At 42.8% G+C, this 72089-nt stretch overlaps 3 protein-coding genes across 3 annotated transcripts; all 3 read right to left on the reverse strand.

Moving 5' to 3' along the window:
- Positions 1 to 12837: 12837 nt before the first annotated feature.
- Positions 12838 to 56879, reverse strand: GDPD1 (glycerophosphodiester phosphodiesterase domain containing 1; the record flags this gene model as incomplete). Its single annotated transcript, XM_080713292.1, has 10 exons — positions 12838 to 12960; positions 13768 to 13819; positions 19336 to 19395; positions 22737 to 22870; positions 29271 to 29360; positions 29850 to 29968; positions 35746 to 35791; positions 39071 to 39206; positions 46047 to 46089; positions 56741 to 56879. 10 exons carry the CDS (start codon positions 56877 to 56879, stop codon positions 12838 to 12840), a joined length of 942 nt encoding a protein of 313 aa, XP_080569418.1.
- LOC308274684 (proteasome subunit alpha type-6-like) lies at positions 14726 to 15524 on the reverse strand (the record flags this gene model as incomplete). The annotated part of the gene is made up of 1 exon (XM_080712504.1): positions 14726 to 15524. Exon 1 carries the CDS (start codon positions 15464 to 15466, stop codon positions 14726 to 14728), a length of 741 nt encoding a protein of 246 aa, XP_080568630.1. The 5' UTR covers positions 15467 to 15524.
- A 2931-nt stretch (positions 56880 to 59810) lies between the features above and the next one.
- SMG8 (SMG8 nonsense mediated mRNA decay factor) lies at positions 59811 to 69423 on the reverse strand (the record flags this gene model as incomplete). The annotated part of the gene is made up of 4 exons (XM_080713712.1): positions 67574 to 69423; positions 65947 to 66092; positions 64838 to 65710; positions 59811 to 60008 (listed from the first exon to the last, which is right to left on the reverse strand). Exons 1-4 carry the CDS (start codon positions 69330 to 69332, stop codon positions 59811 to 59813), a joined length of 2976 nt encoding a protein of 991 aa, XP_080569838.1. The 5' UTR covers positions 69333 to 69423.
- Positions 69424 to 72089: the final 2666 nt, after the last annotated feature.

Below are 72089 nucleotides of genomic sequence, written 5' to 3' on the forward strand. Positions count from 1 at the left end.
GGGTTTGAGCAACCAGTGATTCATGAATTGGCAGCTGCAACCCAGGTGTGGTCCAGGAGTGCCACCAAAGGAAGTTTCCACCACAGGTGGAAAGCCTTTATAGAATGAACACAGAAAAGCAAAGAAAACATTTTACTGTTGTCTTATTAAAGGTCTCCCACTGAGACATTTGTATAGATGTGTTGGCAGCCGGGTGTGGTGGTACACACCTGTAGTCCCGGTACTTGGGAGACTGAGAAAAGAGTTGCAGGTTCAAGAATAGCCTCGGTAAGTACTAAGACTCAGCAACCTAGTGAGACCCCAATTCAAAACCAAAAAAGAAAAAAAATGAGCTGGGGGGTGGTGCAGCTCGAAGGTAGAATGCCCCTGGGTTCAATCTCCAGTACCACAAAAACAAATAAATAAATAATAAATAAATAAATAAATAAATAAAGCCAGGTGTGGTAGTAAACTGCCTGTAATTCTAGTACATAGAGGCTTGAGGTAGGAGGATCGCAGACTTGAGACCAGCCTCAACAAATGAGACTCTAAGCAACCTAGTGAGACCCTGTTTTAAAACAAAGAATAAAAACTTAAGAAAGAGCTGGAGGAGCCAAGTGGTGCTCACACTTGTAATCCCAGTACTTGGGAGGTTGAAACAGGAGGATCACCGGTTAGCAGCCAGCCTCAGCTACTTAGTGAGGTCTTCCACAACTCAGTGAGACCCTGTTTCAAAATAAAGAATAAAAGCCGGGTGTGGTGGCTCAATGCTTGTAATCCCAGCATTTGAGAGGCTGAGATCAGAAGATCATGGTTTGCGGACAGCCTCAGCTACTTAGTGAGACCCTCTGCAACTCCGTGAGACCCGGTTTCAAAATAAAGAATAAAAAATAGGGTCAGGGGTGTAGCTCGGTGGTTAAATGCCCCTGGGTTCCATCCTCAGACCTGAAAAAAAAAAGAATAAAAAAATAGGGTTGACGGTATATCCCAGAGGAAGATGCCCCTGGGTTTAATCCCCAGTACTGCAATAATAAATAAATAAATAAATAAATAAATAAATAAATAAATAAAATTCATTTGGAAACATGGTCTTGCTAAACTGTTGAGGCTGGCCTCATACCTGTGATTCTCCAGTCTCAGCCTCACAAGTACTAGGATTATAGGCATGTACCACCAAGCCACACTTAGGTTTTTCTCTTAATATAGGCATTTACAAAACTAGCTCATTGCTGTGGATGTAGCTCAGTGGTAGAGCATTAGCCTACCATCCTTAAGGCTTTTGGTTCAATTTCCAGTACTTAACAAAAGAAGCCGGGCATGGTGGTGCGTGCTTGTAATCCCAGCATTCGGGAGGCCGAGACAGGAGGACCATGCTTCACAGACAGCCTCAGCTACTTAGACTTTCTGAAACTCAGTGAGACCGTGTTTCAAAATAAAGAATAAAAAATAGTGCTTGGAGTGTAGCTCAGAGGGAGAATGTCCCTAGGTTCCATCCCCAGTACTGAAGAAAAAAAAAAAAAGCTCAATTTTAATTTTGCTTATGTTTGTAAATCAAGCAAGATTGAGATCCCTTGCAAGGCCTAACTGGTTTATGCTTCTTGAGTTCTGGATGCTGGATCTCAAAGTGTGGCTTGAATCTTTTTTTTTTTTTTTTTTTTTTTTCTGTACTGGGAATGGAACCCAGGTTGGCATTCTACCTCCGAGCTAAATCCCCAGCCCTAATTTGTGTGTGTGTGTGTGGGGGGGGGTCTGGGGGTGGAACTCAGGGGCATTTGACCTCCAAGATATACCCCCTGCCCTATTTTTTATTCTTTATTTTGAACCGGGTCTCACTGAGTTGCAGAGGGCCTAAGTAGCTGAGGCTGTCCGCAAACCGCGATCCTCCAGGTCTAAGCCTCCGGAATGCTGGGATTACAAGCGTGCGCCACCACACCCGGCTTAATTTTTTATTCTTTATTTTGAAACAGGGTCTCACTGAGTTGCAAAGAGCCTCACTAAGTAGCTGAGGCTGGCTTTGAATCTGCGTGATATTCCTTTCGCAGCCTCCCAAGTACTGGGATTACGAGCATGCGCCACCACGCCCCACTAAAATAATTTTTTAAAAATATACTACATTAGCAGGGAATGATGGCACACACCTGTAATCCTAGTACTTGGGAGGCTGAGACAAGAAAAATGTAGATTTGAGGACAATCTCAGCAAGTGGTGAGACTCATCAATCTGGGGAGATCCGGCCTGGTGTAGCCAAGCGTGGTGGCGCACGCTTGTAATCCCGCACTTGGGAGGCTGAGACAGGAGGATCCCACAGGTTCGAAGCCAGCGTCAGCTACTTAGTGAGGCTCTCAGCAACTTAGTGAGACCCTGTTTCCAAATAAAATATAAAATAGGGCTAGAAGTATAGCCCGGAGGTAGAAAGCCTCTGGGTTCCACCCCCAGTACCACTAAAAAAAAAAAAAAAAAAAAAAAAAAAAAAAAAAAAAAAGATTTGGTGAGCCTGGCATAGTAGAGTGCACGTGCCTATAATCCCAGTCCTTGGGAGGCTGAGACAGGAGAATCACAGGTTCAGGGACAGCCTCAGCAACAAGCCAAGACTTCCAGCAACTTAGACCCCGTTTTCAAATAAAAAATAAAAAAGGACTAGGGGTATAGCGCAGAGGTGAAACACCCTGGCTCAATCACCAGTAAAACACACACATAAATACACAGGCAATACTTGTTGAATGGACACATAACTGTAAGATTGGCCAGTAGTCCCTCTGCACCCACAGACACGTGAAACCGTCGGTGCAGATGCCATAAGTCTTTATTAGTTCAGCCCACTATTCCCGAGCAGCTCCCTCCCCCACCCCCGTGTCGCGGGTGCGGGGTGGGGTGGGGGAATTGGTGTGTGGAAGAGAGCCTTCCAGGAGTGTAGAAGTCTCTGTCTCTTTAGATCTCCACGTCCCCTTTTTATCAAAGGGGAGTGGTTTCCATGGGAATCCCGGAGCTCCACACCGTAAGGAGGCGGGTCTTCCTGCCTCCTGGCTTCCAGCCCTGCCCCTGCCCCGTGGGGGCTTAAAACCTAACAATAACTCAGTGGATTAATGAAAATGAGAGAAAGGTCTTGGAAACCTGCATTCTGGCTAGCTGCCCAGGTGAATCAGAATAAACAGAACACTGAAACACACCTACATAATACCAATTGGGGCATTGTTTAATAAGAGATCGTTTACAAGGCAGAGGGAAGCTATGAGGGTAGTCAAATGCCCAAGGACTGGTAATAGCAGAGCTCTTCCCACAGTCCAGAGTAGACAAAGTTGTTGTTACTAAAGCCTGAGAAACTCCTGGAAACCGGGCCACCTCCAAAGAAGCTCGCCCTTCACTGAAGGGGCTCATCAGCCCCAAGGGTTCCTACAGGGTGGTAACTGAGAGGACAAATACCAGGTCCTCTCTCTGATCACAAACTACAGCTTCTCATGGTCCAAACCAGGTAGAGAACGGGACTGCCATAGGGCTCAAACAGTAATTTATTCCCAAGGCTTTATTTCTTCTATTACCAAAAACAAACAAAACCTAGAGCCAAGTGTGGTTGCACACATCTGTAATCCTAGTATTTGGAAGGCTGGGACAGGAGGATCACAGCCTCAGCAATTTATCAAGACTCCAAACAGATAGCTAGGTGTGGTGGCCCAGTACTTGGGAGGCTGAGATAAGAGGATCCTGGTTCCTGGCCAGCCTCAGCTACTTAGTGAGGCCCTCCACAACTTAGTGAAACCCTGTTCCCTTTTTATTTTTTGCAGTTCTGGGGATTGAATCTGTACCAGTATTGGGAATGGCCTAGGAGATTTGAGAAAGCTATGATTATTAATATATTTTAAAAATTGGGTGAGGGACAAATCTGTGAAAGGACTTGGTTTCTGCCTAAAAGCAGGCAACTATTAAGGTAATTAGCAAGTCAATAGGAGAGGGGAACTAGGCCTTTCTCTATCTAAAGACATATCTACATGATTAGATAAGCTAGCTAGGATGGGAGGAGGGGTCGGCCTTCCTGAAAGGAGACACCTCGCCACATTGCTGGGGGAGGAACCTCACAGGGACATTTACTACGTAAGAATTACATAAACAAGATGAAGGTCATCGGTATAAAAAGTCCGGCCCACGTGCTGTATCTTTGGGTGGTGAATTGGCTCAAACCACCCCCCATGCCATTTGCATGGGGCTCTATCTTCTGTATTTCTATCTTTTTAATAAAATTCTTTAAATCTTCAGCAAGTGTCCAAGCTATGTATACTTATCCTTAGCTCAGGACAAGAACCTGTGGTTTTTCTGTTTTTGGTTGCTTTGGGTTTTGATGTGGTTTGAGGGAAATTGTGTTTGGGACTCTAACAGGGGTCCCCAGGGACAGTTTCCCCCAAACCATATTTCACAGTAACAGAATCCAGGGGCATTCTACCTCCGAGCTGCACCCCCAGCCCTATTTTTTATTCTTTATTTTGAAATAGGGTCTAAGTTATAGAGGCATCACTAAGTAGCTGAGGCTGTCCACGAACAGTGATCCTCTAGTCTTGTAATGGCAGTTAAATAGTTAAGTAAAAATTGCTGAAGAAAATGACTAAAAGGCCTGACTTAAGGGCTATTTTCGATCTCCTTACCCAAGGACTAAAAACAAGATGTCCTTGGTGGTCTAGTGGTCCCTCCCTGACCAGGTCAAAATGACATTCTATGAGCTAACATTTGTGGTATATTCTGGAAAGTTCAGAAAAGTACGTCAAAATATAGACCCCAGCCTTGAGGTAGTTGCCCAGAAACATAGTAACCAATCCCCCATGAACAGCTAATGCTATAAGTCTTCTAAACCAATTGAGGAGGTAGAAGGAAATAGGCAGAGAGGGAAGAGGCCTTGGTAGAAAAAAAGCTAATCTCCTGAGTTTCCCCGAGAGGCAAGAATACCTGAAATTCCAAAGGCTCATAGATAAGAAGGATCAGCTTCACAAAAGCCATCTGTTTACTAATCAACAAACCAAGGAGCCAGCACAGAGCAAGTGGACAACTCTTATTGAATAAAAGGAGATGAGACCCTTCAAAGGACTTGCAAATACCCTATGCAAATCCTGAGAGCTGCTTCCCAGAATTCCTAAAGTCACCCTAACCAAAGAGGTCACAAACGATCAGGCCTTTGCCTTAGTCGGAGGACAAAATGGGGGCTTTCCCGCACGGGACTCCCCTCCCGGGACTCCCCTCCCCTTTTGGGGAGCTGTTCTCTCTTGCAGGTTGTGTTGGCCCTGAGAGAAGGCAGAGTGCATCTGAGGGCATGTGGCTCGGACGACTCTCGAGTAGTGACCTGAAGGCCTCTGCTGGACACCCAGGCTGGCCAGGCCCCTAGGGGTGACCTGCACCTCTTTTCTGGCAGATCACGTGGACTCTGGGAGAAAGTAGTTTGCAACTGGCAGCACTTGGCTCGGGCGACACTCGGGTAGTGACCCTGAAGGCAGCTACTGGACCCCGGAGTTCTGACCACCCCTTTGGAATGTTCGGCCACTTTTCTCTATTTCCTTCTGGCAGATCGCGTGGACTCTGGAAGAAAGCAGCCTGCACCTGAAGGCAATTCGGCTTGGGCTACTCTCAAGTATTGTCCTGAAGGCAGCTGCTGGACTCAGAGTTCCAGCCCCTTTGGGGTGTTCACCCACCCCCCCCCCCTTCCCTGCTGCTTCCAATAAACCTTTTACTCCCCTTCCTGAGGTCTGCGGGTGTCATTCTTCGCTCACCGTTGACAAGAACTCGCCGGGTTTCCACTCAAGAAACCCCCTTTTCACAATCACAGTAAAGGCCATGAGAACTGTCCAATCAATAGAGGTTCTTTTTCTAAAAGGGTACAAAAATAAAAACCAAAATGTGCTCAGGGTCCCTGTACTAAACCGCTGAGTTGGTTTATGTCAGGCACCCAAGCTTATGCTTGAATAAAGGCTCTCATTTTCTCACAGCTGTGTCTGATGAGCCAAGAGACTGGACTCGAGTCTGTAATAAACTCTCATTAAATTTAATATTGGCTCGTGGTGACTCTCTCTCGTGGATGCGCCCCACAACAGTCTCAGCCTCCAGAATGCTGAGATTATAAACTGTGCCACCACACCCGGCTCTATCCCCAATCTTGATCCTCCTGTCTCAGCTTCCCAAGTACTGGAATTATAAGCATATGCCACCACACCCATCTAGTGAGACCCTGCTTAAGAAAGAATACAATAGCCGGGCTTTGTGGTGCACACTTGTAATCCTAGCATTCAGGAGGCTGAGACAGGAGGATCACAGTTCGCAGACAGCCTCAGCTACTTAGTGAAGCCCTCTGCAACTCAGTGAGACCTGGTTTCAAAATAATAAGCCGAGTGTGGTGGTGCATGCTTGTAATCCCAGCATTTGGGAGGCTGAGACAGGAGGATCGCTGTTTGCAACCAGCCTCAGCTACTTAGTGAAGCCCTTTGCAACTCAGTGGGACCCTGCTTATAAAAAGAATGCAAAATAGGGCTGGGGTGTAGCTCAGAGGTAGAATGCCCTGGGTTCAATCCCCAGTACCGCAAAAGAAAGAAAGAAAGAAAGAGAAAGAAAGAGAAAGAAAGGAAGAAAGAAAATAGGGCAGGGGGTGTAGCTCAGAGGTTGAATGCCCCTGGGTTCCACCCCTAGACCCACAAAAAACAAACAAATCAACAAACAAAAAACATGAAAAGCCGAGTGTGATGCTGCACGCTTGTAATCCCAGCGTTCACGAAGCTGAGACAGAAGGATCATGGTTCGTGGACAGCCTTAGCTACTTAGTGAGGCCCTCTGTAATTTAGTGAGACCCTGTTTCCAAATAAAGAATAAAAAATAGGGCTGGGGTGTAGCTTGGAGGTAGAATGCCCCTAGGTTCCATCCTCAGTACCAGAAAGGAAGGAAGAGCCGGGCGTGGTGGCACACACTTGTGATCCCAGCATTCAGGAGGCCGAGACAGGAGGATCACACAGGTTCGAAGCCAGCCTCAGCTACTGAGGCTCCCAGCAACTTAGTGAGACCCTGTTTCCAAATAAAATATAAAATAGGTCTGGGAGTATAGCCCGGAGGTAGAAGGCCCCTGGGTTCCACCCCCAGTACCACCAAAAAAAAAAAAAAAGGAAAAGAAAAAAAAAAAAAGAAAGAAAGGAAGGATGGAAAACGAGCAGGGTATGATGGTGCATGCTTGTAATCCTAGTACGTGGGAGGCTGAGACAGGAGGATCTTGGTTTGCAGACCGTCTGAGCTACTTAGTGCGGCCTTTCGCAACTTAATGAGACTCTGTTTCAAAATAAAGAATAAAAAAGGGCTGGGGGTGTAGTTCGGAGGTAAACTGCCCCTAAATTCAATCCCCAGTATTGAAAAAAACAACAACATACATACATAAAGTTAAATGAGATCTTAAGAATGGGGCCCTATTCAGATAGGACTGACATTGTATAAAAAGAGGAAGAAAGCCGGGCATGGTGGCACACTCTTGTAGTCCCCACACTTGGGAGGCTGAGACAGGAGGATCCCACAGGTTCGAAGCCAGCCTCAGCTACTTAGTGAGGCTCTAGCAACTTAGTGAGACCCTGTTTCCAAATAAAATATAAAATAGGTCTGGGAGTATAGCCTGGAGGTAGAAAGCCTCTGGTTTCCACTCCCAGTACCACACACACAAAAAAAAGATTCTTTGCCAGACCATTAAAAGCAAGGGCAGGACTAAGTATGGTTCACAGCTGTAACCCAGAAGAGCCTGGTCAGGCAGGCATTCATGAATATTTGTTGAATTAACTACAGTTCCCTCAGTCTTGTTTTCACACATTTATAAGCCTCCCTATTCAGAAAACAGCTTAGTTGATACTGCTGCCCTTTCAAATGTCCTGGTTCTCTAATTTCTTTGACTAAATGAGATTAAGTACCATTGGGCCCTCTTTCTCCTTTTGCAATTTGGTATCAGTTCCATCCACTGAAGAGGTAAGTGAGCCACAGTTACAGAGGCCTCCTTTCAAACTAAGTGCAGACGCCCCTTCCCAGCCCGCCTTCCATGATCCCAGCGCTCCATCCCGAGCACTTTGATAACCACCTTCTTTCTTAAGTTCTCTACCCTCACAGGTTGAGGACACTGTACTCCCCTACTTGTATTTCTCAGACCACACCTTCTCTGCTGTCTCCTTTGAGCATATTCTAAGCCTTAACCTCTGCTCACTCTGTGTGTGTGTGTGTGTGTGTGTGTGTGTGTGTGTGTGTGTGTGTGGTATTGGGAATTGAACCCAGGGGCATTTTACCTCCAGGCTACAGCCCCAGCCTTTATTATTTTGAAACAGGGTCTTACTATATTGTAGGGAGTCACATTATGTTGCTGAGGCTGTCTTCAAACCCATGATCCTCCTGTCTCAGCTTCCCAAGTACTAATATTACAGGTGTGCAGCACCAAACCCAGCTAAAAAAATTTGAAAAAAATTTTTTTCCTGAAGATAATAAAAATGGTGGCACACTCCTGTCTTCCCAGTGAAACGAGGTTTCTTGAGAAGAAACATGGCATTTCCTTAAGATGAAACAAGGTTTCCTGAGAAGAAACATGGCGTTTCCTTACTGGATTCTTGTCTGCGGTGAGCGAAGAATGACACCCGTAGACGGCAGGAAGGGGAGCAAGAAGTTTATTGGAAGCAGCAGGGAATAGGGAAAAGTGGCAGAACACCCCTAAGGGCTGTTGGGACTCTGATGTCCAGCAGCTGCCTTCAGGACAATACTCAAGGATAGCCCAAGCCAAATACCTTCAGTTGCAAGCTATTTTCTCCCAAAGTCCACACGAAATGCCAGAAAAGATGTGCAGGTCACCCCTAGGGGCCCTGGCCGGCCTTGATGTCCAGCGGAGGCCTTCAGGTCACTACTCGAGTGTAGCCCAGGCCAAGTGCCTTCAAATGCACCCTACCTTCTCTCAAAGCCAATGTGACCTGTGAGAGAGAGAGAAAAGCTCCCCAGCGGGAAGCGGTTCCCAGAGTGGGTAACCGTCCTGGTGACTGGTCTAGGGGTTTATATATCTCTGTTTGTCCTGTTACTTGGAGTCTGAGAGGCAGTTCTTAAAATTTGCATAGGGTATTTGCATGTCCTTTGAGGGGTCTCCTTCTTTCAGTACAGGTGTCAACCTTGCTCCAGGGATGTCTCCTGGGTTTGTTGATTAGTAAACAGATGGTTTTGTGAAGCTTTGGTCATTCTTATCTCTGAACCTTGGAAGGGTTTCTTTTTTCTTTTTAGGAGCCTTGGAAGTTAATTAGTATTCATTGCCCCTCAGGAAATTAAGTTTTTCTACTGAGGCCTACTTCCTTTCTACTTCCTCACCAGTTATTTGGGAGGCTGAGATAGAAGAATTGCAGATTTTGAGGCCTGCCTCAACAACTTAGCAAAGACCCTGAAGACTGAGTGAGAGCCTGTTATAAAAAATAAAAATAAAAAACTAGGAGCCAGGCGTGGTGGCAGACTCTTGTAATCCCAGTACTTGGAAGGCTGAGACAGGAGGATCGTGTTACGGTTTGAGAATATGTTATGGTTTTGGGGAAACTGTCCCCAAGGACCCCTGTTAGGGTTCTGGACACAATTTCCCTCAAAACACAAAAAACCCCAAAAGAGAAAAACCATGGGTTCTTGTCCTGAGCTAAGGATAAGTATGCAATAGCCCGGACTCTTGCTGAAGATTTAAAGATTATTAAAAAGATAGAAATACAGAAGATAGTTACAGCCCCATGTCATTCAGGGGGTGGTTCGAGTGAATGCCCCACCAAAGATACAACATGTGGACCAGACTTTTTTATACCCATGACCTCCAACTTGTTTACGTAATTCTGACGTAAACGTCTCTGTAAGGTTCCTCCCCCTGCCAAGGTGTCTTTCAGAAAGGTCAATCCCCTCCTCCCATCCTAGCTAGATTATTATGTAGATCTGTCTTTAGAAAGAGGAAGTCCTAGCTCCCCTCTCCTATGGACTTGCTAATTACTTTTTTTTTAATTTTTAAATAAATTGTAGGGGTATTTATTTATTTTTGGTGTTACTGAGGGTGGAACCCAGAGGCTTTCTACCTCTGGGGTACACTCCCAGACCTATTTTATATTTTATTGGAAACAGGGTCTAAGTTGCTGAGAGCCTCACTCAGTAGCTGAGGTTGGCTTTGAACCTGTGCAATCCTCCGTCTCAGCCTCCCAAGCACGGGATTACAGGCGTGCACCACCACGCCCGGCTGCTAATTACTTTTAGCTAAGTCAATCTAAGTTTCAATACCTGTGTGCTTCCTGACCGAAACCAAGACCAAGTCTTCCTTTCCCCAGGTCTGCCATTTTGACACAATTATTTTTGAAATATATCTATTAATAATAGGAGCTTTCTCAAATCTTCCTAAGCCATTCCCAATACTGTTACAGATCACAACTTCACAACTAGCCTCAGCTACTTAGTGAGGCCCTCCATAACTTAGTGAGACCCTGTTTCAAAAATAAAGAATAAAATAGAGCTAGGGGTGTTGCTCAGAGGTAGAATGTCCCTGGGTTCAATCTCCGATGCCACCAGAAAAAAAAAAGGGGGGCTAGGAGTATAGCTATGAGGTAAAACACCCCTAGGTTTAGACCCCAGTACCCACCCCCCCAAAAATCAAAAGGATCCCTAACAACCATAAATTATAATACATGACTCATTTATCTTTTTTTTGTTGTTTGTTTTTCGCAGTACTTGGGGATTGAACTCAGGAGCATTCTACCTCTGAGCTACACCCCTAGCCTTATATTTTTTATTTTGAAACAGGGTCTCATTAAGTTGCAGAAGGATTCACTGAGTAGCTAAGGCTGGCTACAAACCTGTGATGCTTCTGTCTTACCTCTCAAGTACTGAGATTACAGTAAGCATGTGCCATCATACCCGGTTTATATGACATTTAATGGATTACCTGTTCAGGGTTTTTTAATTCAAGTACCAAGAAGTAACTTCCATACTACAAATGTTTCCATATTTTCATTATTCTTCCTCAGAGAAATCTTATATGCATTTACTCATTTCATCAACATCACCTTATTAAATTCTGCAAAAAAAATCTATAAAGTATATTTAGAATTACAATTTTTTTGTGTGTAGTACTAGGGATGGAACCCAGGAGCATTCTACCTCTGAGCTACACCCCCAGACCTAGTTTGTATTCTTTATTTTTAAACAGGGTCTCACTGAGTTGCAGAGGGCCTAAGTAGCTGAGGCTGTCTGTGAACCGCGATCCTCCTGTCTCAGCCTCCCAAATGCTGGGATTACAAGTGTGCGCCCACCATGTCCAGTTTAGAATTAACAATTTTAGAAAGAAAATAAGGAGCTTATATTTTATTCTTGAAAAACTTTATTTCAATTTAAGCAACAAAGCAAATGATATTTATGTCATCCAGGAACAGATGAGAGAGTATATGGTCATCCTTCATAGCTGTATGAACTCCAAATTTGGTAAACTCCAAATGAGAGACGTAATCTAGGTAAGAGACACTTATTATTCCAGATTATATTTATCTCCCAATCTGACATTATGAAATTAGTCACAAAGATTAGAAAGATTTACATGAAGTCACATCAGAAAAGCTGAGAAAGTGATATCTAATGTTTTGGGAAATTCTGTTACTATCATTATTATTATTACAATTACTTAGTTATTTTACAGTGCTGGGGATCAAATCCAGGGCCTTGAACATGCTTGGCAATTGCTCTACTTCCAAGTTACACCCCCAGACCAAGAACTAATTAATTTTTTTGGTTTGTTTTGTGGTACTGGGGATTGAACCCAGAGGCATTCTACCTTGGAGCTCCCCCCAACCCCCACGCCCACCCCCACGCGTCTGATTTTACTTCTTAATTGGAAACAGAGTCTCCCTAGCTTAATGAGAATCTCACTACTTGTTGAGGCTGTCCTTGAACCTGTGATCCTCCAGTCTCAGCTTCCCTAGTACTGATATCACAAACTTGTGCCACCCCGCCCTGCTAAGAATGAATTCTTAAAGATCAGGAATGGATGGTTCATACTCTAAGTATTAGAAACAATGATATGAATTTTTATCAGTTTAATATGATTGTTAGGATTCAAGATGTTATTTAAAATCTCGACATAGATTCAAAAAAACAAATCAAGTCCAAAAGATGGAAATCTTAGATTTGTTTAGCAAACATAAAAACATGATTATTTGGATCTTATCTTAATTTACAATTAATAGGTCTATTTTTAATGTATAAAAAATAGACATGGTAGCATTGTTACATACCTGAAAAAGATTGCAAGTAGAATATCCCCATTAACAACAGCAACAGAAATCTAATTCAGTCTAGAGATTTTATTTCTAATAAACTAACAAATTTTCAGTTATTTCTGCCTTCCATTAACAATATACTACAACACTGATTTTCAAGCTTTTCTTCCATGGTATTTTTTCTCTTTAACTAAGGTGTATCTAGAAACAAGATAATACAGAACAGCTGTAATGACCTTCAATAATTTTCTACTAAATTAGCTGATCTTATCCCAATGAAAGCTATACACAATTTATCCAATAGTCTTTGATTACAGAATTACATTAACTAGCAAAAGACTGTGCCATGTACAGACATCTGGGTCGATAATCGCCGACTTACATGTCATAACCAAGTTTTCTTCCTAAACAGTTTAAAATGTAAAATACGCAACATTGTTTGAAATAAATATACCATGTACAGTTTCTACATTCTCATACAGGCTTAAAAATGAGGTAATAAGAACTTAACTGATTAAACCTTTTACCATTCTGGAAATAGCTTAAGGAAAGTACGGGAAAATATTTTTCCTTAGGTCTTGTCATATTTTCTCTGAATGCTCCCGAGTACCTTTTTCTAGGCTGAAAAGTTACGTAAAAAATCCTTGAGCTTTGTTGGGTAGTCTGTCATCACTCCAGTCGCTCCCAAGTCAAAGGCTCTTTTGTATTCGTGTTCTTCATTTAACACCCAAATGTACACCTGGAAATTAGAATAACTGTGAAATGTTAGAATTTTTTTGGGGGTGGGTGGGTACTGAGAATTAAACTCAAGGACATTCTACATCCTCCAGCCCTTTTTATTTTTTATTTGGAAACGGTCTTGCTAAGTTGTTGAAAGTCTCACTACATTGCTGAGACGGTCCTTAAACTTGGGATCCTCCTGTTTCAGCCTCCCCAAACTGGAATTACAGGCATGTGCCACCGTGCCTGGCGAGAAAGTTATTTTTATAATATAAACCCACTATAATCTTGGCAAACTTAGAAATAAACTTTTTAAATGGTCATTTTAAAGAATCATTAAATTATCTTTAAAATTCCACTTTGCAGGAGCTGGGCATGGTGGCAAATGCTTGTAATCCCAGTACTTGGAAGGCTGAGACAGGAGGATCGCAGGTTTACAGACAGCCTCAGCTACTTAGTGAGGCCCTCTGCAACTTAGACACTGTTTCACAATAAAGAATAAAAAAGAGGGCTGGGGTGTATCTTGGAGGTAGAACGCCCCTGGGTTCAATACCCAGTACCAAAATAAATAAGTAAAATTCCACTTTGTTCATTCAATATGCTCTGTCCCACCTCTCCAGCTTTTCATCTGTACATTGAGGAATTTAGCTACAGAAAGGCTTTATTGCTCAATGTAAGGCAGAGCTCCAGGTCCTCATTCATGAATTAGTTTTGCAGCAGTATCTCAGTCAGGGCTCAGACTCAGTCAAAAGCTCTGTTGCACTTTACACTTGTGCTAAACTGGTGAGCTCTGCTGTTTCCAAAATATACCGTTAAAGAAACTTACTTGAATGCCTCGGGCTGTGAGGTGGTCAAATAAAGCTTTCCTCATTAATAAACTAGAAAAGAAAAGCAGAACAGATTTAGATATTTCTTAGTCCTAACTAAAGAACAAAATTAGTCTCTAGTCCTATTTTACTTAAGTTCAGAAATTCCTAGTTTAATCCCAAAGCTTCAGTGATATAAGCAAAGACCTCAGGAAATAATAGCTGCCATGGATGAAATTATGTCAATTATGTCTTTTTTTTTTTTTTTTTTTTTGGTACTGGGGATTGAAACCAGGGGCATTCTACCTCTGAGCTGCCCCCCCAGGCCTATTTTTTATTCTTTTCTTTTTTTTTTTTTTTTTCTTTTTTGGTGGTACTCGGGTTCCTGGAAACCCTTCTACCTCCAGGCTACACTCCCAGACCTATTTTATATTTTTATTTGGAAACAGGGTCTCTTAAGCCAGTATGTTTGGCTTCGAACCTGCACAATCCTCCTGTCTTCACCTCCCAAGCACAGGGATTACAAGTGTGCGCCACCACGCCCAGCCTATTTTTTATTCTTTATTTTGAAGCAGGGTCTAAGTTACAGAGGACCTCACAAGTTGCTGAGGTTGGCCATGAACCTGCAATCCTCCTATCTCAGCCACGCCTGGCTTATTTTTTATTTTGAAACAGAGTCTCACTAAGTTGTGGAGGGCCTCACTAAGTTGCTGAAGCCGGTCTTGAACCTTCAACCTGCTGCCCAGACTCCCAAGTACTGGGATTACAGGCATGTGGTGCCACAATATCTAGCCAAGTGTACTTTTTTTTTTTCTTTTCCAAAAGCACTGTTTTTATTTATACAGCGTCCTACTACATCAGCGGTAAGAAGAGTTTGGGAATGGTTCCTTTTTACAGCCAGGGACCTCAGTAATGTTGGTCTGTTGTTACCAAACATACAAGCTTGGCGTCTTGGATTGGGTAAAACCATGACAACATTTAGTCTCTCTCTGCTAGAGCAACAAGGTGAGCATCAATCTCAGCTTCTGTAAGAATCCTGAATTTAGGATTTTCAACTGTAACTACTCCAACTTCTATTTCTGAAGGTTTGAAATCAATTGATAGAACAGTAGACAAGCATATAATTGCAGTCTCCACGGTCTGTTCAAATGTCCAATCAAATTTCTTCTTCACCTTTTTTTCAAGAAAGCTGGTCGACTCAGTCTGTTTGACTCCTGCTGCAGTGGCTTTGAAGCCACAGTAGTAACCTGCAGGGTCGCACTTGTACACCTGTGGGCCTTGTTCTTCATCTATGCCAATTAAGATCATACAACAACCAAGCGGCCTCATTTCAGCATTCTGTGTGTAGACTTGAGAAATGTCAGCGATTCTTTTATACAGCATGTCCACAGGAATCTCATAGCCATACTTGTATTTCCAATTAGCTGCCTTATAATGTGCCCTCTGTACCTGGGATCTGCTGTCAGCTGTCATTCCAGTCATCACACAGCCAATGTTTTCAGTTATCTTGAATAAGTGAGTCACTGTGCTAGAGTCCAATAATTTGTCAGGTACTTTCTTCTGTGTAACAATTACTGCACAATCTTTCCCTCTGACAGCTACTGATGTAAGGCCGCCCTGGTTGATAGCCTTAAAAGCATATTCAACTTGGTAGAGCCGGCCCTCGGGAGAAAAAATAGTAATGTGGCGGTCAAAACCAGCGCTGGAACCACGGGACATGTTGGTGCACCCACTCCTTCAAACACCTGGGCCCCGCAGCTCCCGCACTCGGCGCACAAACCCCTCCCGGAAGCTGCGGAGAGTGCTTCTGGGGCACCGGCCGGTCCCCTTCCGCTCTGTACTTTTTTTTTTTTTTTTAATTGGAGATTGAACCCAGATGGCAGTCTACCTCCAAGCTACACATCCAGCTCTGCTTTTTTTTTTTTTTTTTTTGGTGGTACTGTGGATGGAACCTGGGGCATTCCACCTCTGAGCTACACCCCAAGCCCTATTTTTTATTTTGAAACAGGGTCTCACTGAGTTGCAGAGGGCCTCACCAAGTAGCTGAGGCTGGCCATGAACTGCAATCCTCCTATCTCAGCCCCCTGAAAGCTGGGATTACAAGCATGTGCCACCACTCCCTGCTCCTATTTTTTGTTTTATTTATTTATTTATTTATTTATTTATTTATTTTTGGGCGGGTCTGGGGATGGAACCCAGGGGCATTTGACCTCCGAGCTACACCCCCTACCCTATTTTTTATTCTTTATTTTGAAACCGGGTCTCACTGAGTTGTGGAGGGCCTCACTAAGTAGCTGAGGCTGTCCACGAACCGCGATCCTCAGGTCTCAGCTTCCGGAATGCTGGGATTACAAGCATGAGCCACCACACCCGGCTTGTTCTTTATTTTTAAATAAGGTCTCACTAAGTAGCTGAGGTTGGCTGTGAACCTGCAATCCTCTTGTCTCAGCCTCCCAAGCACTGGCATTACAAGCATGCACCACCACGGCTGGCTTCCAAGTGTACTTTTAGACTCAAATCACTTGAACAAGATGGAAACTAATTTTACTGGAAAATTATATAGATTATTTCTATTCAGTTATGACTATTATTAAATAGGAAAAATAAAAATCACATGCTTCAAACACCAACTAAAATGTGCTCATGAAAGCAAAAAATTAAATCAAGAATAAAGCAAATAAATAAGCCCTGTGGCTTAGAAATTAATTTTCTAAGACTCTTTGAAAGAGGAGCTAAAAAATAAAACTTGTGGCCGGGCGTGGTGGCGCACGCTTGTAATCCCCGCGCTTGGGGGGCTGAGACAGGAGGATCACACAGGTTCAAAGCCAGCCTCAGCTACTTAGTGAGGTTCTCAGCAACTTAGTGAGACTCTGTTTTCAAATAAAATATAAAATAGGTCTGCGAGTATAGTCCGGAGGTAGAAAGCCTTTGGGTTCCACCCCCAGTACCACCAAAGAAAAAACAAAACAAAACAAAAAACCTTGTGATTTAGCAAGTAATATATTTAAGCTTTCAGTTTCATTTTAAAGCAAATTACACAGAACAATTATAGTTTTTACCTAAAATTAAACTCAATGTGTTGTAGAAATTTAGTATCTACTCTGTAGACAAGACCACCTTTCGGCAATATGTCTTAGTACAAATATTTCTTTTCTTTCTTTCTTCCTTTTATTTTTTTGTGGTACTTGGGATGGAACCCAGGAGCATTCTACCTTCAAGCCACACCTCCAGCCCTAATTTTTATTTTTATTTTTATTTATTTTTTTTTTTGCGAGTATGGAGTTGGAACTCAGGGACATTCGACCTTCGAGCTACAACCCCTATTCTATTTTTTATTCTTTATTTTGAAACAGGGTCTCACTGAGTTGCAAAGGGCCTCCTCACTAAGTAGCTGAGGCTGTCTGCGAACCGTGATCCTCCTGTCTCAGCCTCCCAGATGCTGGGATTACAAGTGAGCCACTACGTCTGGCTTGGTATAAATATTTCTAAGATATGTACCAGTAGGCAATATATACTCGCAAATTCTGTTCTGCTATACATACTTTTTGTTGTTGTTGTTACTGGGGATTGAACTCAGGAGTATTCTATCTTTAAGTGACACCCTCAAGCCCTATTTTTTATTCTTTTTTTTTTTTTTTGGGTGGTACTGGGGGTGGAACCCAGAGGCTTTCTACCTCCGGGCTATACTCCCAGACCTATATTCTTTTTTTTTTTCTATTTTCTATTTTCTTTGGAAACAGGGTCTCAGTAAGTTGCTGAGAGCGTCACTAAGTAGCTGAGGCCGGCTTCGAACCTGTGTGATCCTCCTGTCTCAGCCTCCCAAGCGCAGGGATTACAAGCGTGCGCCACCATGCCCGGCTTTTATTCTTTATTTTGAAAGAAATTCTCATTATGTTGTAGGGGGCCTCACTAAATAACTGAGGCTAGCTGGGCGTGGTGGCACACGCTTGTAATCCCTGCGCTTGGGAGGCTGAGACAGGAGGATCGCACAGGTTCAAAGCCAGCCTCAGCTACTTAGTGAGGCTCTCAGCAACTTACTGAGACCCTGTTTCCAAATAAAATATTTTTTAAAAAAAAGGTCTGGGAGTATAGCCCAGAGGTAGAAAGCCTCTGGGTTCCACCCCCAGTACCACCAAAAAATAAAAAATAAAAAATAAAAAATAAATAACTGAGGCTGGCCACAAACCTGCGATCCTCCTGTCTCAGCCTCCCAAATCTGGGATTACAAAAGTGTGCCACCACACTCAGCTTTTTTTTTTTTTTTTTTTTGGTGGCACTGGGGATGGAACCCAGGGGCCTTCTACTCCAGGCTATACTCCCAAACCTATTTTTTATATATATATATTTTTTTTGGAAATAGGGTCTCTTAGGCCAGCAGAGGCTGGCTTTGAACCTACACAATCCTCCTGTCCCAGCCTCCCAAGTGCAGGGATTACAAGTGTGCACCACCATGCCTGGCCACACTAAGCTTTTTATTCTTTGTTTGAAACAGGATCTTGCTAGGTTGCTGAGGTTGGCCACGAACCTGTGATCCTCCAGTCTCAGCCTTCCATGTACTGGGATTACAAGCCTGTACCACAATGCCCAGCTTGATATACACATTTCTTTTACCATGTTTCTGACTGTGGGTTAGTAGAAACAGCAAGTAAGTAGAAAGGAATGGGTATATATACCAACTCTGCTACTAATTAGCTAGATAATCCCAAGTAAATCATTTAATTGAATGAATGGGAGTTCAGTTTTCTCAGGAAGGTAGATGACATTATCTTTCAAGATTTCTCCTAAACTGGGAATGGTGGCATATGCTTGTAATCCCAGCATTTGGGAGGCTGAGACAGGAGGATCTCAGGTTTCAAAGTAAAAAAAATAAATAAGGATAGGGGTATAGCTAAGAGGTAGAATGACCTTGGATTCAATTTTCAGTATCACAAGCACACACAAAAAATTGCTCCTAGCCGGGCGTGGTGGCGCACACTTGTAATCCCAGCATTCGGGAGGCTGAGACTGGAGGATGGCGGATCGCAGACAGCCTCAGCTACTTATGAGGCCTCCTGCAACTCAGTGAGACCCGGTTTCAAAATAAAAGAATAAAAAATAGGGCAGGGGGTGTAGCTTGGAGGTTAAATGCCCCTGGGTTCCATCCCCAGACCTGCAAAAAAAAAAAAAAACTGCTCCTGAGGTTTTGCGACTGGTAATTAAGCCAATTCTAAAATAACACTTTTATTTGGCACTGGGAATGGAACCTAGTGGCATTCTACCTCCGAGCTACACCAGCAGCTCTATTTTTTTTCTTTATCTTTTGAAGCAGGGTCTCACTGAGTTGCAAAGGGCCTCATTAAGTAGCAGAGGCTGTCTGTGACCCCCGATCCTCCTGTCTCAGCCTCCCAAATGCTGGGATTACAAATGTGTGCCACCACGCCGGGCTCTAATTAAGCCAATTCTGAATGACTCAGTCATATCCCCTGGCATAATAGGTGATCAAGTTGTATTTATAAATTACATGTTGGAAGCCTGCACTAAATTATGAGTATAATATTTATAATATAACTATAGCAGTAACTTTTATGTCAAAAAGCTAAAATTCTTACGTATCAGAAAGCCAGATGAGAAACTTTTGACCTCTGGACATGGTGTGTGGTTCTTTTAGCCTGTGGGAAGATAAAGTTTAAATTACCAATTAGAAATAAAGGAATAAGCCGGGCATGGTGGCACACACACTTGTAATCTCAGCATTCGGGAGGCTGAGACAGGAGGATTGTGGTTCGCAAACAGCCTGAACTATTTAGTGAGGCCCTCCGCAACTTGGTGAAACCCTGTTCCAAAATAAAGAATAAAAAAAATAGGGCAGCCGGGCATGGTGGCGCACGCTTGTAATCCCCGCGCTTGGGAGGCTGAGACAGGAGGATCGCGCAGGTTCAAAGCCAGCCTCAGCTGGCTTAAGAGACCCTGTTTCCAAATAAAATATAAAAATAGGTCTGGGAGTGTAGTCCGGAGGTAGAAGGCCCCTGGGTCCCATTCCCAGTACCACCCAAAAAAAGAAAAAAAAAAAAAATAGGGCAGGGGTTGTAGCTCGAAGGCTGAATGCCCCTGGGTTCCATCCCCAGACCCGCACACACACACAAAAGAAACAAAGGACTATATCAATGTGGTAAGACAAGTTAAAAAAATAAAAACACTCCCTGCACTTAGTCTGTTCTTAAAACATATCTGTAAAAGAACAAAAATAATATAAAATCCAGCTCAGTTCTTTTTCAACTTCCTCAAGCCAACTTTTTGCTACTACTATTCAAAGATAAAAAATAAATTAAAAAAAATTTTTTTAAAGCCAGGCATAATGGTGCATGCCTGTAATCCCAGTACTTGGAAGGCTGAAACAGAAGGATTGCAGGTTCAAGAACAGCCTCAGCACTGTAACACAACTCTCAGCAACTTAGTTAGACCCTGTTTCAAATTGAAAGATTTAAAAAAAAAAAAAAAAGGGCAGGTCCAGATCTTCAAATATTGGAAAGGTAAAAAAACAAAACCATATCTTTTAGTTCAAAGCATAATTTGCTGTGTTTAAATCTACTACATACTAAAGTACAGTAGACAAAACAGGAGAAAGAAGCTTCACCCTGCCAGGCGTGGTGGTGCACGCTTATAATCCCAGCATTTGGGAGGCTGAGACAGGAGGATCACAGTTCGTGGACAGCCTCAGCTACTTATGGAGGCCCTCTGCAACTCGGTGAGACCCTGTTTCAAAATAAAGAATAAAAAATAGGGCTAGGGATGTAGCTTGAAGGTACAATGCCCCTAAGTTCCATCCCCACTACCGCAAAAAAAGAGAAGAAGAAATGAAGAGGAAGAGGAGGAGGACAGGAAGAGGAAGAAGAAGAAGAAGAAGATGATGAGGAGGAGGAGGAGGACAGGAAGAGGAAGAGTAAGAAAATGAGGAGGAGGAGGAGGAGTCACTAAAAAGAGAAGAGTCATGAAGAGCCCAGAGCATTAGATCTCTGGGCTGTTTTTTTTTTTTTTTTTTTTTTTTTTAAATGAGGCAAGGGGTAGAACCCAGGGGCCATCTACACATACCCACCCCTATTTTATTTATTTGGAAACAGGGTCTTACTAAGTTGCTGAGAGCCTCACCAAGTAGCTGAGGCTGGCTTCGAACCTGTGCGATCCTCCTGTCTCTGCCTCCCAAGCACGGGGATTACAAGCATGCGCCACTATGCCCGACTTAATTATTTTTTAATTAATCAATTAATTAATTAATTAATTTTGCAGTACTGGGAATGGAACCCAGGGACATTCTACCTCTGAGTTACACTCACAGCCTATTTTTTATTCTTTATTTTATTTTTGTATTATTATTATTATTATTATTATTATTATTATTATTATTATTTGGTGGTACTGGGGTTCCTGGAAGCCCTTCTACCTCCGGGCTACACTCCCAGGCCTATTTTTACATTTTTTATTTGGAAACAGGGTCTCCTAAGCCAGTGCAGGCGGCTGGCTTCGAACCTGCGTGATCCTCCTGTCTCTGCCTCCCAAGCGGGGATTACAAGCGTGCGCCACCACGCCCGGCCTTATTCTTTATTTTGAAACAGCGTCTCACTGAGTTGCAAAGGGCCTCATTAAGTAACTGAGGCTGCCTGCAAACTACGATCCTCCTGTCTCAGCCTCCCAAATGCTGAGATCATAAGCGTGCACCACCACGCCTGGACTCCTTTTGTTTTTTGTTTTTAAACAGGACCTCCCTAAACTGCAAAGGGCCTCACTAAGTTGCTGAGACTGTCTACAACCTGTAATCCTCTTGTCTCAGGCTCGCAAGTATTGGAATTACAAGTGTGCGACACCATCCCTAATTCTTTTTTTGTGCTGTTGGGAATCAAAACCAGGGCCTCATGTATGTTGGTAAGTGTTCTACCATTGAAATACATCCCCCATGCCAGTCACGACGGTGCATGCTTGTAATCCCAGTACGTGGGAGGCTGAGATAGGAGGATTGCAGGTTCAAAGCGAGCTTCAGCCACTTAGTGAGACCCTGTTTACAAATAAAAAAAAAAACAGGTCTGGGGGGTATAGCCCAGAGGTAGAAGGCCTCTGGGCTCCATTCTGAATACCAATAAAAAGAAAGAAAGAAAGAAGAAAGAAAGAAAGAAAGAAAGAAAGAAAGAAAGAAAGAAAGAAAGAAAGAAAGAAAGAAAGAAGATAGGCATCCCCATACCCACAGACATCTATTCTTTAACACTGACATTTGTTGTCTTAGTCTGCTTTTTTGTTGTTATAACAAAATACCAGAGGCTGGGTACTTTATAAAGAAAGGATGTTTATTTAGCTCACAGTTCTAGAGGTCCAAGAGCATGATATTGGTATTTGGTTAGCTTTCTGTCAGGGCCTCACAGTGGCAGAAAAGCAGTAGAATGTACAGGAAAAAGGCACATGTATGAAAGAGAAGAAAAAGCCAAGAAAGAGCAATAACTCATCCCCACAAGAAACACTATTCCCTCTTAATGACCTAATCACCTCTTATAGGTCCCACCTTAGGTAACTCAATCCTATTACCTTAGAATCAAGCCCCAACATGAGTTTTATTTTATTTCATTTTATTTTTTGTGGTACTAGAGATGGAACCCAGGGGCATTCTACCCCCAAGGTACTCCCCCAGCCCTAATTTTTTTTTTTATTCTTTATTTTGAAACAGGGTCTCACTAAGTTGCAGAGGGCCTCACTAAGTAGCTGAGGCTGGCCTCAAACCACGTTCCTCCTGTCTCTGCCTCCCGAATGCTGGGATTACAAGCGTGCACTGCCACGCCCGGCTCCCAACATGAGTTTTAAAGAGGACAAAGTATATCTAAACCATAGCAAAGGCTGGGGATGCAGCTCAGCATGCAAGGCCCTGGGCCTAATCCTCAGCACGAAACAAACCAGAGCAATACCGAAATTATGAGCCTTTATGCTAATCCTTCTGTGATTGCTAATTGATGAAAACAGGGTAAACACTTACTTCAATATGATAGAAGGCATCGGGATTTCAAAAAACTGCTCTCGAATGGGCACAAAGGGCAAAAGGCCGGTGAAGAAAAGGCCAAGAATGAGCAGAACACGCTGTACACTGAAGAGTATAGGAATATCTGAATTCTAAAAGAGAAACAATATTGCATGTTACTTTACAGTAATTACCCAGGTAAAATGGAGTATTTCATCAGTCTCAAAACCTCCTCAGACTGTATCCTGACATCTATTGCAAGAACCTCCTGAATTATGAATATCTATTTACACTCTTTTTTTGCGGGGAGGGTTACTGGGGATTGAACCCAGGGGCATTCTACCTCAGAGCTACATCCCCAGCCCTATATTTTATTCTTTATTTTTATTTATTTATTTATTTATTTATTTATTTATTTATTGCGGGTCTGGGGATGGAACCCAGGGGCATTTGACCTCCGAGCTACAGCCCCCCGCCCTATTTTTTTTTTTTATTCTGTCCGCAAACCGTGATCCTCTGGTCTCTCAGCCTCCCAAATGTTGGGATTACAAGCATGTGCCACCATGCACGGGTTTATTCTTTATTTTGAAACAGGGTCTCAATGAGTTGCAAAGGACCTCACTAAGTAGCTGAGGCTGTCCGCAAACCATGATTCTCCTGTCTCAGCTTCCCAAGTACTAGGGTTACAAGTTGTGTGCCACCACGCCTGGCAACAAGCCCTTTTTTTTTCTCCCTTTTCTTTCTTTTGTGACATTGAGGATAAAACCCAAGGGCATTGGGTTTTATCCTCAGCCCTATTTTTTATTCTTTATTTTGGAACAGGGTCTCACTAAGTTTCAGAGGGCCTCACCTTGTAGCTGAAGCTGGCCACAAACTTGTCATCCTCCTGTCTCAGCCTCCCAACTACTGGGATTACAAGCGTGCGCCACCATGACCTTGGGCACATGAACATCTATTTACAAATACACCACTTGGAAATCACTTATTCAGAACAAACAAGTGAAGATCTTTTTTTTTGGGGGGGGGGATCCTAGGGATTGAACCCAGGGAAGTTTTACCATTGAGCCATACATTTGGCCTTTTAAAATTTTGTTTCAGGGTCTTGCTAGATTGCTGGAAGGCTCACGGAGTTGCCCAGGCTGGCCTTGAACCTGCGATTCTCCCATGTACTGATTACAGGTGTGGGCCACCATGCCTGGCTACAAGGATGTTAATGTGCAAACTTTTGCATTTGCCTTTGCCTTTAAATATCTACTGGTCTATTTTTCTAATTTTTGTGTCTATAGTATTTGCAAGCAGTAGGTGTCAACCACCTTTACTACTAATAAAACAGCCAAAATGGATAGAAAAAAAAAAGTAAAAATCTACCTGGAGCCCTATTATGTAATTAGTATTACTAAAGTTTCTCTACTCTCTCTCTTTTTTTTTTTTTTTTTGGTGGTGGTGGTACTGGGGATGGAACCCAGGGCCTTCTACCTCTGGGCTACACTCCCAGACCTATTTTATATTTTTATTCGGAAGCAGGGTCTCTTAAACCAGCTGAGGCTGGCTTTGAACCTGCGCGATCCTCCTGTCTCCGCCTCCCAAGCGCAGGGATTACAAGCATGCGCCACCACGCCTGGCTCTACTCCCTTTTTTCTGCTTTTGCAACACCATTTCTGTCTGTTGGTCATAGTATTCACAAGTAGAGACTAAACATACCAGACTCTAATGGGATAAAATAAAAATAAAAATATATGAAATATTCACTAGTCTGACTCGTTAAATATAACAGTCCTCCACTCTACCAACTGTGTATAGATATCTATCTACAGACATGAGCTGACCATGGTGGCACATGCCTGTAATCCCAGTACTTGGAGGCTGAAACAGGAGGATCACTGTTCAATGAAAGCCTTAGCAATGTAGTGAGATGCAGGGGCATTCTACCTCCAAGCTACACCTCCAGCCTTATTTTTTATTCTTTATTTTGAAACAGGGTCTTCCTAAGTAGCTACGAACCTCCAATCCTCCTGTCTCAGCCTCCCAAGTACTAGGATTACAAGCGTGGGCTACCACAGCCAGCCTGTTTTTTCTTTTTGAAACAAGGTTTGGCTAAGCGACTGAGAACATCACTACTTGCTGAGGCTACCCTCAACCTGCAACTCTCCTGTCTCAGCCTCCCAAGTATTGGGATTATAGTCATGTGCAATTATGCCCAGCAAAATGAAAAGTATTGCTGAAACATTTTTACTTTACTGAAAGGTTTTTGGAGGTAAAACCTAACAAGACAGAAAGCCAGAGGCTTCAGGGGGAAAAAAAAAATCAAGGGAAAATTCTATGACTGTGGGCCAAAAGTGAGCTTTTTATTTTGAAACAATTATTGACTCACAGGAAGTTTCAAAAATAGTAGAGTCTGATGTGCCCTTCACCAACTTCCTCAAAAGGTAGAGATATGTAACTGTAGGATAGTATCAAAACCAAGAACTGACATTGGCTTATTACTAAAGATATTATTCCGTTTTTACCATTGTTTCTTTGTTTGTTTGTTTTGCAGTACTACGGATGGAACCCAGGGGCATTCTACCTCCCAGCTACACCCCCAGCCCTATTTTCTATATTTTATTTTGAAACAGGGTCTCACTAAGTTGCAGAGGGATTCACTAAGTAGCTGAGGCTGTTTCAGCCTCAGGCTCTCCAATGCTGGGATTACAAGTGTACACCACCATGTCCAGCTCTATCTGGACATTCTTGAAAACTGCTTTCATTTGTGTGTTTAAGTTCTATGCAATTTTAACCCACATAGAGATTCATGTAAGCACACCATAAGCGAGAGAGCACTGTTTTATCATTATGCAAAAACTCCCTTGTATCAGAATGGAATCATATAGCATATAACAGAGAGAGAGAGAGAGAGAGAGAGAGAGAGAGAGAGAGAGAGAGAGAGAGAGAGAGAGAATGAGAATGTGTGTGTGTGTGAGAGAGAGAGAGAGTGTTGAACCCAGGGACATTCTACCTCTGAGCTATATCCCCAGCCCTGTGTTATCTTTTATTTAGAAATAGGGTCTCACTAAGTTTCTTCACACTTCTGGCCTAGAACCTTCGATCCTCCTGGCTCAGCCTCCTAAGTACTACAATTACAGACAAGCACCCCTATTCCTGGCTTACGATTGATTTGTTACTAAGCACAGTGTCCTGAAGGACCATCCAAGATGTTACATTTATCAATACTTCATTCAACAACTTTCACTCCTGAGTTGCATCCCATTGTATGGATGTGTCAGTCTATTCAGCCATTCATGTACTGAAGGACTTCTGGGTCTCCAACTCCCAGGATTTTGCACAAATGAAGTTGCTTCAATCATGTACACGTTTCTTTTCTTTTTCTTTTTTTTGGTACTGGTGATTGAACCCAGGGGCATTCTACCTCTAAGCTATAACCCTAGCCCTATTTTTTATTCTTTATTCTTTTTTTTTTTTTTTTTTTTTTTTTGGTGGTACTGGGGTTCCTGGAAGCCCTTCTACCTCCGGGCTACACTCCCAGACCCATTTTTACATTTTTTATTTGGAAACAGGGTCTCTTAAGCCAGCCGGGCTGGCTTCGAACCAGCGCGATCCTCCTGTCTCCGCCTCCCAAGCGCGGGGATTACAAGTGTGCGCCACCACGCCCGGCTTATTCTTTATTCTGAAACAGGGTCTCACTAAATTGCAGAGGGCCTCACTAAATAGCTGAGGCTGGCTTTAAACCTGCAATCCTCCTGTCTCAGCCTTCCAAGTACTTGGATTACAAGCAAGTACCACCACACCCAGCTTTCATGTACAGGTTTTTTTGTGTGTGTGTGTTTTTTTTTTTGAGGTACTGGGAATGGAAGCTAGGGGCATTCTACCTCTGAGCTATACCCCCAGCCCTATTTTCTTTATTCTTTATTTTGAAACAAGGTCTCACTGAGTTGTGGAGGTCCTCACTAAGTAGCTGAGGCTGGCTGCGAACCAGTGATCCTCCTGTCTCAGCCTCCCAAGTACTGGGATTACAAGTGTGCACCATCACACCCAGCTTCATGTACAGGTTTCCATGTGTATAAGTTTTTATTTTTTCTGGGATAAATGTCCAGGATGAATCCTTTCTAGCATCATTTAGTAGGTGTGTGTGTGTGTGTGTGTGTGTGTGTTTATGGTACTGGGGAATCAAACCCAGGGGTCTTTCCACCTCTGAGCTACAACCCCCAGCCCTTCTTAATTTTATTTTGAAACAGGGTCTTGCTAAGTTGCCTAGTCTGGCCTCGAACCTATGATACTTCTGTCTCAGCCTCCCAAGTACAGGATTACAGGCATGTGCTACCACACCCAACTATCACTATTTTTATTTGAAAAAATCTGCAATGATATAAAAAGGTTAGCAGGCCATAAAACCTCCAGTACATTATCTCCCCTGAAATAACATCTGAAAATACCAGACAATTAGTAATTATAGAAAATCTTAGTCTGAAGTTCTCAGGGATCTGAAGCCACTCACTCAAATGACTGCTTGCTCTCTTCCTTTGCACATGGGCTAACCTGGGACCCCTCGATGCCTACTGCACATAAACAAAATGTACTTGCTTTAATGAGAACCTCAGCTGTACTCTGAGTTGTACCGGTGGTGACAGTGGATATTTTGCCTTCTTTGCTGGGAAGAAAGGAAGGATGGATGGAAGGAAGGAAGGTCTGCCCCCAGAGAGCTGAGAATTGCTACTTGTGTCACATTATTTCTTCATCTTCTTTTTTTCCTGCAGCTCTGAAGACCTAACCCAGAGCCTTGTGATGGCTGGTCAGGTGTTCCACCAGGGCTACACCCTGGTCTTTTGTGTCCTGATATTTTTTTCGGCATCATGATTTCACTGACATTCCTCTCTCTGTGTGTGCAGTACTGGGGATGGAACCCAGGGGCATTCTACCTGAGCTACACCACCAGCCCTATTTTACTCTTTATTTTGAAATAGGGTCTCACTGAGTTGTGGAGGGCCTCACCAAGTTGCTGAGGATGGTCTCGAACCCAGATCCTACTATCTCATTCTCCCAAGTATTGGCATTATAAAAGTATGTGCCACCTCACCCGGCTTTGAAAATAGATAATTTTAAAAATTATTACTCACCGGGCGTGGTGACACACGCTTGTAATCCCCGCACTTGGGAGGCAGAGACAGGAGGATCACACAGGATCAAAGCTGGCTTAAGAGACCCTGTTTCCAAATAAAAATATAAAATAGGTCTGGGAGTGTAACCCAGAGGTAGAAGGGTTCCCAGGAACCCCAGTACCACAAAAAAAAAAAAAAAAAAAAAAAAAAAAAAAAAAAAAAAAAAAAAAAGCTGGGTGTGGTGGCGCACGCTTGTAATCCCAGCATTCAGGAGGCTGAGATCTGGAGGATCGCTATCATGGACAGCCTCAGCTACTTAGTGAGGTCCTCTGCAACTCAGTGAGACCCGGTTTCAAAATAAAGAATAAAAAATAGGGCAGGGGGTGTAGCTTGGAGGTCAAATGCCTCTAGGTTGCATCCTCAGACCCGCAAAAAAAAAAAAAAATAAATATTAGCTGGGCGTGGTGGTGCACGCTTGTAATCCCCGCACTTGGGAGGCAGAAACAGGAGGATCGCACAGGTTCGAAGCCAGCCGCAACATGCTGGCTTAGGAGACCCTGTTTTCAAATAAAAATGTAAAAATAGGTCTGGGAGAGGTAGGTCCCAGAGGTAGAAGGGCTTCTAGGAACCCCAATACCACCAAAAAAAAAAAAAAAAAAAAATTACTCTTAGCTGGGTGTGGTGGTGCATGCTTGCAATCCCAGCATTTGGGAGGCTGAGATAGGAAGATCATGGTTTGAGGCCAGCCTCAGTTACTTAGTGAGGCCCTCTGTAACTCAGTAAGACCCTGTTTCAAAAATAAAGAATAAAGCCATGCGTGGTGGCGCACGCTTGTAATTCCCATGCTTGGGAGGCGGAGACAGGAGGATCGTGCAGGTTTGAAGCCAGCCGTGCTGGCTTAAGAGACCCTGTTTCTAAATTTTAAAAAAGTACAAAATAGGTCTGGGAGTGTAGCCCGGAGGTAGAAGGGCTTCCAGGAACCCCAGTACCACCAAAATAAATAAATAAAGAAAGAAAGAAAGAAAGAAAGAAAGAAAGAAAGAAAGAATAAAAAATAGGGCTGGGGTTGTAACTCAGAGGTAGAATGCCCCTGCATTTCCTCAGAGGTAGAATGGCCTTGCGTTCCACCCCCAGTACCACAAAAATAAAACAATAAGTAAACAATTATTCTCTTAAGCCGGGCATGGTGACACACGCTTGTTATCCCAGTACTTGGGAGGCTGAGACAGGAGGATCACACAGGTTCAAGGCCAACCTCAGCTACTTAGTGAGACCCTGTTTGCCACTTAGTGAGACCCTGTTTTCAAATAAAGTAAAAAATAGGTCTGAGAGTGTAGCCCAGAGGTAGAATGCCCTTGGGTTCCATCTCCAGTAGCAGACAAAAAAGTTATTACTCTTCTGACTTATAGATCTACAACAACATTAAGGACAGACCATGCTTTGTAGGTCTGTGGCTTACCTCTTTGTAGCACTTTTCTACAATCTCATAACTGGCATTGCCCCACACTGTTAGGTGCTCTCGTTTATACTGCTTCACCAGTTCTGAAACCTACACATGGAAATTCAAAATTTTATGCATGTGCCTCTTTGTAAATATGCTTGTATCATTTTACTTGAAAATGGATTATAATTGAAAATCTGCTGAAGGATAGCACAAAATTTTGGGAAAAAATCTACTAAATAAATTCAGATTCTTTCATAAATAAAAAATTTTGCCATTATATACTTAATTTACTAGAATATAACTATTTAGTAATCTTACATATACCACAAGTTAAACTAGAAGATAGGTATATAAGTGCCAGAAAGACTGGTCTGTAGGAGCTTACTTTTATTTGACTGAGACATGCCAACTCACTCTGAAAATAGACTCCCCTGTAATAAAGTGACCTCTACCAGGGTATTATCTGAAACAATGCTGATTCCTGGAGTATCGCATTTCCTTGAACATTATCAATCCATGCAGTCACCTACTCTGACCTTGTTTAGTTTGTGAAATTGGATGCAACACACCAGGAGGAGGCATTGGCTTGAGTACCTTCTTAATCAGCACATTGTTGTTGACTTTGATATCGATGTTAATGGGGGTGTTTGGAAAGGCCTCAAAAACTTCCTTCAGTAATGGAATGCGATTATCCTTTCCTTCACAATAGCAGGCTGAGAAAGCAAGATTTTTAAGTGAATTTTTAAAAGATAAGTTTTACTCTTTTAATGATTAGAAAGGTGATAGTAGGTATACATTATAGCAAATTTACAAAATTAGACAAAGTGTAAAGAAAAAATATCACATAAAATCCCACAACTTAGATATAGCCATTATGTCCACTTGGTGTACTTTCTCTACCTTTTATTTTATGCAAAACTTAATATGGTTAGCCGGGCGTGGTGGCGCACGCTTGTAATCCCCGCGCTTGGGAGGCAGAGACAGGAGGATCGCGCAGGTTCGAAGCCAGCCGCGCTGGATTAAGTGACCCTGTTTCCAAAACTAAAAAAAAAAATAGGTCTGGGAGTGTAGCCCGGATAAAGAAGGGCTTCCAGGAACCCCAATACCACCAAAAAAAAAAAAAAAAACTTAATATGGTTAAAATATGGTGTGCCTCCAAAAATTTAACCTGATTTTTCTATATAATAAAAATAAATGTTTCCATTTTGATACCTTATGATTTATAATTATGATTTAAAACCGTACTAGATTTTTTTTAGTGTAGGTATGTGGAAATGGGGATTAAATCCAGAGGCATTCTACCTCTGGGTACATCATCAACCTTTTCATTATTTTTTTTATTGTTTAATTTTTGGTACTGGGGATTGAGCCCAGGGGATTCTACCTCTAAGCTATACACTCAGCCCTATTTTTTATTTTTTATTTTAAAACAGGGTTTCACTTACTACATTGTAACTCACTAGGTAGCTGAGGCTCACTAGGTAGCTGAGGCTGGCCTTGAACCTGCAATCCTGTCTCAGTCTCCCAAGTACTGGGATTACAAGTATGCACCATCACTTCCACCACCACTTTTTAACTTTGAAATAGTACCTCACTAAGTTACCAAGGTTTTGCTAAATTACTGAGTCTAGCCTGGAGCCTTTGATTCCCCTGCCTCAGTCTCTCAAGTGTGTGTGTATACATATATACAGATGTGTGTGTGTGTATGTGTGTGTATGTATGTATATATGTATGTATGTATGTATGTATGTATGTGTATATATACATTTTTTATTTTTTTGCAGTACTAGGAATGGAACCCAGGGGCATTGTACCTCTGAGCTACACCCCAGACTTTTTTTTTTTGGTGGTACTGGGGTTTCTGGAAGCCCTTCTACCTCTGGGCTATACTCCCAGACCTATTTTATACTTTTTTATTTGGAAACGGGTCTCTTAAGCCAGCATGGCTGGCTTCGAACCTACGCGATCCTCCTGTCTCTACCTCCCAAGCGCAGGGATTACAAGCGTGCGCTCCACGTCCGGCTTTTTTTTTTTAAATTAGTCTTTATTTTGAAACAGGGTCTCAATGAGTTTCAAAGGGCCTCACTAAGTAGCTGAGGCTGTCCGCGAACCGCGATCATCCTGTCTCAACCTCCCAAATGCTGGGATTACAAGCTTGTGCCACCACACCTGGCTCCTAGCTAACTTTTTAAGATAACTGAGCTAAGTCTGTTTCAAATGCAGTGAAACTTCACATCTGAGGCACTATCTAAAATCACTTATAAGCTGAATGTAATATGAATAAAAATTTATTGTACTTTATAGTTGTCTGAAAGTTGAGAGTACCTGGCATGGCTCTCAATATAGCACTAAAGGAGAGCCTTGAGACAGGCAGTACGGTAAACCTGAACTGGCCTAGTAAGGAGGAAACCTAGTCTAAAGTTCTAGCTCTGTCATTTACTTATTGTATGGCCTCACCTTGATCAAGTAATTTACATCTTTAGACTTCAACTTCTTTATCTATATCAGAAGACAGAATCAGATGGTCTCAAAGGTCTCTTCAAATTCAAATATTTTATGACTTTATGAGATATAAAACCAGAAAAAAAATTAAAACTTTGTTTCTTAAAGGATCTTTTAATTATTGTGCAGATTTGACTCTGCTGTAAAAAGGAAAATAGGAAAAAACTTTACTTCTAAAACTGTTCTTTGATAACCAGGCGTGATGGTGCACACCTGTAATCCCAACATTTGAGAGGTTGAGACAGGAGGATCACAGTTTGGGGACAGCCTCAGTTACTTAGTGAGGCCCTTTGCAACTCAGTGAGACCCTGTTTCAAAATAATGAATAAAAAGGGCTAGGGGTGTAGCTCAGAGTTAGAAACCCAGGGCCTGGGTTTCATTACTAGTACTGAAAAAAAAAAAATGTTCTTTAAGGCTGGGCATGGTGGCCACACTTGTAATTCCAGTACTTGAGAGGCTAAGACAGGAGGATCATGGGTTTGTGGATAGCCTCTGCAACTTAGTAAGACCCGGTTTCCAAATAAAGAATAAAAAATAGGGCTGGGGTATAACTTAGAGGTAGAATGCCCCTGAGTTCAATCCCCAGTACCTCACAAAAATAATAAATGAAAATCAAAATAAATGAATAAATTAAATTTTCTTTACCTTCATAAATCTAAAATTGACCTTTTTTTTTTTTTTTTTTTTTTTTGGTGGTACTGGGGTTCCTGGAAGCCCTTCTACCTACAGGCTACACTCCCAGACCTATTTTATACTTTTTATTTGGAAACAGGGTCTCTTAAACCAGTGCGGCTAGCTTCGAACCTGCGTGATCCTCCTGTCTCCGCCTCCCATGCGTGGGGATTACAAGCGTGCGCCACCACGCCCAGAGTTGACATAAATATTTTAATAGTTTGGCAAGTATAATCCTAAAAATTACAAGAATGAAAAAAATGTTTCTTCAAGCCAATATATCAGTTTTTAAATTCTTTTGTAGCACTAGGGATGGAACCCAGGAGCGTTCTACCTCTGAGCTACACCCCAGTCCTATTTTTTATTCTTTATTTTGAAACAAGGTCTCACTAAGTTGTGGAGGGCCTAAGTAGCTGAGGCTGGCCGCGAACTGTAATTAGCCTCCCAAGTACTAGGATTACAAGTGTGTGCCACCACGCCTGGCTCAAGCCAATATATCTTAATAATTCTTAGTTGGAAGGCAAAAGTCAAATGCACATGAGACCGAACCATCCTTTAGGGCAGACACACACACACACACACACACACACACACACACACACACACACAATAGGTCTATCACAGCAAAAGAAACAATCAAGAGAATAAAGAAACAATCTATAGAATGGAAAAAAAAAAGTCTATATATATCTGTAGAGATGTTAATATCTAAAGCCAGACATAGTGGCACATGCCTGTAATCCCAGTAGTTGGCAGGCTAAGACAGAGAACTGCAGGTACAAGGCCAGCCTCAACTTACTGAGACTGTTTTCAAAATTAAAAAATAAAGAGTTGGGGGTATAACTCAGAGGTAGAATGAACCTGGTTTCAATCCCCAGTAACAACAAAAAGTTAATATCCAAAATATAAAAGGAACATAAATAATTCAATAGAGTACTTGGGAGGCTGACTGGAAGATCACAGGTTAAAGGATAGCCTCAGCTACTTATTGAGGCCTTCTACAACTTAATGATACCCGGTTTCAAAAATAAAGAATAAAAAATAAGCTGGAGGTGGTGATGCATGTTTGTAATTCCAGGGAGGCTGAAATAGGAGGATCTGGGTTTATGGACAGCCTCAGCTACTTAGTGAGGTCTTTTGAAACACAGTGAGACCCTGTTTCAAAATAGAGAATAAAAATAGGGCTGGGGGTGTAGCTCGGAGGTAGAATGCCCCTGGGTTCAATCCCCAGTACCACAAAACAAAAAAACAAAAAACCCCACAATGAGCAGGGTTGGTGGTACATGCCTGGAAATCCCAGTAGTTGGAGACTGAGACAGGAGGACTGTAGATTCAAGGCCAATCTTAGCAGTTTTGCAGCATGCTGTTTCAAAATTTTTAAAAATTAAAATAAAAAAGCCTAATGTGGCCGGGCGTGGTGGAGCACGCTTGTAATCCCCATGCTTGGGAGGCTGAACCAGGAGGATCATGAAGGTTCGAAGCCAGCCTCACTGGCTTAAGAGACCCTGTTTCCAAATAAAATATAAAAAAACAGGCCTGGGAGTGTAGCCCGGAGGTAGAAGGGTTTCCAGGAACCCCAGTACCCCCCCCACACACACACACAAACACACACACAGCCTGATGTGAAGTCAGAGGTAGATTGCCCCTCGGTTCAATTCCTAGAACAAAAGAAAAAAAAAAAAAACAAACCCTGAAAACCAAAAAACAAGAACAAAATAAACCATACATTGAAATATCACCTTTCTTCATATAGGACAGTTAGCTTCAAAAAAACAAAAAACAAGCCTGGTGTGGTGGTGCACGCTTGTAATCCCAGAATTTGGGAGGCTGAGACATGAGGATCTGGGTTCAAGGAGAGCCTACTTAGTGAGGCCCTTTGCAACTCAGTAAGACCCTGTTTCAAAATAAAGAATAAAAAATGGGCTGGGGATGCAGCTCCGAGATAGAATGCCCCTGGATTCCATCCCCAGTACTGTAATAAATAAATAAATAAACAAACAAATCAATAGATAAATAGATATGATATGACCCAGCAATCCCACCATTGAGTGTATATCCAAAGGAAATCAAATCAGTATGCGACCAAGAGATCTGCACTCCCATGTTTATTTTTGTAGTATTTATGATAGCTGAAACATGGAGTCAATCTAAGTGTCAAACAATAGATGAGTGGGTAAAGAAAATATATACACAATGAAATACTATTCTGTCATTTTAAAAAGTACCGCCATTTGCAACAACGTGGACGAACCTGGAGAACACTGTGTGAAATAAAATAAGCCAGACAAAGACAGACAAAAACAGCATAATTTCACTCAGATGTGAAACATCAAAAAGTGGATTTCACAACAGAACAGGGGTTACCGCGATGGGCAGAGGGGACAGGCTGGTCAACTGATATGAAGTTCTATTGCACAACAGGGTAGGGTAACCATAGTTAAAAATAAGATATTGTGTGCATGGTGGCACAAGCCTATGATACCAGTACTTGGGAGGCTGAGACAGCAGGTTTGGGACTAGCCTCAGTGACACAGTGAGAACCTGTTCCTAAACAAAAATAAAAAGGGCTGGGTACCAAATACACAATAGCCAGAAGAGAGGATTTTAAATGTCCCCACCAAGCCAGGTGTGGTGGCGCATGCTTGTAATCCCAGTATTTGGGAGGCTGAGCCATGAGGATCAGAGTTTAAAGCCAGCCTCAGCTACCTAGTGAGGCTCTCCGCAAGACCCTGTTTCAAAATAAAAAATAAAAAAATTCACTTAGGGGTTTAGCTCGGAGGCAGAATGCCCCTGGGTTCAATCCCCAGCACCACCAATAGACAAACAAGATATTGTGTATCGTGGTGGCATAAGCCTGTAATCCCATTACTTGGGAGGCTGAGACAGGAGGATCACAGGTTCTAGGCCTGCCTCAGCTACTTAGTGAGGCTCTCTGCAACTTAGTAAGACCCTATTCCAAAATAAAGAATAGGGCTGGGGATGTAACTCAAAGGTAGAATGCCTTTGAATTCAATACCCAGTACCACAAAAAAAAGGAAGTACAAAGTATACAAAGTATCCCCAATAATATCCAAGCTTCCTGCAATGAATACCAAGGTTTAAATTTAAATTAACTACCTATGAACTTAAGTAGAAAGAGCTAGCTGAACCTTTGGGCCATGATCATCTCAACGTTTTATATTTGCAGGCTGCAAAGAACGAGTTTAAAGGGCAGTACCGTTAGCAATAGGTTACTATAACAGAGTACAAATGGCCTTCTCAGCATAAATGAATATACTTCAATATCAATGTTTAAGCAATAAATGAAAAATATTACCTCTTTGAAATGGGACATCCAGTTTGCCAAAGTAAGGTGGAAGCTCCTTAAAAAGATATGATTGAAAAGTTACTTCTCAAAAGTAAAAAGGACTTTAGTGTCTTATATTAAAACATAAAGTAAAAACTTGTCTTTTCGAAAACTAAATGAACAAAACATCACTTAAGTTTATATAGGGCATCCTTTAGTATAACATTCCCAAAGGCAAATTAATAACATACTTACTTCTACCACCTACAAGAAATCTGTACTATTTAATAGAGGCCTTTTCTCAATAGCATACAAAGATTTCAGACGAAAAATGTCCAAAATAGATAACTCAAGAAAAATAAAATAGCTATCATAAAGAAAAATCTTTAAACTTACTGATAATCAAAGGAGCTAATTAAAACTTAATCTCTCAGCAATCTTTTAGGATAATTATAATTAGCTATATAAATATTACTATTCCAATGATAATTTTTTTTTTTTTTGCAGTACTGGGGCTAGAACCCAGAGGCATTACAGCCCCAGCCCTATTTTTTATTTTTTATTTTGAAACAGGGTCTCACTGAGTTGCAAAGGGCCTCACTAAGTAGTTGAGGCTGTCCTTGAACCATGATCCTCTTAACTCAGCCTCCCGAATGCGAATGCTGGGATTACAAGCGTGTGCCACCACGCCAAACATTATTCTTTATTTTGAAACAGGGCCTCACTAAGTAGCAGAGGCTGTCCACAAACCACAATCCTTCTGTCTCAGCCTCCCAAATGCTGGGATTATAAGCCTGCACCACCACACTAGGCCAACGGTAATTATAATAACTAATAATGGCAAGGGCACAGTGAAATGGGAATTATTTTTTTTTTCAGTACTGAGGATTAAACTCAGGCTGCTTATCCAAACAAAGCAAGTGTTCTACCAATGAGCTATGGCCATAGCCCCTCTTAAACTTGTTTTCTCTTTGGTTCTAGGGATTGAACCCAAGGGCATTCTACCTGGGGTTATATCCCAGCTCTATTTTATTTTTATTTTGAAACAGAGTCTCACTAGTTTAATGAATCTCAGTACTTGCTGGGACTGTCTTCAAACCCTATCTCAGCCTCCTAAGTATTAGGATCACACCTAATGTGTGCCACCACACCTGGCAAAAGTTTTTTCTTTTGTACTGGGTACTGGGAATTGAACCGAGGGGTATTATACCTTCAAGTTACATATATAGCCCTATTTTTTCTTTTCTATTCTTTTTTTTTTTTTTGGGTGGTACTGGAGATGAAACCTAGGGGCTTTCTGCCTCTGAGCTACACCTCAACCCAGGGACATTTGACCTCTGAGCTACACCCCCTCCCTATTTTTTATTTTTGAAACAGGGTCTAAGTTGTGGAGGCCCTCACTAAGTAGCTGAGGCTGGCCACAAACCCAGATTCTACTCTCAGCCTCCCAAGTACTGAGATGACAAGCTGCACCACCATGCCTGACTTGAGTAGCCCTTTTAATTTATTTCTTTTTCTTTTTTTTTTTTTTTTAGGTTCTGGGGATGGAACCCAGGGGCATTTTGAAACAGGGTCTTGCTAAGTTACAGAGGGCCTCACTAAGTAGCTGAGGCTATCCATGAACTGTGATCCTCCAGTCTCAGCCTCCCAAATACTGGGATTACAAGCATGTGCCACCACGCCTGGCTATTTCATTTAATTTTTGTGTTACTAGAGACTGAACTCAGGGCCATTCTATCTCTGAGCTATACTCCCAGCCCTGTTTATATTTTTTTTAAACAGGGTCTTACTAAGTGCCTGAGGCTGGTCTCAAATCTTCTGATCCTCCTGTCTCGGCTTCTCATGTACTGTGATTACAGGCAGCATCTACCTGGCTTTTTTCCACTTAATTTTGCTGAACTCAAAACTTCTCTAAGCCAGGCATGGTGGTGTACACTTGTAATTCCAGTACTTGAGAGGCTGAGACAGGAGGATTGCATGTTCAAGGATAGCCTCAGCAAACAGTGAGACTCTCATTAACTTAGATCCTGTTTCAGAATAAAATAAACTGGGTCTCAGCCTCCCAAATACTGGGATTACAACCATGTACCACTATACCCAGCTATAATCAGACTTTTTTTTTTTTTGCGGGTCTGGAGATGGAACCCAGGGTTATTCGACCTCCGAGCTACACCCCCTGCCCAATTTTTTTTTTTTTTTTTGAAACAGGGTCTCACTGAGTTGCAGAGGGCCTAAGTAGCTGAGACTGTGAACCATGATCCTCCAGTCTCAGCCTCCCAAATGCTGAGATTATAAACTGCGCCACCACACCCAGCTTATAATCAGATTTTTAAATGCTGTTTTCCAGCCAGGCATAGTGGGTCATGCTTATAATCTCAGTACTTGGGAGGCTGAGATAGGAGGATAGGGACCAGCCTCAGCTACTTAATGAGGCCCTTCACAACTTAGTGAGACCCTGTTTCAAAATAAAGAATAAAAAATGGGGCGGGGGGGTGTAGCTCAGGGTAGAATGTCCTTGGGTCAATCCCCACTACTGCAAAAAGATAAAATAAATAAGTAAAATAAATTAAAATAAATAAATGGTGCTTTTCTATATCTGAAAAATGAACCAGGCATGTAGGCACATGCTTGTAATCTTACAACTTGGGCGGCTGTGACAGGATGATCACAGGTTCAAGGACAGCCTCAACAAATAGTGAGACTCTCATCAACCTAGTGAAACCCTGTTTCAAAATAAAAATAATAAGCTGGGCATGGTAGCACATGCTTGTAATCCCAGCATTTGGGAGGCTGAGACAGGAGGATCCGGGTTTGTAACCAGCTTCAGCTACTTAATGAGGCCCTCTGCAACTTAGTGAGACCCTGTTTCAAAATAAAAAAATAAGGCAGGCGTGGTGGAGCACGCATGTAATCCCCGTGCTTGGGAGGCAGAGACAGGAGGATCACGCAGATTTGAAGCCAGACGCGAATTTGAAGCCAGCCGCACTGGCTTAAGAGACCCTGTTTCCAAATAAAAAAGTATAAAATTAGGTCTAGGAGTATAGCCCAGAGGTAGAATGGTTTCCAGGAACCCCAGTACCACCATAAATAAATAAATAAACAAACAAACAAACAAACAAACAAACAGGGGTGGGGGTGTAGCTCAGAGATAGACTACTGTGTTTCATCCCAGTACCACAAAATAAACAAATAAATAAATTAATTAAATCAAATAGGGCTGAGGCTGTAGCTCAGTGGTAGAATGCCCTGGGTTCAATCTCCAGTACACACACACACACACACACACACACACACACACACACACAACTCAGACTGTAATATCTAGTATATTGGTTTATCATGCATTTCTGCTTACACAATATTTGAGATCAGCGATGTTTACATTGACACCAGTTGATCTCTTTAGATTCTCATCATGTGATACTACGACTTCTTCATCTTTTGTGATATGGCAGTCCAGTTCTAGCATATCAGTTCCAATTGTAACTGCACTGAGGAAATAAAGAGAAGAAGGACATTTTGAAACTTTAGTAAACCATTAGGTTACATGTATCCGATGTAAAATTTTAGAGTTACAAATCCAAAATATTCCCAAATACTGAAATATCTCAGCAACATTTATCAACATTTATTGATATGAAAATATTCTAAGTGATCTTAAAATAAGTGAAGCGCAGTGGAGCGCAGTGCCACCTGCATGTAATCCCAGTACTTGGGAGGCTGAGACAGGAGGATCTCGGGCCCCAGGTCACCGTCAGCAAATTAGTAAGTCCCTGTCTCAAAATAAAAAAAAGGAAACAGGGCTGGGGTGCAGCTCAGAGGTAGAACACCCCTGGGTTCCATCCCAAGTACCACCAAAAAAAAAAAAAAAAAGAGAGAGAGAGAGAGAGAGAAGAGAGAAGAGAGAAGAGAGAGAGAAATATATATATAATATATATAAAGAATAAAACCTAGGTCTGGGGGTATAGCTCAGAGGTAGAATGCCCCAGGGTTCAATCCCCACTACCAAAAAGAAAAGAAAAGAAAAAAGAAAAGAAAAGATGACAAATTGGAGCCAGGTGTGGTGGCACACGCCTTTAATCTCAGTACTTTAGAAGGCTGAGACAGGAGGATGTAAGGTTCGCAGCCAGCCTCAGCAACTTAGTGAGACCCTGTTTCAAAATTAAAAATAAAGCCTCTCATCCTCTTAAGCTGCCCTGAGCTCTCCCTTGAACATGTATCCTCATTTTTCCTTAGTAAATTTCTGCCTTTGTCTCTGAAAAAATAAAAATTAGAATATAAAAAATAAAATGTGTCTGGTGATGTAGTTTAGAAGTAGAATGCCCCTGGGTTCAATCCCAGTAACGACTCCCCCAAAAAAAATTAAAAAAAAAAAGATAAAAATAGCTGTCTTATTTATTTATTATTTATTTTTGGTACTGGAGGTTGAACTGGAGGTTGAACCCAGGGGCATTCTACCTCTGAGCTATACCCCTAGCCCTTTTTCTTTTAAATTCTGAAACACGGTCCTGTTAGGTTGCTGAAGGTCTGGGTAAGTTGCTGAGGCTGGCCTTGAATTTGAGATTCTCCTGCCTCAGCCTCCCAAGTACTGAGATTTCAGGTATGAGCCACCACGCCTAGCTAACAAAGCTTTTTTAATTTTTTGCAATACTGGGGATTGAACCCAAGGGCAGTCTACCTCTAAGGTACACTCCCTGCCCTATTTTTTATTCTTTATTTTGAAACAGGGTCTCACTAAACTGTGGAGGGATTCCTAAGTAGCTGAGGTTGGCCTCAAACCTGCGATCCTCCTGTCTCAGTCTCGCAAGTCCTGGGATTACAAGCATAAGCCACCACGCCCAGCTCTAAAAAAGCCTTTTTAATTTAGATTTTATTTGAACTTCAAAGTCAGTTAACAAGCAAACTTACAAATAAATATATACTCTCATATCATAGATGAGATCATTAACATCACAGTAGCTGAATATTCTAAAAACTGTATCATGAGAACCAGGGCCTTGATTAATTTTCTTTGACTGTCTGCCAACTTCAACTTCCAGCTCTCGCTAATAAATTGGCTTCTTTTTCCTACAATTCATTTAATACCAGAGGGATAATATTGTCCTATGGGTATTGACAAAGGCAGCCTACTTTAATAACCTAGTTTTATTAGCCCTTAGGAACCAGATTTTACATACCAAGGGCTTAGTGATTCAGTCTTTACACGTGTGTGCACATGCGCCTGCACATGCACAGTACACATCCTTGGCTTTGGATTCTGAGCTTTCTATTAAAGGGTTCTGTCTCCTTTACTGTCTTTTGCCAATATCCTGCCTTGTTCTTAGAGTGCACTTCCATATTTCATTAAGTAAGCAACAAGTCAGAACCTATCAGCGTAAGCGCCTGAAGTAGAAGATAGGAAGAAAGCAATCAATACGAAGATTCCACTCCGAAAGAAACCATAGAAGACCCATATTCATAACCTAAAAGAGATGGTGTTTGTGAAAGCATTTTATAAACCATATTAAAGGGCTTTTTATAAACTGTGAGTTGTTGGCTGGGTGTGGTGGTACGCACCTATAATCCCAGTGCTTGGGAGGCAGAGACTGGAGGACGGCAGGTTCAAAACCAACCTCAGCAACTTAGTGAGGCTGTTGGTAACCTAGTGAGACCCTGTTTCAGATTTAAAAATAAAATAGGGCTGGGGATGTAGCTCAGGTGTAGAACGCCCCTGAGTAACCACACAAAAATAGTGAATGCAATGATTTGTTAGTCGTGTTTACTTCTCTAGTCACATTACAACATAATGAATTAATTTTCCATATATCATTAAAGTCTTTTCAATCTCTTAGATACACCTTATCCACATACTATCCCATCTTATATGTAAACATTTCACATTAAAAAACTTTTTATTGGTGCATTGTAATCATACATCTTAATGGGGTACAAAATGATAGAGGCATACATGCCTTATTTAGCCCTTCCCCAATTCCTGCCCATTCCCTCCTGGCTCCCCAATTCACATTTTAAAATAATTTCTTTCTTTCTTTCTTTCTTTCTTTCTTTCTTTCTTTCTTTCTTTCTTTTTCTTTCTTTTTCTTTCTCTCTCTCTCTCTCTCTCTCTCTCTCTCTCCTTTTTTTTTTTTTTGGTGTGTGTATATGTGGTACTATTTTTTTTTTATTGGAAACATGGTCTCACTAGGTTGCTGATAAAAGCCTCACTAAATTGCTGAAGCTGTTCTTGAACCTGTGATCCTCCTGTTACAGGGTCCCAAGTACTGAGATTACAAACATGTGTCACCATACTGAGTTTAGTGTCTTTTCATTTTTCTTTCTTTTTTTATGGTACTGGGAATTGAACTCAGAGGCATTCTACCTCTGAGCTACACACCTTGACCAATTTTATTTATTTAGAAACTGGGTCTCACTAGGTTGCTGAGACCCTCACTAAATTGCTCAGGCTGTCCTTGAATCTGCAATCCTCCTATCTCAGCCTCCCAAATACTAGAGCATTCTACCTCCAAACTACACCCCAGTCCCATTTTTTATTCTTTATTTTTGAAACAGGGTCTCACTGAGTTGCAATGGGCCTCACTTAAGTAGCTGAGGCTGTCAGCGAACCTTGATCCTTCTGTCACAGCCTCCCAAATGCTGGGATTACAAGTGTGTGCCACCACGCCCAGCCTCTCAAGTACTAGGATTACAAGTGTGTGCCACCATGCCCAGCTTGTGTCTTTTCAATTTTCTGGTTAATCTAAACCAAGATTTCCCCAACCAACTATTTATACTTTTTATAATATTTCATCACTGTCATTTCTGTTATAATACATATGCTTTTTGAAATATATATACATACATAATGAATGTAAACATAAAATCTAAGTGTTTTTTTTTTTTTTTTTTTTTTTGGTGGTACTGGGGATGGAACCCAGGGGCCTTCTACCTCCAGGCTACACTCTCAGACCTATTTTATATTTTATTTGGAAACAGGGACTCTTAAGCCAGCTAAGGCTGGCTTCAAACCTGCCTGATCCTCCTGTCTCAGCCTCCCAATCGCAGGGATTACAAGCATGAGCCACCACGCCCAGCTAAAATCTAAGTTTTAGATGACTATCATATATTGCTGAGGCTGTCTCCAAACCTGTGATCCTCCTGACTCAGCTTCCCAAGTACTGGGATTATAGTCATGCACTTTGCTGAGCTCAGCCTCAAAATTTTCAATCTTCCTGCTTCAGAATCCAGAGTAGGTGGATTACAGGTGTGTACCATTGTACCTGCCAAGATTATATAATTTTTTTTATGGTATTGGGAATTGAACCCAGGGGCATTCCACCTGTGAGCTATATCCCCAGACCTTTTTATGTTTTTGCTTTGTTTTCTTGTTGTTGTTTTTGTGGTACTGGGGATTGACCCACGGGCATTCTACCTCTGAGCTACATCCCCAGCCTTATTTTATTTATTTATTTGTTTGTTTATTTATTTATTTATTTATTTATTTATTTATTTATTTATTAATATGGTGGTACTGGGGGTGAAACCCAGAAGCTTTCTACCGCCGGGCTATTCTCCCAGACCTATTTTATATTTTATTTGGAAACAGGGTCTCCCTAAATTGCTGAAAGCCTCACTAAGTAGCTGAGGCTGGCTTCAAACCCATGCGATCCTCCTGTCTCCGCCTCCCAAGCGCGAGGATTACAAGCGTGCGCCACCACGCCCAGAGTATTTGTTTTTTAAAAGATTTAAAGAAGTTTATTAAAAAGATAGAAATACAGCTGGGTGTGGTGGCGCGCGCGCGCGCACGCGCACGCGCACACACACACACACACACACACACACACACACACATATATTTTTTTTTTTTTGCTGTTCTGGGGATGGAACCCAGAAGCATTCGACCTCCAAGCTACACCTCCTGCCCTATTCCTTTTTTTTTTTTTTTTTTTTTTTTTTTTGGTGGTACTGGGGTTCCTGGAAACCCTTCTTCCTCCAGGCTACAGACCTATTTTTATACTTTATTTGGAAACAGGATGACTTCGAACCTACGCGATCCTCCTGTCTCCGCCTCCCAAGCTCGGGGATTACAAGTATGCGCCACCACGCCCGGCCTCCTGCCCTATTCTTTATTTTGAAACCGGGTCTCACTGAGTTGCAGAGTCTCACTAAGTAGCTGAGGCTGTCCGTCAACCAGGATCCTCTGGTCTCAGCCTCCCGAGTGCTGGGATTACAAGTGTGTGCCACCACGCCCGGCGGTTTTATATAAATTTTAAAGTCAGTTAATAAGCAACCTTACAAATATGTCTATCTAATAAACATTAATTGTAACATAGGGAGAGCTGCTTTCTTCTTCTGAAATACCATAGAAACCTCCAAAATAAAAATTATAAAGTGGGGTTAAGAGCCACATGCCACAGTAATCTCAGTACTTGAGAGGCTGAAACAGGGGATTTCAGATTAGAAAGTGGATTGCAGATTCAAGACCAGCCTCAGCAATTTAGGGAGACTCTGTTTCCAATTAAAAAATAAAATAGAAGCCGGGTGTGAGTCAGGCGTGGTGGCACACGCTTGTAATCCCAGCATTCAGTAGGCTGAGATGGAGGATCGCGGTTCGCAGACAGCCTCAGCTACTTAGTGAGGCCCTTCACAACTTAGTGAGACCCTGTTTCAAAATAAAGAATAAAAAATAGGGCCGGCAGCCGGGCGTGGGGGCGCACGCTTGTAATCCCCGCGCTTGGGAGGCAGAGACAGGAGGATCGCGCAGGTTCGAAGCCAGCCGCATGCGCTGGCTTAGGAGACCCTGTTTCCAAATAGAAAAATGTAAAAATAGGTCTGGGAGTGTAGCCCGGAGGTAGAAGGGCTTCCAGGAACCCCAGTACCAGCAAAAAAAAAAAAAAATAGGGCCGGCATGCCAGGCGTGGTAGCACACGCTTGTAATCCCTGTGCTTGGGAGGCGGAGACAGGAGGATCGCACAGGTTCGAAGCCAGCCATACTGGCTTAAGAGACCCCGTTTCAAAAATATAAAATAGGTCTGGGAGTGTAGCCCGGAGATAGAAGGGCTTCCAGGAACCCCAGTACCACCAAAAAAAAAAAAAAAAAAAAATAGGGCTGGCATCCCCAGACCCGCAAAAAAAAAAAAAAAAAGCCGGGTGTGGTGGCATATACTTCTAATCCCAGCATTGGAGAGGCTGAGGCTGAGCCTGGAGGATCATGGTTGGCGAATAGCCTCAGCTACTTAGTGAGGCCCTTTGCAACTCAGTGACACCCTGTTTCAAAATAAAGAATAAAAAATAGGACTGGAGGTGTAGTTCAGAGGTAGAATGTCCCTGGGTTCCATTTCTAGTACTGCAAAAAATAAAATAAGGCTGGGGGTATAGCTCAGAGGTAGTAGAACACCCCTGGGTTCAATTCCCCACACCACAATAAATAAATAAATTAATTAACTAAAGTTGAAAATTGAGAAATAAAATAAATAAAATAGGGCTAGGGATATAACTCAGAGGTAGAATACCCCTGGGTTCAATTTCCAATTCTAAAAATAAAAATAAGGCCAGGCGTGATGGCACACGCTTGTAATCTCAGTAATTGGAAGGCTGAGACAGTAGAATTGCAGGTTTGAGAACAATCTCAGCTACTTAGTGAGGCCTTCTGCAACTTAGTGAGGCCCTGTTTCAAAGTAAGTCATAAAAATATCAGGCTAGGGGTGTTAGAGGTAGAATGCCCCTGGGTTTAATGCCCCGGTACTGTAAAATAAATGAATAAATAAATAAAATACATAAATAAAATTACTGGGTACAAAGACAAGATCCTTTTCATAAAGTGCAGCCAATATAACAGTTGTTTTGTTTTCTTTTTCTCTCCAAGACTAATTAGCATTATACACAGTATGTCTCTTGTTGCAAATGTCTTCTCCCAGCTTTGGAACTGTAGCTTCTTTTCATTACCCAAACTCTAGTCTTTCAGTTATACAGAAGCAAACACTCTCTGTGACCCTTCTGACTAAATTAAAAAAGTGATTTGAGAGCCGGGCGTGGTGGTGCACGCTTGTAATCCCAGCATTCGGGAGGCTGAGACCTGGAGGATCGCAGTTCGTGGACAGCCTCAACTACTGCTTAGTGAGGCCCTCTGCAACTCAGTGAGACCATGTTTCAAAATAAAGAATAAAAAATAGGGCAGGGGGTGTAGCTCGGAGGTCAAATGCCTCTGGGTTCCATCCCCAGACCCGCAAAAAAAAAAAAAGTGATTTGATAGAAACGACTCTCACAGTGGATGGTGTGTTTACACTCTTTTTGCTTTGTTTGTGAGTTATCACTTTAATGATAAGCTATAAAAGAATACCTTTTCATATACTTACTGCTGAAAGGCTGCCATTGTATTCTCCAAATTTTCTCCAGCACCTGTGAAAACATTAAATTCAAACTTCATTTACTTAGTTATTTTGTTTGTCTGTTTTGATTTTGTGGTACTGAGGATTGAACCCAAGGGCTTTCTAACTGAGCTACAACCCCAGCCCTATTTTATTTTTATTTTGAAACAGTCTCACTAGGTTGATGAGAATCTCACTACTTGCTGAGGCTGTCCCCAAACCTGTGATCCTCCTGTCAGCCTCCTAAATTCTGGGACTACAAGTATGCACCAGCACCACCACGCCTGGCTTACTTAGGGGTGTGTGTGTGTGTGTGTGTGTGTGTGTGTGTGTGTGTGTGTGTGTTTTACTGGGGATTGAACTCAGAGGCATTCTACCTTTGAGCTACACTCCCAGCCTGACTTTTTATTTCTTACTTGGAAATAGGGTCTAGGTAGTTTGATGAGTCTCACTACTTGCTGAGGCTGTCTGTGAACCTGTGATCCTCCTGTCTCAGCCTCCCAAGTACCGGGATTACAGGCATGCACCACCACACTTGACTCTTACTAAGCTCTTTTGATTTTGTTTTGTTTTGTTTTTTGCAGATACTGGGGATTGAACCCAGGAGTAGTCTACCTCTGAGGTACACACCCATCACATATTTTTAATTCTTTTTGAAGATTTAAAGAAGTTTATTAGAAAGATAGAAATACAGAAAATAGAAATACAGCCCCATGCCAGAGTGGCATGGAAGGTGACTCGAATGAATACACCCTATATTTTAAATTTTTAATTAAGTTATTTATTTTGCCGTACTGGGAATTGAACCCAAGGGCATTTTACCTCTGAGCTGCACATCCAGCCCTATTTTTTACTGTTTATTTTGAAGTAGTGTTTCAAAAAACAGAGTCTCACTAAATTGTACAAGGCCTCACTAAATAGCTGAGGCTGGCCACCGACCTGCTATGCTCCTGTCTCAGCCTCCCAAGTACTGGGATTACAAGTGTACATCAACACACCCAGCTGAATATTTTATTTTTGGTACTGGAGGTTGAACCCCTAAGCATTCTATCTCTGAGCTACAGTCCCAGCCTTATTTTATATTTGGAAACAGCTGTCATCCTCCTTGTCTCGGTCTCTCATGTACTGGGATTACAGGTGTATGCCACCATACCCAGGTGAACATTTTTATTTTTCTATGAATTAATTTTAATAGTTAATGAATCCTGACATGCCAGAGTGGTGGCACACACCTGTAATCCCAGGACTTGGGAGGCTGAGACAGGATGATCACAGGTTTGCGACCAGCCTGAACAACTCAATGATGCTCTCCAAACTTAGACCTTCTTTCAAAACAAAATAAAATAAAATAGGGCTGGGGTGTAGCTCTGAGGTAGGATGCCTTTGGGTTCAATCTCTAGCACAAAACAAAACAAACAAGCAAAAAACAGTAGAGCCCTTGCCTAGACCTGGGTTCCATCTACAGCACTACAGGGGGGGGGGGGACCTAAACAACCACAGAACTCATGGTTTTTCCCCTTTCTTTCCTTTTTATTTATTTATTTATTTATTTTTGCAGTACTAGGGATGGAACCCAGGGGCATTCTACCTCCAAGCTATACCCCCAACCTGATTTTTTATTCTTTATTTTGAAACAGGGTCTCATCGAGTTGTGGAGGGTCTCAGTAGCTAAGGCTGGCTGCTAACCTGTGATCCTCCTGTCTCAGCCTCCAAAGTACTGGGATTATAAGCATGCACCACAACACCTGGCTGAAGTCATGATTTTTAAGCTCTATCACCTGTTTATTAAAGGAAATACAGAAGAGGACTTGGTACACACACCCCTCTCCAGACAGGGTTAGTCTCGTCTCTGTATTCTCCTTGTTTCCTATGCACATCTCACTAAGGCACTCATCATATTATAGCATAAATTATTTTCCTGTATCTCCCCCTCCCTTTCCCATGAATAACGAAAAAGAAATGACTGGTGTTTGTTTGTTTGGGGTCCTAGAAATTGAACCCATGGTGTTCTACCTACAAGTGCCTACCTGGTTTCCCATCTCTCTTAACTTTAAAGTAAGAACTAGTTCACTTCTCCACTTTCTAATAAAGCACTTTATTAACACTTCGGATTACAAATTACAATAATTCTTTTTCTTTGTGTGTGGTACTGGGGATGGAACCCAGGGGCTTTCTACCTCTGGGCTACACTCCCATACCTATTTTATATTTTATTTAGAAACAGAGTCTCAGTAGGTTGCTGAGAGCCTAAGTAGCTGAGACTGGCTTTGAACCTGTGGGATCCTCCTGTCTCAGACTCCCAAGTACTGGGATTACAAGCATGCGCCACCATGCCCAGCAATTCTCACTATATTTAAGAGTTAAAGTCTGGCCTGGTATGATCACACACACTTGTAATCCCAGTACTTGGGAGTCTGAGATAAGAAAATTGCAGATTCAAGACCAGTCTCAGCACCTTATTAAAACCCTCAGCAACTTAGCAAGACACTGTTTCAAAATAAAAAGGGGTATTGCTTGGAAGTATAATGCCTCTGGTTTCAATTCTCAGCACACACACAAAAAAGTTAATGTCTTAAACTGGCAATTCCCAACTGTTTTGGTCTCTGGTCCTCTTTACACTCTGAAAAAAATTAAAAAGTACCCTAGTGGGAAGAGGTGGTACATACATGTATATCTCCCTACTCGGGAGGCTGAGGCAGAAAGATCTCAAGTGAGTTCCAGACCATCCTAGGCAACTTAGATCCCCATCTCAAAATAAAAAATAAAAAGGGCTTAGGGTACAGCTCAGTGGTATAGTACCCCTGGTTCAACCCCTAGTACCACAAAAAAAATTAAAAAAACAGTGATGGACTTGCAGATGGACACTGTAGCACGTACCTATAATCCCAGTGAGAGGCTGACAGGACATGGCAGGTTTGAGGCCAGCCTCAGCAATTTAGGGAGACCCTCCGCAACTTAGCCAGACCCTGTTCCAAACAGGACTGGAGTGGCCGGGCGTGGTGGCGCTTGTCATCCCCGCACTTGGGCTGCGGAGACAGGAGGATCACACAGGTTCAAAGCCAGCCTCGCTGGCTTAAGACACCCTGTTTCCAAATAAAATATAAAATAGGTCTGGGAGTGTAGCCCGGAGGTAGAAGGGTCCGATCCCCAGTACCACCAAAGGGGAAAAAAAAATAGAGCTGGAGTGTAACTTAAGAGGTAAAATGCCACTGGATTCAATCCCTAGTACCCCTCCCCTAAAACCCCAAAGGAACAGATTTGCTTTATTCATTTTCAAGAATATCTCTGCCAAATACGCAAGCGTAAATAGGTACAATTTGACACTCATTCTTTTAGGTAAAAATGGCATTCTGTGAAAAAAATAAAAATTCTGCTCACAACTCAAATAACTGCACAAGTGGTTTTCCTCATGATGACCATCATGCTTTGGTATTTAGCAAAAGTGTTTTGCATGTACTGGTTCAATCCTCCGTAACACAGACAGACAGACACACACACACACACAGAATCCAAACACTATGCTTAGCACACTTTATATATTTCAGTATAATCCTTACAACCACCTAATGAGATAAGTATTATATATCCCTAGAAAAATATTGGCAGCATCACACAACCAATAAGGGAGCCAGGGCTCAGGGTGGAGGAGGAGCAGTATGACGTCAGAGGCCATCCTCTACACCGCATGCTGCAGCTCATGCTCTCATTCACACAGCCCCTTGATTACACCTCTATGGGTAAATGACTCGTATTGATCCTTGTTCCTAGAGTCTTCTATTTATTTCTGTTCTATATTTTGTGGGACTGCGAATTGAACTGTACCTTTGACCTACTCCCCTTCCCCAGCTCTATTTTATTTTACTTATTTTTTAATTTTTTAGTGGATATGGGAATTGAACCCAAGGGCATTCTTTCTCTGAGCTAAACCCCCAGCCCTATTTTTTATTCTTTATTTTTAAAACAGGGTTTTGCCAGGCATGGTGGCACACACTTGTAATTCCAGCATTTGGGAGGCAGAGACAGGAGATCGTGGTTCGTGGACAGCCTTGGTGAGAACCTGTTTCAAAAAATATAAATCCTAGCCGGGCGTGGTGGCGCATGCTTGTAATCCCAGCTCTTGGGAGGCGGAGACAGGAGGATCGCGCTGGTTCGGAGCCAGCCTCGCTGGCTTTGAGACCCTGTTTCCAAATTAAAAAAATATATAAAAAATAGGTCTGGGAGTGTAGCCCGGAGGTAGAAGGGCTTCCAGGAACCCCAGTACCAAAAAAAATATATATATATATATATATATCTCCTAGCTGGGCGTGGTGGCGCACGCTTGTAATCCCAGCTCTTGGGAGGCTGAGACAGGAGGATCGCACAGGTTCGAAGCCAGCCTCAGCTACTGAGTGAGGCTCTCAGCAACTTAGTGAGACCCTGTTTCCAAATAAAGTATAAAACAGTTCTGGGAGTATAGCACAGAGGTAGAAAACTCCTGGGTTCCACCCCAAGTACCACCCCCCTAAAAAAAAAAATCCTAATAAATAGGACTAAGAGTGTAACTTAGGGGTACAATGCCCCTGGGTTCCATCCCCAGTACTGCAATAAATAAATAAATAAATAAATAAATAAATAAATAAATAAGGGTCTCACTAAGTTGCAGAGGGCCTCACTGAGTAGCTGAGGCTGGCCACGAACCTGTCAGCCTCCCAAGTGCTAGGATTTACTAGGATTACAAGTGTGGGCCACCACACCCGGCTCCTCTATTTTTTTTTTTTTAATATTTTGCTGCTGGGGATTAAACCCAGGGGCATTCTACCTGTGAGCTACACCTCCAGTCCTATTTGTTTATTCTTTATTTTGAAACAGGGTCTTGCTAAGTTGCTGAGGACCTCATTAGATAGCTGAGGCTGCCATGAACCCGGGTCCGCCTGTCTCAGGCTCCCAAGTACTGGAATTATGAGTGTGCGCCACCACACGCATGGCATTTATATTATACATACGTGTGTGTGTGTGTGTGTGTGTGTGTGTGTGTGTGTGTCTGTTACTGGGGGGGGGGTGGAACTCGGGGGTTTTTCTACCTCTGGGCTATACTCCTAGACCTATTTTTTATACTTTATTTGGAAACAGGGTCTCACTAAGTTGCTGAGAGCCTCACTAAGTAGCTGAGGCTGGCTTTGAACCTGTGCGATCCTCCTGTCTCAGCCTCCCAAGTGCTGGAATTACAAGCGTGTGCCACCATGCCCGGCTTTATATTTTATTTTATTTTATTTTTATTTTAGTGGTACTGGGGATGGAACCCAGAGGCTTTCTACCTCTAGGCTATACTCCTAGACCTATTTTTATACTTTATTTGGAAACAGGGTCTCACAAGTTGCTGAGTAGCTGAGGCTGGCTTCGAACCTGTGCAATCCTCCATCTCAGCCTTCCAAGTACTGGGATTACAAGCATGCACCATTACACCCAGCTTATTTTTTTATTTTGAAACAGGACCTCACTAAGTAGATAAGGCTAGCTCAGAACCTCCAATCCTCCTGTGTTAGCCTCCCAAGTATTGGGATTAAAGGTGCCCTATACTTCTATTTGTAAGGCTAGAAGATAAATTTCACAATGATGATTCAAATTACTCAGACTCAAGCGGACATGGTGGTGCACTCTTGTAATCCCAGCATTTGGGTGGCTGAGACAGTAGGATGCAGGTTCACAGACAGCCTCAGCTACTAAGGGAGGCCCTTTGCAACTCAGTGAGACCCTGTTTCAAAATAAAGAATAAAAAATAGGGCTGGGGGTGTAGCTTGGAGGTAGAATGTACCTGGGTTCCATCTTCAGTACCACAAATTACTCAGACTCATATGGTGAAAGTCTGGAGAGTAACTAAGGGACTAATTAAGAAGTATGGCCTTCCTCCCCAAGGAAATACTTAATGGCAGCTCTTCCCTCATGAGATAGCTTGAGTTTCCTTTCTCTTTAATAGTGAAAACATAATTCACAAAACCAGGCTTCTCATTATTTTTTGTATCTCCCAATAAACAACATATACAATTTCCACAAATTCTAGCTCTGCAAATGATCATTCTACGGAACAATTCCCCCCCCCTTTTTTTTGGGGGGGGGACTGGGGATTGAATAGGTGCATTCTTCCTCTGAGCTACACTCCATTCCTATTTATTTATTTATTTATTTATTTATTTATTTATTTTTGCAGTACTAGGGATGGAACCCAGGGGCATTCTACCTCTGAGCTATACCCCCAGCCCTATTTTTTTATTCTATATTTTTGAAACAGGGTCTCACTGAGTTGCAAAGGGCCTCACTTAAGTAGCTGAGGCTGTACATGAACCCAGATCCTCCTGTCTCAGCCTCCCAAATGCTGGGCTTACAAGTGTGTGCCAGCATGCCCGGCCCTATTTACTTTTATTTTTTTATTTTTATTTTTATTTTGAAACAGGGTCTAAGCTTCTGAGAGGACTGCTAAGTTGCTGAGGCTGGCTTCGAACCTGCAATCCTCTCAAATACTGGGATTACAGGCATGGCCCACCACACCCGGCTACAGTTTATTCTTTTGTACCTGATGCAAGTTGTCATATTTATCTTTTGTGTCTATGTGTGATACTGAAGATCAAACCTATGGGGACTCTACTTATGATCAACATCCCTAGCCCTTTTTGGTTTTTATTTTGAGAGAGAGTCTTGCTAAATTTTTCAGGCTGGCCTCAAATTATGATCCTCTCGCTTCAACCTCCTGGGTCACTAAGAGTATAAACATGTACTATTATCCCTGGTACATGGTTTTATAAACATCACAATACACATATATATGATACATGTGATGTATATGTGAGGTTAATTTAGGAGTGTACTGGGGATTGAACTCAGGGGCTTTCTATGGGAATGGGAACCTCCACTTCTTTTCTATTTGTGTATGTGGGAGGGGGTGCTGGGTATTATGCCCAGAGGCATTCTACCTCTGAGCTACACCCCCAACCCTATTTTCTTATTCTTTATTTTGAAACAGGGTCTCACAAAGTTTCTGTATGGCCTCACTAAATAGCTGATACTGGTTGCGAACCTGTGATCCCCAGTGTTAGCCTCCCAAGGACTGGGATTACAAGCATGTGTGCCACAACCCCTGGTTACCAAATCTTAATGATAGCGGTGGGTGAAGCATAACTGGAAGACAAATCTGTGATGTCTGTTGAACATTTAGTTTTTGGTTTTGTTTTTTGTTTTGGTACATTTTTGTTTTGGTACATTTTGGAACATTTAGTTTTTTGTTTTGTTTTTTGTTTTGTTTTTTGTTTTGGGATGGAACCCAGAGGCATTCTATTTCCAAGTTATACCCCTAACCTGATTTATTTCTTAAAACAGGGTCTCACTAAGTTGCAGAGGGCCTTGCTAAGTTGCTGAGGCTGACTTCAAATCTGTGATCCTCCTGTCTCAGCCTCCCAAGTACTGGGATTACAAGTATGTGCCATTACATGGGCTGTACATTTTTTTTTTTTTCGGGTCTGGGGATGGAACCCAGGGGCATTAGACCTCCGAGCTACGACCCCTGCCCTATTTTTTTATTCTTTATTTTGAAACTGGGTCTCACTGAGTTGCAGAGGGCCTCACTAAGTAGCTGAGGCTGTCCGTGAACCACGATCCTCTGGTCTCAGCCTCCCGAATGCTGGGATTATAAGTGTACACCACCACACCCAGGTCATTTTTTTTGGGGGGGGGTTGTTTTGTGGACTGGGAATGAAACCCAGAGGCATTCTACCTCTGAGCTACTCCTCCAGCCCTATTTTTTATTCCATATTTTGAAACAGGGTCTCACTAAATTGCAGAGAGCCTAAGTAGCTGAGGTTGGCCATGAACCTGCCGTTCTCCTGTCTTAGCCTCCCAAGTGCGGGAGATAAAGATATGTACCACCACGCCCAGCCATTTATTATTATATGAAACATTTGAGAGATAAAAAGGAAAATAAGCAGATATTTCTTTCCTTCACAGCATTTAAATTTAGTTAGAGATATATGTTTCCTTTTCTTTTTCAATCAGAGATTAACCAATCACAAGTTACAGGCACTTTATAAGTAAAGAAAAATTAATATAGTATAAAAGTTGGAACGTATATAGTGAAACATAAATAAAATGAGAATATTTTCTTTCTTTGTGTGTGTGTGTGTATGTGGTATTGGGTATGAACCCAGGGGCATTCTACCTCTGGGCTACAACCCAGCCCTGTTTTTTCTGTTTTGTTTTGTTTTTGTTTTTCTTGAAATACTGGGGATTGAACCCAGGGGCATGCTACTCTGAGCTACATGTCCAGCCCTGTTTTTTACTGTTTCTTTGAAACAGGCTTCACTAAGTAGCTGAGGCTGGCTGTGAACCTGTGATCCTCTTGTTTCAGCCTCCCAAGTACTAGGATTACAAGCATGTGCCACCATGCCCGGCAAAATTTTCTTAAAGAAATAAAAAATGTAGACTGGTGAATAGGGAAGTGAGAGGACATATGTAAAAGATTACAAGAAAAATTATCCAGAGCCAGCATGTAAGATATGTGTTAAGTACTAATTGTCTTCTACATTGCATACTAATTAAAAAATAAAATTTTGTTTAGGCACAGTGACACACACCTGTAATCCCAGCTACTTGGGACACTGATGCAGGAAGATTGCAAGTTCCAGGCCAACCACAGCAACTTAGTGAGTCCCTGTCTCAAAACAAAAAGACAAAAAAAGGGCTGGAGACGCAGCACAGTGGTAGAGCACCCCTGGGTTCATTCCTCAGTACTATGAAACACAAAACACATTTAAAAAATTAAAATTTTGGCCAGGCATGGTTATGCACACCTGTAATTCCAATACTTGGGAGGCTGAGACAGGAGGACTGCAGGTTCAAAGCCAGAGTCAGCTTCTTAGACAAGATTCTCAGCAACTTAGTGAGACATGTTTTAAAATAAAAAATAAAATAGGCTGGGGTGTAGCTCAGAGGTAAAACACCCTTAAGTTCAATCCCCAGTATACCCCCACCAAAAAAAAAAACACACACACAGATAAACAGAATAAGCAATAATAATGACATTTAACCATCAGTGCTTAAAAAATTTTAATGCAGCTGGGTGTGGTGGTGCATACCTGTAATCCCAGTTTGGGAGGCTGAGACAGGAGGGTCGTAGGTTCAAAGTCAGCCTCAGCAACTTAGCGAGACCCTTTTTTCCAAATAAAAAATAAAATAGGGCTGGAGGTATAGCCTGGAGACAGAAGGCCCCTGGGTTCCACCCCATTACCAACCAACCAACCAACAAAACCTTTATGCTTTTCAAGAGTGGGAGACTAGGATAACTACTGAAGTCATTTCTTAGAACTATTTAATTAACTAATGAAATTATACAGAAGAATGATCATGTAATTCTGTGATATTTAAAACTTTATGTCAGGCATGGTGACATATGCTTGTAAACCCAGTACTTGGGAGGCTAAGAGAGGAGAATGGCAGGTTAAAGGCCACCTTCAGCAACTTAGCAAGACCCTGTTTCAAGATAATAGTAAAAAAGGCTGGAGGTATACCTGGAATCCCCTGTCTTGATACCCCTGCCTTGAATCCCCAGTACCAACCAACGAAACAAAACTAAAAGCTTTCTTCCTCACCAATACTTTTCATGGTAGAGGTTATGGTACTAAATCAAGTTTTAGATTGTAAAATCCTAGACTTTACCACGAGACTACAAATTTCAAGCAATTTTAACCTGGTCTTGCACTCATCCCTAAAGTTAAAAGCAATTGAAATAATCCGATTTCACAACATATTATACATTGTGCTTGAAATGCAACGAAGTCATATTATTAAACCATAATAAAGGGGCAAAAACTTGGTTTGTTATCTCTGGAAGGTGTATAATCTAGAATCCTTATCTTTGTTTTCTTTAAACGATATGGTCCGGTCATAAAGTCATTTTCTAGTCTTCTAGAAACCTATGTGTCATTGTTAGGGTACAAGGTGGTGCTCAAAAACAAAAAACAACCCAACAAAACAGGTGCAAGGTTTGGAGCCCTACCCTCCAATTCTCTGTCCCAGTTCAGCCCGAGATCTAACTGTGACCTTGGAAATGTTCCTGGCTCAGGGACTCGGTTTCTCTCTCTTCTCAATTTTGTGGGCTCAAGTATGAGTGCAGGAGGGGATGAGGAGGAGAGACCAGCCCCCAAGCACGCAGACCCGTAGACACCCGGGTCTGGTCGCAGCTCGCTTCGGGTGCACTCGGAGCCTCCGCCCCGCTGCTGGCCCCGGCTCGCCCACCTCTTTAGCCCTCCGCTGGCAGCAGCAGTCTCTTCCCGGTTCCCGCGCGGGGACCCCCGGATCTGCATGGCGCTCCCCCATCCCTTTGTGCCTCGCTGCCTGGAACGGATGATGCGCTCATCCTTCCAGTCGCTGAGAAACGCCCCGTCCACCTTTCATTTTCTTCCCGATCATTTTCCCCGGAGAGGGCTCGTGACAGCGCTGCAGTCCCGGGACCCCCACCCGGAGGGTCGCCGGCTCCAGACCCCTCTCCGACCCTCCCCGCAGGAGCCTCCCGCGCACTCCGCGGGAGCCTGCGCGCCCCACTGCCGCATCCTCCCAACTCTCCCATTTCCACCCGGCTGCGTGACGCGGAGCTGCGGGGGACCTCAGCACCCTCGGCACCCAGCCCCCCGCCTCGGGCCCGGGTTCTGCGGACCCCTCACCTCCGCGGTGTGAGATGTGTTTACTGAGGAATCGCTGCTTCTTCCTCCGGTGCAGCAGGGTCGGGTATTTAAGCAACAAGAACGAGGTCACCAAGTACCCTCCCAGGGTGGAGACGAGGTAAAACGCCTCGGTGGACATCTCAGTCACCATGTGGGAAGTCTCCCACCTCCCCGGCCTCCGGACGCCGCGGTCGCAACGGCTGCGGCGGTGGCAGCTCGAGGTCTGCTCGCCCCCAGCCGGCGCCCGCAGCGCTGCGCAGCGCACCGGAGCGTGCCGGCCCACTGCGCAGGCGCGGCCCGCCCGGCGCCCGGCAACAAAGGGGCTCCACTGCGCAGGCGCGCCGGCTCCCGGGAAGGAGCTTGCGGAGGTCCAGCCGCCAGCGCCCGTCACTCCGCGAGTGGTTCCGACGCGCGGTGCTGCGGAGGCTCTGCCAAGTGAGGCCAAAGCCCGGAAACCTGACAGTGTCTGTGCCATTGCTCAAGCAGAAAAGGCGAGGATGGCCTTCAGGAAAGTCTGACATAATTGGAAAATTTGCATCAAATCGGAAAGATTCCAGGGCATATCTTAGCGCCTACTCGAGGAAGTGCAAAGACTGATGCCTTGAATACAATTGGCACTCAGGAAATATTTGTTGATATAGCTGGGCGTGGTGGTGCGCCTGTGATCCCAGTACTTGGGAGGTTGAGACAGAAGGATGGCAGGCGCCAGGCCAGCCTCAGCAACTTACCGAGACCCTGTTTATAAATATTTTCAAAAGGGGGGGCCAGGCGTAGTGGCGCATACTTGTAATCCCAGTGCTTGGGAGGCTGAGACAGGAGGATCGCACAGGTTCGAAGCCAGACTCTGCTACTTAATAAGAATCTCAGCAACTTAGTGAGACCCTGTTTCCAAATAAAGTATTCAAAAAAGTCTGGGATAGCCCGGAGGCACAAATATACAAATTATATATATTATATATATATATATATATATATATATATATATATTTATTTATTTATAATCTAGGAGTGTAGCTCAGAGGTAGGATGCCTCTAGGTTCAACCTCTAGTGCCAAAAAAACTCCAAAACTCTTAGTTAAGCCATGTCATCTCAGTGACTCCAGAGGCTGAGGCAGGAGGATCTCAAGTTCAAGACCAACCTAAGCAATTTAGGCAGGACCCTATCTCAAAATTTAAAAGGGAGAGGTGTGGGGGAACAGATGGGTGGGTAGGACTTACATCAGGGGTAAAGCAACCCTGGATTTGCCTGGGTTTGGTCCTCAATACACACACACACATACACACACACAACGTTTAGTTAGGTAATATTTACTTCAAAATTAGTATCTGAGCGGGGGGTGGTGGCACACGCTTGTAATCCCCACGCTTGGGAGGCTGAGACAGGAGGGTCTCGAAGGTTCGAACCCAGCCTCAGCTACTTAGTGAGGCTTTCAGCAACTTAGTGAGACCCTGTTTCCAAATAAAATATAAAAAAGGTCTGGGAGTATAGCCCGGAGGTAGAAAGCCTCTGGGTTCCACCTCCAGTACAAAAAAAAAAAAAATTAGTATCTGGAATGGTTGGGGTGTGGCTCGGTGATAGAGAGCTTGCCTCCTGGGTTCTCTTCCCAGAAGAGGGGAGGGAAAAAAAATCTCATCAGTTCAAGAATGAAATGCTAAGAACAAAACAATCTATTAAAGTATCAAAATTGGCTGGGTGTAGTGGCACATGCTTGTAATCCCCGAGCTTGGGAGGCTGAGACAGGAGTATCGCACAGGTTCAAAGCCAGCCTCAGCTGGCTTGAGACCCTGTTTCCAAATAAAAAAATAGAAAATAGGTCTTGGAGTGTGTAGCCTGGAGGTAGAAGGTCCCTGGGTTCCATCCCCAGTACCACCAAAAAAAGAATTGTAAACCAAACAAATGTGCCACTTTGCAATAAAGTCAATTATACCATTATCAAACACCTTTTTTGGGGGGAGAGGGTCACTGGGGATTGACCCCAGGGCTGCTTTTTTAAAAAAAACTGAGTTACACCCCCAATACTGTGTGTGTGTGTGTGTGTGTGTGTGTGTGTGTGTGTGTGTGTGTGTTACTGGGGATGGAATCCAGAAGCATTCTACCTGAGCTAAACCCCCGGCGTTTTTTTTGTTTTGTTTTGTTTTTGGTACTGGGGATTGAACCCTGGGGCATTAGACCTCTGAGTTACACCCCCAGCCCTATTTTATTTTTATTTGGCAACAGGGCCACCCTAGGTTGATGAGATTCTTAATACTTGCTGGGGCTGTCCTCAAACCTGCAATTTTCCTGTCTCAGCCTCCCAAGTACTGGGATTACAGGTCTGCACCACAATGCCCATCTAGTGTGTAGTGTGTGTGTGTGTGTGTGGGGGGGGAGACTGGGGAGAGAACCAAGGGTCATTCTACCTCCAGCTCTACTTTATTCTTTTATTTTCAAACAGGGTCTCGCTAAATTGCAAATGGCCTAAGTAGCTGAGGCTGGCTTCTATCCTGTTTCAGCCTCCAAGTACTGGGATTACAAGCCTACACCATCACACACACTTTCTTTTTATTTTGAAACAAGGTCTCACTCAGTTGCAGAGGGCCTCACTAAGTTGACGAAGCTGGCTATGAACCTGTGATCCTCCTGTCTTACTCTCCCAAGTACTAGAATTATAGGTATGCACCACCATCTCTGGTGCCAGTTACCTTATTTTGAAGATAATTTCTGGAGCAGTATCTTAAGGAAAATTCTGACTAAAATATTGTTTTAGCAAAAATAAAATTTTGGCTCAATATGGTTATGCAACATTCAGTTATCATAGAAATGTTTTATTATGGATCATGAAACAAAAACAAGAGAAAATGAAGGTATCAAGCATGTATTTTACATCTTCTTTTCTAGAACTAATATTTATTAGCAGGTTGTAAATCCATTTACAATAAATATCAACAATATAATGAAATAATGGAACAATTATTGTTCAAATACTGAACTTCAGTTACCAAAACATAACAATATACATATACAAAAAGAAATGCCACACACGATAAAAAACAAAAACCAGCTCAAGTTTAGGACTGAACTGGAAAACTCTTATTGTGTCACTGCTTTAAGAATGCCCCGGAGCACCTTATAGCTCATTAACTGCACATTTTCCTTAGGAGGAAAACAAGGTCCTCTCTCAGTCACGTATGCATAAGGAAATCTCAAAACCCAAAGGCCATCAGGTGGGAGAGTGATTTCTTGTTTTTCTGGGTAAAATACTGGACATGGTGGTGGGCCTGGTTGAACCTGAAAGACACAAGTAATAATAATTACATTTCCAAATAAATACCTGAACGAAGCCAGGCAAGCTAGTACACACCTATAATCCCAGCTACTAGGGAGGCGGAGGCAAAGGATCCCAAGTTCAAGACTACTCTGGGCAACGTCAAGAGACCCTGTCTCAAAGTTAAGGATAAAAAAGGACAGCCAGGCGTAGGGGTGCATGCTTGTTATCCCAGTACTTGGGAGGCTGAGACAGGAGGATCACATGTTCAAAAGCAACCTCAGCAACTTTTTGAGGCTCTCAAAAACTTAGTGAGACTTTGTTTCCAAATAAGAAAAATAAATAAATAAATAAACAAACAAATAAATAAAATAAAGCACGGCAAGGTGGCCCACCCTTGTAATTCCAGCATTTGGGAGGCTGAGACAAGAGAACTGCAGTTCACTGACAGCCACAGCTGCTTAGTGAGGCCCTTTGCAACTCAGTGAGACCCTGTTTCAAAATAAAGAATAAAAAACTGGGCTGGGGGTGTAGCTTGGAGGTAGAATGTCCCCAGGTTCCAACCCCAGTACTGCAAAATAAATAAATATATAAATAAGCTAATTAATGACATAAAATAGGTCTGAGGGTGTACTCCAGAGGTAGAAGGGCCCTGAGTTCCATCCCAAGTACCACACACACACACACAAAAGTAATAAAATAAAATTTTAAAAAGCTGGGGTAAGAGTACACATACACATGGAAAGAAGACTATCTGAAAAAATAAACACCCAAACAATAGGTTCAAAAAGTATGTAAAAAAGCTAGGCATGGTGGCACAGGTTTGTAATCCCAGTACTCAGAAGAGTGAGACAGGAGGATCACAGATTCAAAGCCAGTCTCGGCACCTTGGAGAGGCTCTGAGCAACCTAGTGAGACCCTGTTTCCAGATAAAAAATAAAATCAGGCTGGGGGTATGGCTTAGAGATAGAATTCCTCTGGGTTCAATCCCCGGTATCAAAAAACCATATAAGATTAAGCAGAGCCAGGCACAGTGGGAGCCTCCCAAATGCTGGGATTACAAGCGTGCACTACCACACCTCGCATCTACATATTATTTTAAGCTTCAAGCACTGCATATGAACCAAATGATGTCAATGAATGATGTAAACTGACCAAAATACCTACAATTTTTCAGGTACCATGAAAATGGGTAAAATGAAATACCCACAACTTCTTATCCCCTACTTTGGGGGGGGGGTACTGAGGGTTGAACCCAGGGGCATTCTTCCTCCTAGCTACATCCCCAGCCTTATTTTATTTTTATTTTGAAACAGAGTGTCACTAGGTTAATGAGAGTCTCACTACTTGCTAAGGCCGTCCTGGAACCCGCGATCCCTCTGTCTGCAAGCCTCCCAAGTACTGGGATTACAAGTGTGTGTTGCCACACCCAGCTTCCCTCCTTTTTAGAGAAGGCGTTTCATCTGTTGCCCAGGCTGGCTCTACATTTCTAGGCTCAAGTGACTGTCTCACTTCAGTGTCCATATTGGGTAGCTGGTATTGCAGGTATGAGCCACCCTGCTGGACTTCTACAATTTCTTTCTCCTAATTTTAATTTTTGAAGAACGGGGGATTAAATCCAGGGGTGTTCTACCTCTAAGTTATACCCTCATCTCTATTTTAATTTTTATGTGTGTGTGTGTGTGTGTGTGGTGCTGGGGATTGAACCCAGGGGCATTCTACCTCTGAGCTACACCCCCAGCCCTATTTTTTATTCATTATTTTGAAACAGGGTCTCACTGAGTTGCAAAGGGCCTCCTCACTAACTAGCCAAGGCCGTCTGTGAACTATGATTCTCCTGTTTCAGCCTCCCAAATGCTGGGTTACAAGCATGCACCACCATGCCCAGCAGTCAATTTTTTCCCCCCAGTACTAGTGATGGAACCAGGGGCATTCTACCTCTGAGCTGTAGCTCAGCTCAATATTTTTATTCTTCATTTTGAAACAGGGTCTCACTAAGTTACAGAGAGCCTCACTAAGTAGGTGAGGCTATCCATGAACTGTGATCCTCTTGTCTCAGCCTCCCAAATACTGGAAATACGAGCGTGCACCACCACACCCGGCTTCAATTTTTTATTCTTTATTTTGAAACAAGGTCTCACTAAGTTGTGGAGGGCCTAAGTGCCTGAGGCTGGCCACGAACTCAGATCCTTCTGTCTCCACCTCCCAAGTACTGGGCTTTTCTTTAATTTTTGAAACAGGGTGTGGTGGCATGTGTCTGTAATCCCAATAATTGGGAGGCTGAGACAAGAGGACATGTTCAAGATCAGTTTCAGCAAAGTTCTAGACTCTCAGCAACCTAGCAAGACTCTGTTTCAAAACAAAGAATGAAAAGCCCAGTGTGGTGGCACACTCTTGTATTCCAGAGTTGGGAGACTGAGACAGGAGGATCACAGGCTGGCGGCCAGCCTCAGCTTAGTGAGGCCCTTCACAACATACTGAGACCCTGTGTCAAAATAAAGAATAAAAAATAGGGTTGGCAGTTGTAGCTTAGAGTTGAATGTCCCTGGGTTTCATCCTCAGTACCACAAAACTAAGGTGGGGAGCTAGACGTATAGCTAAGAGGTAAAATGCCCCTGGATTCAATCCCAGTACCAAAAGGAAAATACACACACACACATCTATATTCAAATTTAAAACCTTAAGCCAGGCGTGGTGGTGCACGCTTGTAATCCCAGCATTTGGGAGGCTGAGATAGGAGGATCATGATTCGCAGACAGCCTCAGCTACTTAGTGAGGCCCCCTGCAGCTTAGTGAGACCCTGTTTCAAATAAAGAATAAAAAAAACATAGGGCAGGGATGTAGCTTGGAGGTCGAATGCTCCTGGGTTTCATCCCCAAACCCACCAAAAAAAAAAAAAAACCCTAATGAAATAACTAGTTTTGATATTATCTTTTACTTTTTGTGTGTGTGTGTGTGGTACTGGGGATAGAATCCAGGGACCTTCTACCTCTGGGATACAACCCTGACCTATTTTATATTTTATTTGAAAACAGGGTCTCACTAAGTTGCTGAGAGCCTCACTAAGTAGCTGAGGCTGGCTTCGAGTACGATCCTCCAGTCTCAGCCTCCCAAGGGATTACAATAATGTGCCACCATGCCCAGTTTATCTTTTACTTTTTTTTTTGGTGGTACTGGGGGTGGAACCCAGGGGCTTTCTACCTACAGGCTACACTCCCAGGCCCATTCTATATTTTATTTGGAAACAGGGTCTCACCAAGTTGCTGAGAGCCTCACTCAGTAGCTGAGGCTGGCTTCAAACCTGTGCAATCCTTCTGTCTCAGCCTCCCATGAGTGGGATTACAAGAGTGTGCCACCATACCCACCTATCTTTTACTTTTTAAAATGAATCAAAACAGGTTGACTGTAGTTGCACACGCTTATAATCCCAATACTTTGGAGGCTGAGACTGGAAGATTACAGGTTCAAAGCCAGCCTCAGCTACATAGTAAGGCCCTCTGCAACTAAGTGAAACCCTGTTTCAAAATAAAAAATAAACGCCGGGCGTGGTGGCGCACGCTTGTAATCCCCGCGCTTGGGAGGCGGAGACAGGAGGATCGCGCAGGTTCGAAGCCAGCCGCGGGTGCTGGCTTAGGAGACCCTGTTTCCAAATAAAAATGTAAAAATAGGTCTGGGAGTGTAGCCTGGAGGTAGAAGGGCTTCCAGGAACCCCAGTACCACCAAAAAAAAAATAAATAAATAAATAAAATAAATAAATAATTAATTAATTAAAAATTTAAAAAAATTAAAAAAATAAAAAAATAGGGCTGAGGATATAACTCTGGGGTAGAATGCCCCTAGGTTCAATCACTAGTACCATATATACACACACCAAAAAAGAAAAAAAACACAACCAAAACAAAGCCAGTAAACTCAGTACCTGGGAGGCTAAGACAGGAGGATCACAGGTTCAAAGCCAGTCTCAGCTACTTAGTGAGACTCTACAATTTAGTGAGACCCTGTTTCAAAATAAAGAATAGCCAGGAGTGGTGGCACACGCTTGTAATCCCAGCATTTGGGAGGCTGAGTCAGGAAGATCACGGTTTGTGGACTGCCGCAGCTACTTCCTAGTGAGGCCTTTTGCAACTCAGTGAGACCCTGTTTGTTTGTTTGTTTCTTTCTTTCTTTCTCTTTCTTTCTTTCTTTCTTTCTTTTTGGTGGTACTGGAGGTGGAACCCAGAGGCTTTCTACTTCCGGACTATACTCCCAGACCTATTTTATACTTTACTTGGAAACAGGGTCTCACTAAGTTGCTGAGAGCCTCACTAAGTAGCTGAGGCTGGCTTCGAACCTGTGTGATCCTCCTGTGAGACCCTGTTTCAAAATAAAGAACAAAAAATAGGACTGGGGGCCAGTCGTGGTGGCGCACATTTGTAATCCCAGCATTTGGGAGGCTGAGACCAGAGGATCATGTTTCGCAGACAGCCTCAGCTACTTAGTGAGGCCCTCTGCAACTCAGTAAGACCCTGTTTCAAAATAAAGAATAAAAATAAAAATAAAAATAATAAATAATAAATAATAAATCGGGCATCAGGCTGGGGGTGTATCTCTGAGATAGAATGCCTGTGCTCTATCCCCAGTATCAAAAAAAAAAATAGGGCTGGAGGGGTGTAACTCGGAGATAGAATGTCCCTAGGTTCCATCCCAGCACTGCAAAAAATAAATAAATAAAATAAAGAATAAATAATAGGGCTAGGGGTGTGGCTCAGAGGTAGAACATCCCTGGGTTCAACCCCCAGTACTGGGAAAAAAAATCAAAACAAGCATCCGTAGTTTTCGTTGGTTTGGGTGGGGAGGGTTGTGTACTACTTACCTGAGGCATTAGTATTATCTGCAAAGGAGCATCAGGAACCACAACAAAGAGTCTCATAAGTTGAGCATAATGCGGTTTTAGTCCTCTACCCTGAGATGATGACAGAATATATAAGGGCATATCACTGTTTAGGGCTTTTAAAGCTGATTCCTTTGGCCCACTACCCATCACTTTCATTACTTTGTCAGGTCCTGAGCACATGAATCTCCGACCTCGAGAGTCTTCATATTCAAAGCCCACAAAAGCTCGAGCTATGTCATCTCGCCGTCTTCCTCTTCCCATCACAACTGCACTTCTCTTTCCAGGAATGGCTTTATTTGGAGCAGGCCAAGAATTTGTGTCTAAGTCTCCTTCATCTTCAGCTCTAGTCCTAATGACAATGTCCCAAGGCATAAGATAGTTTGTTCCTGGAATGAAGCCCTGTTGGTCCAAACCTGTATGAAAGTTATAAGACTTAGCAGGGCCTAGTTTAACCAAAGACCAACTGGAGAATTTGGGTAGAAGACCTTTTGGGCAATTTGAATGTAGCATGCCCGGAAGATATTCAACTGTGGATGCCTGTCGATCAACCAAGTTTGGTCTCTTTTCAGTTTTTACTTCTCCTTGACCATGGACTTCTGGATTGTCTCCTCCTGCTTGTGGATCAGCTGGATAAGTACCTAAACTATCTGTGGATTGGCCCAGACTCAAAGCTAAACTCAGGCTGGTGCTCTCCCCTTGAGTTTGAGGTTCTTTCTCTTTAAGTTTATCAGCATCTGAATCTGGAGGGGCAGGAGAGGATTCGTTTTTGGCAGGAGCGGGATCTGGAGTACTTGGTTCAAATACTGGAAAATTGATATGATCCAGTTTTCCACAACACTTTTCTTCCAGAAGCTGTAAAGAAGAGGGGGAAAAGCCTTATAAACTTTTCGTTTAATATAAAAATTTCACTCTAACAAGCAAGATTGTGTGTGAGTGATAAGTACATATAAAGCACTCCCCCTAGTTAATATTGTCATACTGCAGCTTGTAACTGCTTTTCTAAATATACTACTTCTAAAAGTGTGTGTTTTTACTCAGATGATATTTAGCAGAAAGTGAAAAGGAAGAAGAAAAACTTCAGAGTCTACCTGATAAAAGTCATAGTTAGCGGCCTTGATATCGAAGGGATCATCTCGAGGTGCCTGTTTCCTTCCACAGTTGCAGGCACCAGTGGATCGAGCTCGGCTATTGTGATACAGCACAGGAGGATTTCTATCAGCTTCTGGTTTTTCTCCTGAAAAATGTCACAGTTAATTTCACAAACACATGTAGGGACAAGTTTACTTTGCATCCTACAGCATTGAGCCCCAAAATTCTTCAAATAGTTCTTTGGAGACTAGAAGAAAACAAACACACTGACACACAAAAACCTTGACTAGTAACAGAAAAAGCAAATGTAACTATATAAAATAATTTGTATTTTTAGTCTCAAGGTTTGTTTGGTTTTTGCAGTGCTGGGGATGGAACCCAGGACCCATGCTATGCAAACACTCTACCACTGAGCAACATTCCCAGTCCTAATCTAAAATTTTTAGTTAAGATTTTTTTTCCTCCTGCTACAATTATCATGGTAACTTTACACTTCATTAAATTCATTTTAAGTAAAAAAAATCCAAGATAAAAGGTTACTATAAAATTCCTGAAACTTTGTATTACTTAATAATTATCAATTTATCAAGGGTTCATTCTTGAAATAGAAGAAAATAAGAAATTAGTCATGAATTATATTTTTCTTCCCCAGGAGGAGAGAAAACTTAGTTGATACCCCTACATTTCCGTGGGGCTCTTTTAACATATTAACACACAGTAAACAAACCATCTTAAAACAATAATAAAAAGACAGCTCAAGCCGGGCGTGGTGGTGCATGCTTGTAATCCCAGCATTCGGGAGGCTGAGACCTGAGGATCAAGTTCACAGACAGCCTCAGCTACTTAGGCCCTCCACAACTTAATGAGACCCTGTTTCAAAATAAAGAATAAAAAATAGGCAGGGGTTGTAGCTCAGAGATCGAATCCCCCTGGGTTCCATTCCCAGACCCGCAAAAAAAAAAAAAAAAAAAAAAAAAAAAGACAGCTCAAACCAGGTGTGGTGGCACATGCTTCCAAATCCAGTATTTGGGAGGCTGAGACAGGAGGGTTATAGGCTCAAGGACAGCCTCAGCAAGGAGTGAGACTCTCAAAAACCTAGTAAGACTTTGTTTCAAAATAAAAATAAGAGCTGGGCATGGTGGTGCACACTTATATCCCAGTACCTGGGAGATAGACAGGAGGATCTGGGTTCACAGTCAGCTTCAGATACTTAGTGAGGCCCTCCGCAACTTAGTGAGACCCTGCTTCAGAATAAAGAATAAAAATCCAGGCCGGATGTGGTGGTACATGCTAGTAATCCCAGAATTTGGGAAGCTGAGACAGGAGGATCCCAGTTCATGGCCAGCTTCAGCTACTTAGTGAAGTCCTGTGTAATTCAGTGAGACCCTGTTTCAAAGAATAAAAAATAGGGCGGAGGGTGTAGCTCAGAGGCAGAATGCCTCTAGGTTCCATCCTCAGCACCACAAATAATAGGTTAATTAATTAATTAATTAAAGGTAGAATGCTGCTGGTTCAACCTCTAGTACTACTATACACACACACACACACACACACACACACACACACCCAAAAAAAGCTCAAAAATTTGACTTCTAATGTTAAAACAAATTTACAAATTTTAGCTACCTGATTTAGGTAAAGAGTGAAATTTATGTACACAGTGTTGATCAGTTAAACTCCTCTCCTCACAGAGCTGATGGCCGTTGCTCCAAAATTTGTAGCAGTCCTCATGTAACTGCATGGCATATTTATGAAAGGCTGGACCTCTAGCATGTTGACTGTACACTCGAAGAGCCTGGGCAAGCTGATTCTTATGGACAGTCATTGTATAATTATGGGGCAGATTTGACTGGTAGGCACTATGGGCCATGGGTAAAGCTTTTTGGCACCGGTTTTCTGAGAATTTTGTGTCAATATCCAAAAACCCTTCCAAGACTTTAATACTGCTTAAAATCTTAGAAGTCAGCTCCCCAGTGGATGACCCCACATCCTCCTCTTTTCCATCAATAGCCACTTCGTACAGTTTTGCAGCTGCTGAGATCCATTTCTGGTAAGTGGGAAGTTCAAAATGGGAAGGCTGTGGGTTCCTGCCCACACTGTCATCAAAACCTTTCTTGCTTAGGACCAGCTCCACATGCTGCCATAGGAATTCCCGAAGAGTGAAATCCACTAGCTGGCCTGAAGAACTGGAAGTGTTGCTATCGATGTGGAAGGAAAGCTGTTGTCGGCTATGTTGTCTCATCACTTGGTATCGCCTGGGTCCAGACAGGGGTGCAGGCACCAGCAAAGATTCAGAGTCCTTTACTGTACAATGACTCCTAAGTTGGTCCAGCAACATGCCTACTGGATCTTCCTCCTGGCTTCCAGGAACTATGTACACAAAAGCTTGGTTGGCAGGTACTGTAAAGAGGCAGTTGATACTCTGATTAGTCAAGACTCGACTCTTACGGAAGATTCTATAGATCTGATCCTCCAGAGCATGCTGCAGTCTTCTTTTGGGAGAATGCTTCTTGGGCTTGTCTGGATGAGCTGTGTCTTGGTTCCGAGGTTCCACCTTGAGTGCTCCATTGAGTTGAAAAAGAAAAAGTAGTCTAGGTGGACAAGGTCGGCAGTTTAATTTCCAGTCTTTGCCAACTGGACAATCCTTAATCGCTGTTTTGAGGAGGGGCAGTACTTTCTGTCTTAGGCCATCGAGCGCTCTGAATACTCGATCATAAGTAATGTCAAAGGAGCAAGTGGGATGGACAAGGAGCAAAATGTGACAGACAGAGAAAAGGTAAAGGAGACTGAGGCACTGCAACTTCTCCTGATGCTTCCAGAACTCGTGAGCTTCTGCATGAGGCAGAGAGAGGCCTCCTCCAGCTTCCCCGCTCTGCAGTGCCCTACAAGCCCGCAGAAGCTGTGAATTGTCACAGATGGAAGTGAGAAGAAGATACAGAACTTTGCTTTCCTGATTGTAATAGGCCTGCAGAAGGCTGAAGTCCTGGGAACCTGGCTCGGTTCGGTTACCTTCCACCGCAGCTACGCCTTCCCGAACTGGGTCCCCCGCTGCAGCCCCTGGATCCCCGGCTCCACCAGCCTCCTCCCCGACTGCGCTAGCTTCGGTCTTGATTACAGGCTCTGGATCGCCAGGATCCTGGTGCCGAAAGAGGGGAAAGACCTGTCGGTCGCACACGGTGTTCACAAGAGAGAACTTCTCGGAGTTCAGGCGCAGAGCCGTCTTGCCGAAGATTCCCACCACGCAGATCTCATCCTCCCGCCAAGGAGGCTCCGGGGCGCCAGCCGCGTTCCCTCCGCCGTCTGCAGGGGCCCCTCCGGGACTTTCAGAGCCCATCCAGGCTGAGGCTCCCATTAGCAGCTCTCGTAAGCTGACCGGACCCGCCATGGTGTAGCTTCTCCTATAGTGTTCTTCCGGTCCGCCTGCTAAATGCAACCGGTCTTCGTCCAATTGCGAAATCCCTCCTCCCCCTCTTCAATTCCTGCTTTTCTCTTACTTTGGTTCCGCCTTCTGCTCTTTCTCTCCTAGCTTTATAACTAGGTCTTTCGATATCTTAAATTTCCGCAATTTGAGATCATAATTCTAAATTCCTTCCGTTTGAATCGAGATGTCAAAAAGGCAATTGGAGGCAGTTTGCATTTCAAAGAATAAAAAAAGAGACAGGCTTGGTGGCACAAGCTTATGATCCCAGTACTTGGGAGGCTGAGACAGGAGGATAGCAGGTTCAAAGCTAGCCTCAGCAATTTAGAGAGGCTCTCAGCAACTTAATGAGGCCCTGTTTCCAAACAAATAAAATCGGGCAGGGCGTGGTGGCTCACGCTTGTAAACCCAGTACTTGGGAGGGTGAGACAGCAGATTCAAAGCCTGCCTCAGTAACTCATTGAGGCTCCCAGCAGTGTAGTGAGACCCTGTTTTTAAATTTAAAAAAATAATAAAATAAAGTAGGTCTAAGGGTGTACCCCAGAGGTGGAAGGTCCAAATACCACAAAAGATAAAAGATAAAAAATAAAATAAATCCGAAGATGGGGGTGGTGGCGCACACTTGCAATCACAGCATTTGGGAGGCTGAAACAGGAGGATCGGGGTTCGGGGACAGCCTCGCTACTTAGTAAAGCCCCTTGCAACTCAGTGAGTTTCAAAATAAAGAATCATAAAAAGGGCTGGGGTGTCGCTTGAGGTATAATTCCCCTGGATTTCATCCTCAGTGCAGAAAAAAAAAATAAAAATAAAAATAAAAAATAGGGCTAGAGGTGTCGCCCGGAGGTAAAATGTCCCTGGGTTTCATCACCAGTGTCACAACAACAACAAAATCCAGCTGGTAGTGTAGTTACAAGGTAGAATGCCAACGAGGGAAAGGGGAACCTAGCTAAAGAAGAGGTTTAAGTGACTTTTAAAGAAAAGGCGCACGCTTGTAATTCCAGCTTTTGGGAGATTGAAATAGAAGGGTCGCGGTGAGTGGCCAGCCTCAGATACTTAGGCCCTTTGCAACTCAGTGAGATCCTGTTTCAAAATAAAGAATAAATAGGGAATAAATAGAAAAATAGGGCTGGGGGTGTAGTTCGGAGGTAGAATGCCCTGGGTTCCATTCCCAGTACAGAAAAAACTATATATATTTAGATATATGAAAAAAATATATTTACAGCCAGCCTTAGCCAGCCTCAGCCACTTTGTGAGGCTCTCTGTAACTTAGTAAGACCTTATTTCAAGACAAAAATAAAAAGATGGGAGCCGGGGGTGGTGGCGCACGCTTGTAATCCCCGAGCTTGGGAAGCTGAGACAGGAGGATCGCACAGGTTCGAAGCCAGCCTCAGCTACTTAGTGAGGCTCTCAGCAACTTAGTGAGACCCTGTTTCCAAATATAAAAAAAGGTCTGGGAGCATAGCCCAGAGGTAGAACGCCTCTGGGTTCCACCCCTAGTACCACCAAATAAAAAATAAATAAATAAGTAAAATAAAAAGCTGGACATTGTGGCATACGCTTGTAATTCCAGCATTTGGGAGGCTGAGACAGGAGGATCAGGGTTCACGGACAGCTACTTAGTGAGACCCTTCACAACTCAGTGAGACCCTGTTTCAAAATAAAGAATAGCAAATAGGGCTGGGGGTGTAGCTCAGAGGTAGAATGCCCCTGGGTTCCATCCCTAGTACCGCAAAAAATACACTATATATATATATATATATATATATATATATATATATATATTACAATATAACACATAATTGTATATTGTGTTTATTATTATATTATCTTATCTATTACTTAATATTATACTATATTATTATAGCAAATAATATATAATAAATATACAATATAATGCAACATATAATATATACATATTAAAAAATTTACTCAGCATACAAGACCCAATCTAGGATTTTATTTTTATTTTTTTGTGGTACTGGAGATTGAACCCAAGGCATTCTACTTCCAAGCTACACCCCTGACACTATATTTTATTCTTTATTTTGAAACAGGGTCTCACTAAGTTGTGGAGGGCCTCACTAAGTAGCTGAAGCTGGCTGTGAACCTATGGTCCTCCTGTCTCAGCCTCCCAAATGCTGGGATTACAAGTGTGTGCCACCATCCCGGCTCTGAGATGAGATTATATTTTTTTTTCTGTACTGGGGAACATTATATATATATATTGTTTGAGATTTAGAGCAAAATAGAATGTTAAGTACAGAGTTCTCATGTGCTTTCTGCCCCATACATGCACAGGCTGCCTATTATCTACATTTCTGCTATAAATTTTTTTTTTTGGTGGTACTGAGGTTCCTGGAAGGCTACACTCCCAGACCTATTATATATATATATATATATATATATATATATATATATATATTTTTTTTTTTTTCTTTTGGGGGTCTGGGGATGGAACCCAGGGGCATTCTACCTCTGAGCTATAGCCCCTGCCCTATTTTTTATTCGTTATTTTGAAACCAAGTCTCACTGAGCTGCAGAGGGCCTCACTAAGTAGCTGAGGCTGTCTGCGAACCGCGATCCTCCGGTCTCAGCCTCCCAAATGCTGGGATTACAAACGTGCGCCACCACACCCGGCTCTATTTTATATTTTTTTATTTGGAAACAGTGTCTCAAGCCAGCGAGGCTGGCTTGGAACCAGCGCGATTCTCCTGTCTCCACCTC

This window comes from Muscardinus avellanarius (assembly GCF_963383645.1).
Source record: "Muscardinus avellanarius genome assembly, chromosome: 16".
NCBI lineage: Eukaryota > Metazoa > Chordata > Mammalia > Rodentia > Gliridae > Muscardinus > Muscardinus avellanarius.